The 72,089-nt window shown below is 46.5% G+C and overlaps 1 pseudogene; it reads right to left on the reverse strand.

Annotated features, from left to right (window-relative positions):
- Positions 1–25,304: 25,304 nt before the first annotated feature.
- On the reverse strand, positions 25,305–32,938 carry LOC144805862 (uncharacterized; annotated as a pseudogene).
- Between the last annotated feature and the right edge of the window lie 39,151 nt (positions 32,939–72,089).

The following is a 72,089-nucleotide window of genomic DNA, read 5'->3' on the forward strand; positions in this document are numbered from 1 at the left end:
ATGGATTGGGAAAACTTTTAGTAGTGCAGTCAATAAAAGAAACTCTTGAAGAGTATGGCTGCATAGAAGGATTGTTTGATGTTTCAAGAAACGCAAAGTTGTTACCTTATAATTAGCCAGCGAATCGATGATGTCGCCCTGTTTGGTGAAGATGGCGGAAGCCGCAGATGAAAGCAACAAACCGCTGGTGAAGAGGTAGTGAGTGTAAGAGGACGGGGCTAGGCTCCCTCCAATTACCTATGAGTGGTGCTTTAAGAGGGTGCAGGGAAAAAGGCCAATAAGCGCTCTGTGCGCAGGGTGTAAGACATTTGGTGGAGGGCAGAGTCTGCATAGACCACCGCCCATAAACTGTGCCCGGAGGCGGGGGGGGGGGTGATTCATACTACCAGTCTGTCAATATAGAAAGCTGCCTCTATAATTGTTAGTGAACCATATTATTTTTTTGCATTTGGCTTAGTTAAATACTTTGAGAGCGCACAGAAGCAAGTTTTTTTCCTTTCCCAAAAGGAGGAATTAAGTACCCTTAATAGTAAATGTAATGATATAGCGCTTACTACCCCTGACGAGGCATTATGAGATCCCTTGTTAAGCACTAAACAAGATTGGCCTTTGCGCAGGTATCCAGATCTGTCACTCGCCTACACCTTTTAGATGAGTATGTTTCATTCCCCCAAAAATCTCCACACCCCACCTGCACCAACATCTGCACGACCCTTCATGCAGCATGACCGATCCAGCTGTATGTGGCTTCTTCAGTGTTTAATACGTTTTATACAATTCAAATTAAAAGTACAATATGGTGCTTCAGGAAGGCGACTGAATTTAGGTTTGTAACAAAGGGAGGTAGTACATAAGGGGAGTTCAAAAACTGTCCTCACTGTTGTCACACAGTATGTCTTCTTTTTTCTGTAAGCACTATTTTCTTTAATTAGTTTGTCCAACTGTGCAGGGATTATACGTTTTCTTGCAAGATTCAGAGCACCATGTTTGCTTTCACTTTCCAGGTAGCCCAGGACAATGGTGGCCGCTTCTTTGAAATGAAATAAGTCTAGCATTTTCAAGCGTTTCAGCTGTTGGTATTGTAAACTGATAAATGAAAGGCACGGTCATTTACAATGCCAATAGCTTAAACTCTCGCAGATGCACAACCTATTGCATTGCAAATGCTTGTTTTTTTATGGTATTTCCTTAAATACATTTTTGACATTGATGTATTCTTCTGTACTATAGATGTGTTGTCAGTCAGTCAGTCAGTAGAAGTCAGTAGAAGTACCTTTCTTTAGACCGCTTAAAAAGTCAATACCTTAAAAGGGCAATTCCTACCTCCCTCCCACAACTTACAAGTTTCTTATAAAAATACTCATAAAATTACAACGAGAAATACAGTCTCGAGATATAACTTAAAGCTAGTGTTACAGCCTAAACACAATTTACTTGAGCATGTTTCACTTTATTTCCATGCCAATTTCTATCTAATCATATTTGGTTCCAACAGGGTCCTTTTTACCGCCTTCATATATTTTGCCATAGCGATTGCTATTTCAAAGTTTTGCATGTCAGTAAGTAGTTTAATTGCTAGCAGGCGCTCAGTTATACCATATTTTTTTTTAAATGGGTCGTAAAAACAGTTTCCCCTGTGGCACAAATTTTTGGCAGTCTAATAAAATGTGTAAATTGTGGCACTTGATACCTAATCCACAGCGACATTTCCCGTCAGATTGTACCATTTCTGCTTTTCTGTTTCCATGAGATACCCAATGGTTGACTCCTATTCTCTATCTGAGTTCTTCAGCTCTTAAGCCAGCGTTAGGTAGTTTATCCAAATAGGGATACCACATGTCATTCTCCCAGCTATTCATCATATAATGTACTGATACTTTCTTTCTCAGGTATATCATGTCATTTTGCCTGGATACTTCTCTTTCTGCTGTTCTAATCTCCCCATTTAAAGCTTCAACCGACAGTGTCCGCTTGTCAAATTTTACTTTTAGGTTTTTGCACATTGCGCACAATTTCATTCTAGTCACATTGGCCCAATTTAAGTCACTGTGCAAATTCTCCTCTTTACACCATTGTGACACTTTTGTAACTTCCTCAGATCCTAATCTTTTCCAAAATCTTAAAAGGGCCACTTGTACCTGTATGTTCCATGATGTCAATCCTAGCTCCAATCGGATTGCCTGGATCATCGAGGAGCCAGGTAGTGACATCAATGGTTTTATACATTTCCCTTCCCCAATGTCCCAATTATTTTTCCCACTCAAACACAAGACTTCGGCCCCATACTGCACTTGTGGGGGTATCATTGCCTTATAGGCTTTCAATAACGGTCTATGTGACATATCCCCGTAGATATGGCTAAATTTCCTTAGCCCACATCCTGATGTATGGGCTTTGGCGCTCTGGGCTACCAGATGGATGTCCCATTTTAAAGACTTTTCGAACCAAATACCAAGGTATCTATATTCATTCACAATTTCTAATTTTATAGAACCCAGATACCAATTAAAATTCTGGATTTTCTTCCCATAACATAGGAATTTAGTTTTATCCGTATTTACAGTCAGGCGTTTAGCCAAGCAATATTCATTAAAGGCAGATAACTTCCTTTGCAATTCAATCTCCGTTTGGTTGAAGATTACCAAATCGTCGGCGTACAGCAAGCAGGAAAGATGTTTCCCATTCATCATAGGGCTGTCACTTCTATTCACATATTGCAAACAATAAGGGGGTTAATACACATCCCTACCTTAGTCCATTCTTAATCAATATTTTAGGTGTCAAGTCTACGTCTGTATATTTGATGACTTGCGCCCAGTTATGTTTGTGTAGCTCCTGGATAATTTCCAAGAACCCCTCTGGGATATTGAATTTTCTTAAGGACTCCCAAAGGCATCTCCTATCCACTAGGTCAAATGCAGCGCGGAAGTCTACGAAGCAGCAGCATAGCTTCCCCTGCTTTTCCACAGACTTCCGCGTCACAGCCCACAGTGCAAAACAGTGATCGATCATAAAACCTCCTTGTTCCACTGGCACGATCGACCACTGTTCCACCCAGTATTTCAAATTGCCCAGAATTATTTTGGAAAATACCTTTTCCCCAATATCCAGTAAGTTAATAAGTCTGTAGTTTTTTGGGGGCTTTTCTGTCTCCCTTCTTGTGGATAGGTCTGATTACTGCTCCTCTCCACTTTTCAGGGATCTGACTCCATTATTGCCAAAAACATACAGGAAAAAATTCCCCCCACCAATCTTGCTGGAATTTTATGATAATTGCTGGTAGATTATCAGGTCCTGCGGCACGGGTTAGGTTTAAGTTTCTTATGATTGTATTTACCTTTTCTGTTGTAAATAGAGGTTTTAGATCTACCACAGCCTCCCTCCAGGAACGGATATACCCACCCGCCAGATATTATACCCATGCTGCTTCCTCTACTACACAGGGCATAGCCCCGTTAGCCTGTCCTGATGTTTCCTTTATCAAATTCCAGAACTTTTAGGTTCAATAATTTCCAGCAAGTTTACCCAGCATTTCTCTTTGAATGCCCTCTTCAAATTTCTAACTAACGTTTTATACTCTTTCCTCACATTACTTAGATTTTTGTGCCTTATTGGATCATGTTTTTTCCTCAGACTTCTTTCTTCTCTTCTTATTTCTCTTTTCTTAGTTAAACACTCCCCGTTAAACCAGCTAGGCTGTTTGCCTTGCATTGATTGTTTAGCAATGGTGCATGGTTCCTTACTTTTTAGTTCTACTGCGCCATTTCTTTTATCTTTTCATCGAACCAAGACACTTTCTTAGTCCTGGCATCTTCCAAACCCACTTCCTGTAAAAATCCAGCTAGCTTTTCAATATATTGCTCTGTTAGTCTTGTTGTCCGATGTTTAGGGTACTCTGCTTGTTGAGGGAGAACTAATTCTCTAGAGCTTGGGGGTCCCCTTGCTAATACAAAAGGCAGAATATTGTGGTCACTACCATCACAAGGAGTTATCTGAAACCCCTTAATAAGTTCAAAATTCCACACATGAATGAATACATAATCAATCGGGCAAAGTTGGGAACCTATCTTAAAGGTCTGCTTTGCCGGCCAGTCTGTTTCCCATCTGCCGTTTAGGCAAAACAATCCTTTTAGTCCCAAATATGTGCCCAACTTCACATCTTGTTTAGAAATAGTACAATTTGGAAACATTGCTGGGGATATATTATTTGAGCTCAAGAGGTCTTTAAACCACCGGTCATCTCTCAAGGGGTTCAGTTTATGGTTAAAGTCACCCATTACAATTATTGTATAATTTTCAAATTTCTCACACAATGTATCTAGATCATTTTCAAAACGTCTCATTTCTACCTCATATTCTTCGTTTGTTCCCCACTGAATAATAGACATTTACAATTATCGTGTGATTATACAACCCTTCAGAGCCCAGCAGGGATACATCACTGACCAGTAACCATTTACATGTCGTATATACAATCATGACCCTTTTCGCTATCTTAGTCGAGGCAAGAGTCATAATGCCCCCAGCCGGGAGACAAAATCTTTTCCTTCTTGCAGGCTTATGTAGTTGGATAAAACCTTCAAAGACGGGGGTATTGTCGCATAGCCAGGTTTCCTGCAAACCTATTATCTCAACACCTCAGGCTAGGGTTTTTATACTTTCTACTTTTATCTCCCCTCCTAGCCCATTTACATTCCAGGATAACAGGTTCATGCTATGCGACACCCCTCCTCCCTAATCAACATCGCTGAGATGTGTTGGTTTCATTGAATATACATTCCTTCCTAAAATAAATCTTAAGTGAATAATCACTCGCATTTTGTAAGCTCTTTGTGATTTTCTTATTTCCCTAAATAATATCTACCAGGGGCCCGAGGTCAGTTCTTAAGTAAAACCTCCTTCCTCATAAGAATGGTTTGAACTATTATATGCCACACACACAAGCCAGCATTTCTTTCTTTATTACTGAATATCTTCCCTCCATATCTCTCATTCTTCTTGAAGCAAAACCAGGGGTGATTTCTTTTCCTCCATCTGCTTGTGACCACACAGCACCCGTACCATAGGCACTGGCAACACCTGTTAGTAATGTTTCACAACCTTCATCGCACGATTGAAGTGCTCGGGCTTCCACTAGGCATCTCTTAATTATTTCAAAATTCTCCTGACATGTTGATGTCCATACAAATTCAGTTCCCTTTTTTAACAATACCCTAAAGAATTCCATAAGCTCTGAAAAATTCTTAATGTATTTGAAGTAAAACACGCATGGTCCAATAAATGAACGTCACATATCTTTGTCAGTAGGATGAGGTGCACAGACAATGCCATCAACAGAACTGGACAGCACATGCCCAGATATGTGATCTTATTCACACAAAATGTGCATTTGTCCTCTTTAAGTGACCCCAATTGCAAAACAGATAAGCACGTTCCACAGCTCTGTCACATGTCTCAATTGTATCTGTATGAATTAGAAGATCATCCTGAAAAACATTTACATTATTTATTTCAACAAACATCCGACACATAACCTTCTGAAAAACACAGGCCAGTCCAAATGGCATGCAGCAGAAGTGAAATATTCCATAAGGTATGACGAAAGAAGTGAGATGACAGGATTGTTCATCCAAGACCCCTTGATGGTAACCTGCGCTAAGATATAATTTTGTAAACCATTTGGACTGACTAACAGCCATGATAAGATCTTCAATACATGGTGAAGGATAATTTTCAATCCAGATGGATTTTTTTTTAATAATACATTTTATTGGTTGTGTAAGCAACAACACAGAACAGTGCATTACTCTGACATACAATACAACTAGAAACTAGCGCCTGTGAGTGGTCTGCTGAGTAGAGCTCCGTGTAGTATTCCAAAATGTTTGTGAAAATGTGACCTTCAGTATCTCGAATTCCTCGAACTATCTGGTTGGCAAGGGGGTGGGAAGCAAGCCAGTGAAGCAGCTTGCCATTCTCGTCCCCTCAGCCGTAAACCCGGGTAGTCGAGGACCTCCATAACATTTTAGCAGATTCAAGGGATATGTGCTTAATGTCTTCCCTTAACAAGTGGAGCTGTCTGCCTTTCGCCTCTCCATCTTCCCTAGCCGAGGCATACTGCTCCATACGGGTCTGGGTTGGCGGAGGCTTTGCCCCTCTGTCTTTTCCCATGGCTGCACGGTGTCAGGGGGGGAGGTATGAATCTAGAGAGTGTATCCTTGTTCAAACTCCCTGATCCTTGAATGCCCTTGGTAGTGTAGATGGCCTTGCCGCTCGTGTCAATACTGTGCCCCCTTGGAGACCTCTATCAGAAGATTCATCAAGGTGGGGTTCACAGGGACTAGGTCTGTACACTGGAGATGTCTCAATGAGGCGGTTGAGTCTTTTGGATCTTGCTCAAAAGTTGTGTTGGACTGGCGAGAATGTCTTGTACCTCTGTCAGACCGTGATTGTGCCGATCCGGCTCGAGTAGTGATGCTACCAGAGCTAAGGCAAGGTGGGCCCGACCTTCAAAGCGGTATCCTCTTGGACCAAACGGGCCACTCACGTTTATTGATTTTAGTAATGTTACTTATTAACTAAAATTTCTTGCTTTTACATTTTCTCTTTTAATTCTACTTGTGGAGATTGTTTTAATGTATTTTTTGTAATGGTTTTAATTAACCTAAACAATAAAAAGTTACTCCCCTTACTACTCCCTCTCCGGAGGGCATCCGGAGCATCCCCACAATTTTCCAGGCCCCAGACATGGATAGTAGTTGCTGTTAGCCCGATTCTTTGATCACCGCTGCATATAGCGGGATATCCATCCACCGTATGGTATACAGTGACTGCGCCTCGGCTGTATACACCCAGTGGTGGGACTGTAAAAGGCCAGTCTCCACCCCTCTAGGTCGCTGGCTTATTGTACCAGGGCTCCTGGATCTTTGAGCCAGCAGCTTCTGTCCGCACCCCTCTGGTAGAACTTCCACTGAGGTGGCAGACCCGGGCTTCAGGCCCAGAGAGCTAAGATGGGCCCGGACACCTCCCCGCGCAGTGGACACCTTTTCAGATCATCAGTCAAGCGTGTTGATCTCCATAACCCTGGGGAGTGGAATGTGTGGGAGAAGCGGCTCCAGTCCAGAGGGTGTCAGGCAGACATCGCACTTCATGCGCTCAGTGGAGGGGGAAGGGACCCCGGCTCATTGCTGCAATCATTACCCGGTCTCATGATCCCTCAAGCTCAGAATGCCCATCCACTCAGTGGTTCGTACCTTGGCTAGGTCCGGGGTCCTGAAGAACTCATTCATTCCACAGAGGATGCTTCTTCCCTGATACTATCTGTGTCCTGCTGGGTCTGTGGAGGATGAGGGGGAGGGCGCACGCCTGTGTCGAGCTTCAGTCAATGAGGAGCTTAAGGCCTCTAGGATCCTTTTTGTGGAACGAGTTTTGACACTCATGGGTCTCAGGCTCCGACCCGGGGCTCGTGTCTTCGGTGTCAGCCTTTCTGCCTCTCCAAACCTACACGAGTACACTATCCCACCAATCACGTGCCAAATGTTATTATCACCATCCCATACTGGATCGGGAGGCAGCTGGGTCCGCCAGCCGACGGTGCTCAGTTGGACTCCTCTACTCTTTGTGGATGGGGCATATGGCCATCCAAGCCTTGGATCAAGGGCCCCCCAAGCCGCCCATGTCAGTCCACCCATCCCCTGGGGCCTTCTCCTCAGAAGAGAGGGCAAACCAGGAGTGGATGCATCCGATCGCAGATCGCACAGCGGTATCGCAGCCTTTCCCCGGACCACGAGGAAGCCGGGTCCGCTTGGAGGCAGAACTCAGCAGGCGCCCGATCGCCTATGAGCAATGTTCTTGGTCGGGGTCCCTCGCCTCACCTCTGCCGGTCGCCCTTCAGAGACATCCTGACGGCCATCCTTCAGAGCGTCCTGCCGAACGCAGCCCGTGTGTCTCCACCGCCTCCTCCAACAACAAGGGACAGATCGAAGCAGGAGGGCTGCCACCGCACCACTGGGCGGTCTAGTCGTTCCCCACCGGCATCACACCCCACATCAGGGATATCTTCTGCCAGTTCAGTACCCCTCATTCACCAGTCACCATCTTTTCCGACCAGAGCGAAGGCTCGCAGCACTTCGTGTCACCCGGAGTGCCCATGGGGACATAGGCACCAGCAGCAGTGGGCGACTGGACCATAGGGCCTCCACGACTCCTGCTAGTCACTTTGAGTGGAGGCCTACTGTGCCTCGCTATCCGCTAGCCCCTCAGACTCGGGCTATGCCGTTGCCATTTTGCTGCAGTTCAGATCTCAGTGTGGATCAGCACTGGCGGCGTCTGTAGTCTTGCCCGGTATCTTTCAGGACCAAGCACACAGTACACCTGGGCACCCCCTCATCTGGGGTGTTGTGACGAGGTGGACATCACTGGGGGAGTAGTAGGATGTGAGCGGATGATATAGGGGTCCAGAGCATTCTTGGAGTGCGACAGCCATCTTGAAGCTCAAAACCACGTCCCCCCCAGATGGAATTATTAAGGAACCTAAGAACTACACACAGACGCAAGTCATCAGATTTTTTCTTTGCCAAAACAATCAGTAAAAGCCAAAGAATGGCATCAACAGGTTCAATAACCCCATCATCTTGCATTTCTTTAAGAGGTTTTGTTAATTAACATCATACACCATGTGGTACATTACAAAGTTTATGTTTTACAGGAAAAACACCTTCCTTAATACTATGCACAACATTTTTTTTGACCACCTTATTCTTTTTAAACATCTGTAAACCTTTCTGTCCATACATGGTTAAAAACAGACCCAAATAGAGAAACTGGATATTTCTGACCAGGCCTAATGACCATGCCAAAATCCGCTTGATGCCACCAGCCTAGAACATTAACACCTTTGTGTGCTACATACTCCTTTCCTTTGATAGTTTTGCTCTCAAAAGAAATGACAGTCCAGAAATAACTCACCAAATCAATTATACGTCCTTCAAAAGCAGTAGTCTGACATCTGGTAATAAGCCTTTAATGGACCAACATTCCATATACTTTTTAATGGAAATCATAGTGATTCTTGCACCCAAATCTATAAGCAGAGGCATATCAATAACATCTAGTTTTACTACAACTAGAGGGTCGCTATATTTACTTTCGTTAGATACACTATTAATTTTCATACATTCCTCAGATAGATCCAGTTCCTCTACTTTTCTGTCCAAGTTATCTGCATCAATGCAAGACCTTTTTTCTTGGACACTTCTTACAGGTATGTGTTTACCACCCTTGCAGACTTTGCCAAAATGACGCACCTTTTTAAATTGTCAGCCTTCTTGTGCAATTGCTGGACAATTTTGAAAATTTGACATATGGGTGTTAGAACCACACCGATAATATATTTGTTTAGTTGTTACATGTCTTTAATTTCTACCCTTAGTTATCAGGAGTAAGAGAATTATTTTACGTTTTCCCATTCAGCGTTGATCTTTGTTACTGACATATGTGACGCTTCCAATTCCAATTGCTTTTCATCCTGCTGAGAACATTCTATGCTATGAGACCATTGATGCGGCAAAAGATGTAAAAACCTTTGAATTGACAAAAGGACGCTAATCTTTTAAGAGCAGTAACATAAGAATCAATGGACTCATCCAGGCTTTGAATACGAGTAAAAAATGGTGTCTAGGAACTGCCAGGGCCACCTTTCCCTTAAATTATGTAACAAGTTGTTTCACGGTAATATGAAGGTCATCAAGTTCTTCATCATCTGTACAAGGGAATTCTGTTAAATGATCAAACACATTTTTCCCTTCAACACCCTGATAATAAAAGAGTACATTTTGTTTTAGATCAACTCTATATTTCAAACCATCTATAGCACCTTAGTGTAGACTTTAGGAAAAGCCTTAAGACATGGGTCTTTCAGCTGTGAGTCCTTAGCAGTGGATTGGTTGTGTTCTATGTTACGTGACATTTGGATGTTTTAGCGCCGGGACACTCCAGGGAGTAGCCGCACGCTCTATAAATACACGTTAACATAACATAACATACAAGGGAGAAAGTTGTTATTATTGCCAATCAATTCTACAGCAATTTCTCTGGACAATATTAACCACAGACAACTGCGTAAGGTTAGTTTATTACAAAGCCAAAAACAACTGGGCATAAATACCCCTCAAGATGAGAATGTAGAAATACTTTGGAACCAGCATAAAGGCAAACCTTTGCATCCAGTTCAAATCAAATAAATGTTTATTGGTTTAGTTAATTAAAACCGTAACAATTTGAATCCTTTGTAAAAAAGGTTCGACAATAAAGTTATTGGGCCCGATTCACAGAACTAACTCAAGACAAAATCCTTAACTTACTACCATTTTGGTATTCACGGAAGGCACTTACTCATTTCGATATTCACTTTCAACTTTACTACTCCTAAACTGAGAAAAATCCTAACTTTAAGACTTTCGGTATTCACAGAAGGCATTTAGGAGTCCTAAACTTAGGACTCCTAACTTCTATGAATACCGAAATGAGTAAGTGCCTTCTGTGAATACCAAAATGAGTATGTGCCTTCTGTGAATACCAAAATGAGTAAGTGCCTTCTGTGAATACCAAAATTGTAGTAAGTTTAGGATTTTGTCTTCAGTTAGTTCTGTGAATCGAGCCCTTTGTTATTTTCCTTAAAACCATAAAACTTTTTGTTTTTAATTAATAATATTCAAGTATGTACAAGAATGTGTCTTAAACAATTAATGGGTCCTTAGCATTAGTTAGTCCATGTTCCACTATAAAATTAAAAGGATACATTACGGACATAATTCTAAATTGACAGAAGATCCCCCCCCAAGTTCCGGCCTACCTTTTTTCAACATTACTGGGCAATGGCTAGGTGTCCAGTTTTATCTACCCGGTCATGTGAGATAAGGGACTTTATTAGTTGGCAGTTCATTAAGGTGTCCTTCGGATCGAACCCTGCTATAATAGCAGAGCTGCAGGTCCTTATTCTTCTGGTGTTCATAGCATTCCTTAATAAAGTGACTCGTGCTTTTAAAAGTTTGGGACATACACAGACTAAGTGGATGAAGTCCTCTTTATCGCTGCCGCATAGTCGCCATTCTTTCAGCCCTTTTTGGACCCAGGTTGGCTGGTCCACAATGGAAGGTAATTTGCCGAAGCGAATGGTCATCAGTTGTTGCTTTCGGTAGACCGAGAATGTGATGTTTAGGTATGGTGCTGGCACGAGGGTCTTATAATTGTTAATTACCATCCAAGCATGCTTTCTCTTACTGAAAATGTTTTTGTCCGTTACCAAAGAGTGGAATTTTGTGCATCCAGTTTAAATGGTGCATCATAAACAAAACAATTCAAGAAGCAGGATACAGAGGGTCAGAAAGCATTAGTCCAAGTTTCCCTGCATCGAGGGTTGATGTATATAAAGCATTAAACTATCCCTACACTAACGCAAAAATGACATCCCCACTTAAGCATCTTCGGGGAAAGGAAATAAAAGGTTTTAGCAAGTGGAGTCTTCCTAGGAAGTCTCTCTACCATCGATGGGCCAGATAGCATAAAGCTATTGAGACAGAACTTGTTCTGAGGTGCTCTGTCTCCGAAGGCAGGAGAAGTTGGCGCTTTCCCTACTCCCACCAAAGGCAGGAGAAGTGGGCACTTTCCCTACTCCCAACAACACAATATTGAAAAGAACCTTTCCCAAGATCCTGTGCAGGTCACGCCATCCGCTCTGGGTACTGTCCTAGTGGTAGGTTTCCATGGGACAATGGTGTTGTTTTTCTCACCACATTTGTCCTTGGTTCCCAAGCCTTCTCCTGTGCGAAGGACAACGGCCTTCCTTTATCGATTCAGACTGTACAAAGTAACTTTTCCTCTCCTTGCCTGATTAATAAAACAAAGACATTATTCTAGCTAACAAGAGTGCTTCTTTCACCTGCAACACAAAAAGGGAGAAAGAACAAATTCTACAGCACAATGAAATTCAAACTTAATTCTAAAGCAAGAGCTTCCAGAGAAAATGCTATCGCTAATGAGATACAGAGTAGGCGTTCCCGTGCAAAAAGCTGCGAAAAGACCACTCTGCAACATTCTCAACGACCAGCCAGATAAGCTATAAGATCCCAAAACATTCGATAAGGCGCGGTAGCAGCAGGAAATTAACACCTGCTCTGACCTGGTGTAAAGTCGGAGGGCATCATGCACCACAAAAGGGAGCCCAGCCCAGAGACACCCCTGAAGTACAACAGATGCCATGGAGCCAACGATCATGCAGCTCGGAGCTCCAAGAGGGCCACAACAACAACCGCCACCCCCCAAGCACCTCCCCCCTGGACCAACACTGAGGCAGCTCAGATAAAGACAGCGACCCTCAGAAAACGCACCAACCTCACAGACCCAACACCAGAGAATGTCATTGCCCACTGTAGACTCAAAGGGACAACCATCCACCGCATCTTGACCACCGTCGTCCACAGGGAGACAGTACCAACACAGTGGACAACCAACATCCCACCTCAGACAAAGCTGCTGGTCGTGTTGCACGTGTTTGCCTCTGGTACCCTCCAACCAACAACCGCCTGAGTCGGAGGAGTCACACAGCCAGCCCAATCCAAGTCCCTCACAATGGTACATGGATGATACCATCAGCTTGGTACCCCACTTTCTATATTTCCCACATACTGCGCAGCAACAGCAGGAGACCAAGCAAGGCATCTACACTACAGCTGGCTTCCCACACGTGTTAGGGGCAGTTGACTGCACACATGTCCTACTTGCGCCTCCTGGCAACACTGCACCTAATAACCGCACCAGAAAACACACGCCAACCACCCAGGCAGTGTGCATGATCCCTACATCTTCCGACAGTCCATCATTGACCAGCGATACCAGGATGGCACCCACAGAAATGCACTGCTCGTTGCCAAATACCAAATGAACACACCACACACCTCAACTCCACAATCATGCAACTCACAACACTGGGAATGCACACGTTACAAGCTCACATACAACATGCCAATCAACATGCACACGCACCAGACACGATAGCGCACAACTTACTGTGGGAACCTGAGACAGCCATGTACATTAGCCATCAACGTCATGGCACCTCAGCCAGGCATGGACCAGGCATGTGCAAAGGAGGCAAGTGACCGATGAATAAGAATGTACACAATGTCAAGCGTGGCGTGGATGTGATGGCCAGACTGCAGTATGCAGACCACACACATATCCATGTCGACAAACACCACTGGTGTTTGGAGTGTATTGGACAGTGGACGCAACCATGTCACCCCCAGCCAGTGGGGAAGATGGCGGAAATGTAGCTTGTTACTTCCCCCCGGTAAGCGTGAGCGGAGTGGGCTGGCCCAGAATACGCCAGGCCAGCATAGGGGGGTGCATAAAAGGCACGTAACTCTGGGCGTGGTCCTCTTCCGGAATGCCCAACTGTCTGTCAGGGCGGCACCTCTCACCCCGCCACGAGGCCGACGCCGTCGCTGTGAGCGGTGTTGCCTGCGATTCTGTGCACCTGCTGCACCCCTGGCCGCTGGTCAACGAACCAGTCTTGCCCGCCTCTGTGCACCCAGGCTTCAATGCCCACCTGCCAACACTGGCGTGTGTCAAAGAGGGCCCACCACGTGCCAGAGCAAGCTCCAAGCCCGAGGCCCGCGACCCTGGCAGCCTCCTCCGACCATCACGGCCTTCGAGACACAGGCCTGCAGTACTCCTTTCTCGTTGACTAACTTCACCGGCATATACAGCGGACTAGTAGGTCACACATTTGGAACTGAATTTTGATTACACCATGGCAGAGAACACTATTTATGGCAGAGTTTATATCACTGTACTCCCTTCGATGTAGTGCTACTAAGTCTGTGCATAGCATTACTACCACACGTGTCTGTAAGCCCACGCAGACTACTGCCCTCGGCCTACACTGCGGTCGAGTAGGTCACACATTTGGGACGGAGTCTTGATTTAGCAATGGCAGAGTTCATATGATTGTACTGGCATCATCGCAGACTGCATCCCCTCTCATCCCCGGTGCCACTAAGTCTGTTACCCGATATTCATGGACACTCTCAGGTTGAACTTTGGTGGCGTCTGAGTCTATGGGCTAGGGGATTGTCTTCAGCCTCATGTAGCTGATATCGATTTGGTGGTGAAAATGAGGCTGCAGCATTCCACTCCTCCATTTGCTGCTTTCGGACGGCTACTGCCCTCTGAATCATGACATGGAGGACACCTTCAACTGGCCCCCGCAACACTCCACCAAATTCCCCTTGGACATCGTCGAGGACCCGGTCAGTCCGCGTGGCCCTACTTCAGTGGACCGCAAGTGTGCATCCGGGGCCACTACCTCTGTGCAGCTCAAGTCATGAACCCTGTTTGATTCAATATTTTATGGCCTCTGAGACGATGGCCTTGGGGTCGTCAACTACATGTGTCTGTGGCCCTGCGCTGTCTGCTGCCTCCGGCCTCAACTGCAGTCCACCAGGGCTCACACATCAAATTGAGTCCTGACTGGCATGGATGTTGCATCACCGCAGGAGGCACACGCCACCTTCGCCAGGACCACCTCCAACTGCCAACTGCCAGATTTGAAACAGTCGTATAGACTTAACAAAGTTGCTCACACCTCTTGTGGATGCCATCATCTGCCTAATACCCTGCTCAGCACTCCAGGTGCCACTGACTCAGTTCACCGCAGCCCATGGGCCGTTACTGATTGAGTTTTGTGCTGTGGAGAGGTTACGCAGCAACGTCACCTCAGGCAGTGTGGGAGACCTGGGTGATGATGAGGAAGATGATGCAGGTGTAACACACCCCACTGCAGCTGCATCAGGTATATCCCGAAGGGACACCATCCTAGACAATTTGTAGACATGAGCGCGCTCAGCTCTAGTGCCACAACCTCTGTGCATTAACAAATGCCACGAAATGTACCTGCTCCGGCTACCTCCATGTTACTCAGCAGTTGTCTCTGTTATGCTGGTGTTTTCAGTTTCCGTTTTCATGGTGTTCACTGTTCAAGCTGTTGCCAGCACCTACCACTCTGCGCGGGCTGGCTTATAATCGCCCCACACACATCCAGCACAGGAGTCACTGTACGTGTGGCCCTGCCATTAAAGGGGCCAGTCGCACGCGCCCGTAACCAGTTCCACATACTATCTGCGTGTGTCCGTGTGGTCATGATGCATGCATGAGGGCCCTGGGCCCTATGACATTACTTTGTGCTGTGTACAGCGGACGCAGACATGTCACTGCAGGCAGCGGGTTAGCGCTTGGACATGTAGCTTTGTCGTCACCCACTCAATACGTAAGAGGAGTGGACTGGGCCGTCGCACGCAGAGCCAACCTGGGTGTGTGAATGATAATTGTGTGCCTCTGGGCATGGTTCTGAACTGGAAATGTGCATATGTATGTGTCTCTGTAGCAGTGTGGGTCTCCATTGTGGGGTGTAGGTGGTTCCTGAAGGATATGTAAATTGATACTTGTATAGCGCACTACTCACCCGCAAGGGTCTCAAGGCGCTTCTACGAATACCGCTGGGGAACCCATCCTGGCTTTCCCTGTGAGGTGTCCACTCCTGGGCACCCCCAAGGTGGAGGCCAGGCATCCTTAGCGTTGTGGGGGCCGTCGTGGAAATTAAGCAAGCTATTGCCCAGAGTTGCAGAGTGGGACCCCATGATTGGAATAGGCACCGAGGCGAGAATTATGAGGTCCGTGGAATTTTGAGCCCAAGACCCGCCGAAGCGGGGAATTGAACCCTGGTCCCGGGCTAGACCTCGGCATCAGGGTCTGCCGCTCTAACCATTGAGCCACACTTCTCCAATGTTAGATATTAGATACCCACGTGTGGGATCTAGTTTGTCTTCCATGGGTTGGGACCCCACCCGCACCTGTTCGGCCACCTCCTTTTGGCATTCTGATACCTGGCATTGGAATGGCATGTGTGGCTCGGTGAAGTGTTGCGAGCCACCCGTGCTTGCGGGCGCTTCCTGCTCTGTGGTCTGTGCAGGGGCTGGATTCTCTTCTATGTAGCTTGTCTGCCCTGGTGGTGGGTTGCCTGATGGGATGTCCATGAGCTGTTGTAGGGCATTGGTATTGAAGGTATGGTGGTCTGCTCCGGCATCACTGATGAGTTGTCTGGTCTGCTCTGCTGGAGGTGTTGTTTGTCCCTCTGCAATGTGAAGGCGAGATGCATTTTGACATTGTTTTGAAATGTATGTTGGCGCATTGTTCTTATTTACATGCAGACTGTACGGCAATGTACATTGTGACTGGGAGGTGCTGGATTTTGATGGTGGACAGCGGACATTTGGACTACATGATGGATGTGAGGTTGTATGCGTACATTTCCATCTCATAGTTTCCTGCTCTGTTAGATGGACTTGGCCTGTTTCTGCGCATGTACAGAGCCAGTTGTGTCCTCTGTTCTGCTGTGTCGGGGTTGCGCATTGTGCCACATTGTCGTCAATGTGGATGTGCTGTTATTGTGTGTGTGTGCTGCAGTGGGCCACAGGGATCAAGGACATGATCCAGGGTCATTGTGGGTGTGCAGTGTGCTACACATCATTGTGCATGTGTGCCATTGGGCCCATCTTCCCCCGTCCCCGGTCGTTACTTGCTCTGTTGATGTTGTGTCAGGTCCTCTCGAACTGTCTCCGTACTCCCAGCTCCTTGCACCATCTCCACACTGATGACTGTGGCCTCCGTTTCATCAGTTCCTCCTGTGGTGCAGGACTCCCGCCTCCTGTCGCCGTTGCTGCCTTCCTGTTGGCAGCGGGTTTGTCCTTTGTTTGGATTTAACATCATGCCAACGCCTCTTGGCCTCCTCCATTGACCTCTTTGACACTCCAACTGCATTCACGGTAGTCTAAGTGTGGGTCAGTTGATGGTAATGTTCTGTCACCTCTGTGATGCTGATCTGGTTTGCCAGTCTTCCTCTCCCTCTTTTCCTTGGCCTTCTCCGACCCCTCTGTTCCTTGCATGTGGTCTGTGGGGCTTGTGGGGTTCGGGTTGGCCTCTGCACAAGGTCTGGGTGCATCCATGTTGCTACGCACTTTGGATTCTTTTTGGTGTGTTCTTTTTGTTGTTTTATAGAGCATTTTACAGCTAGATGTGTGGGATTTGCAGGCCTGATGCTGGTTTTCGCTGTTTTTGTATCGCGATTGGCCTCATCACAAGTTTTTTTTCGTATTTCACATTTTTGCGTCGTCGCGTTGACTTATCACGAATATTTGATGCGTTGTCTGGGCCTATCGCATGGTGCCTCCGTGTTGTGAATACTTAGTTAACACGGCGTTCTTTTCCCACGATAGACTGCGCTGTTGAAAGTTGCGTTAAGTTAATTTTGTGATGGTTATCCCATGTTCTTGAGAATATCCGCTCGACTGTGTAGCTATAATTTATCCCAACTCACTAAAGGCTGGCTTTTATGCAGCCTCAAATTCAGCCTGTGAGGCACTCTCCTTTAGTTTCAGTCTATCCTATCACCACACGTTTAAGGGCATTCTACTATATAGACCTCCGGGACCCAGGAGCACCTTCTTAGCCTCTATTGGCAATTTGCTGGAAGAGGGGCTCTGTACTGACTCTTTTACGATCATGAAAGGATTTAACTATCATTTGGAAGCACTCATGGAACCAGATACAGTGGCTCTTTTAGACATGATGAAGAGTGGTGACCTTAGTCAACAGGTGACAGGCCCCACCCATATATCCCAGGGCACACTCTGGATGGTATATTTTCAAACCAAGAAAAACCAAAGGAAATGATGGACGGAGCGTTGACAATACAAGCACTCACCCCCAGTCAACTGATCTGGGTTTAATCCATCACCGTTCTTTAGCCCACTCTGCCACCCCAGTTCAGACATGGCCATATGCAAATCAGTCTGACCCTGTGCCTCATGGGAACTGTCCAGCCCGAACTGCCAAGCCATGCCTTCCCTGGACCGGAAACAAGCTACAGAGGACCGGTTTCTGGCATTTCAGCCGTCTTCAGCCCGGCTTGCTTGAATCCAGTGGCAAAGTGAGCAAGGGACTCACGTCTGAGCATACCCTGCCAACTTATGGCGAACAAAGAAAAACCAAAGGAAATGATGGACGGAGCATTGACAATACAAGCACTCACCCCCAGTCAACTGATCTGGGTTTAATCCATCACCGTTCTTTAGCCCACTCTGCCACCTCAGTTCAGACATGGCCATATGCAAATCAGTCTGACCCTGTGCCTCATGGGAACAGTCCAGCCCGAACTGCCAAGCCATGACTTCCCTGGACCGGAAACAAGCTACCGAGGACCGGTTTCTGGCATTTCAGACGTGTTCAGCCCGGCTTGCTTGAATCTAGTGGCCAACACGACCTGCACAGCCAGCAGCTTTGTCTGCGGAGGTATGTTGGTTGTCCGCTGTGTTGGTACCGTCAGCCTGTAGGCAATGGTGGTCAGGATGCGGAGGAAGGTTGTCCCTTTGAGCCTGTAGTGGGTAATGGCATTCTCTGGTGTTGGGTCTGTGAGGTTGGTGCGTTTTCTGAGGGTCGCTGTCTTTGTCTGTGCTGCCTCAGTGTTGGTCCGGGGGTGGTGGTGATGGGTGTTGGGGGTGGTGGTGGGAGTTGTGGTTCTCTTGGGTGTCCGGCCAGCATGATCAGTGTCTCCATGGCATCTGTTGCCCTTCACGTGTGGCTCTGGGCTGGGCTACTCTTTTGTGGTGCAGGCTGTCTTCCGACTTTGCACCAGGTAGGAGCAGGTGTTACTTTCCTGCTGCTAACACACATCATTGCGTGTTTTGTGATTTTATCTTCAATCTGGCTGGTCATTGAGAATGTTGCAGTGTGGCTTGTCGCGGCTTTTGGCACGGGAACGGCTACTCTGTATCTCATTAGCGATAGTTGTGGGGGTCATCTGTGGCGATGTTTTTTGCAGCTGCTATCGCTGGTAAACTGGTGATATTGGCTGTTAGCACCAGCTTGTGAATGGGTAGAAAAAATTATCGTGACTTTGACTGCGATAAAGTGCCGATAACTCGGCGATGGCTCCTTGATAATATGCCCCAGTGTGTGCTAACAACCAGTATCTACCTTGGGCTAGCAACCCATAGCTGTTACCCTGTACTGTTGCAGGTGGGTTTCTTGCAGAAGGACAATGTCTGGGTCGTGTCTAACCAGCAATTTCACCACAATTTCCATTTTAGCCTATTGCCAAGACCGTTAACATTCCATGAAAGGATTCGGAAGGTCAAATGACCTGGGCAAAGGAGCTTGGTATTGTACATTATGGTTGTTTCCAATGTTCCAGCTAATTATTTCTGCTATGTGATGCAATAAAGGTTCAGCGTGCGCTGCTACAAAGGCCGCGTGCACTGAAGACAAGCCAATAACAATGTAATTTATTGTTTGATTAATTAAAAATCATTACACTGTGTATAAAAATGTTAATCAAGCTTTTCGCACTGCCCTCCTCTCATCGCAATCATTAAGAATGTAAAAGTTACATATTAATATTTACATTTAGATACAAACGAGGAAACCATCATGTTAGAACAGGTTCAAAGTAGCGCTACGTTGCGTAAGTGTTCATAGTCTGGCGCAAAATCAAAATGTTAAGTTACTATGGTGCTAAGTGCTATATTATCCAACCGTTCATCAGTGAAGCAGTGATTGGTAAATTGAGGCTCTGAATCGAATTATCTCATTGCATGCTATACTTACATGGTTTTAGGGTGGAGTTCAGAGTTACAATAATCTATGGCAGGCAGTTGATGTTACATATTTTCACTCAACCCCACAACTTAGCGTTCCTTATTCCTTGAACAGGGTTCCACAGGGGAATATTAGCAAGAACCTCATTAAAATTATTGCCGTTTTAGTGGCAGGAAACTGCTAATATGCGTTATAGAATTCCAATAGAAGCCCAGGTTAGATGTCCTGCACATCTAACCTGGGCTTCTATTGGAATTCTATAACGCATATTAGCAAGCCCTTATCGCCATTTTAGCGGCAGTTTCCTGCTGCTATAATGGGGATAATTTTAACGAGGTTCTTGCTAACATGCCCCAAACTTCTTAAGAATTACACAGTCTTTTCATTTAAAACGAGTGCCCTACGTTGCATGTAGAGTAGTGCTTGGAGGAAGCAGAGTCAGCCCTGAGCTGTGCTGTTAGCTTTTTAAGATGATTCGGTGTTATGAGACTGAAGTGGGACTTGCAAAATCACCAGATCAGGAAACTAAGGTGCGACAAAGGCTGATTCAGTTGTATACTGTTGTTGTGTTCGCCTGTAGCTATTTTCTCATTTTGACACGGCCGGAGCAGAGTTTTCTGAATAGCCGATAGACTGCTTGAACTTGCAATATGCAAGGTGAATGAAGAGCGTCAAACTGATGTTTAGGCCGTATTCTCTGGGTTCAATGCCGCATTTATGACCTGCCTGTAGGACTGGACTTCCAGTTTGCTCCACTCAGGCCTCAACCGTCCTGCAGCTACTCCTCAGTCCACAAAAGGGGGTGAGATGGTCGTGGTCGCACGGTCAACATCCCTTGAAGTCCTCTCAGTGACAGTGGGCTACCAGTCGCCTGGTATAGTGGTCACAGCCAAACCCTTCACTGGGTAATAACTAAGCTCCTGGATGACCGAGCAGCACTCAGACGACTCTTCCGGATGGACTTAGTGCACTCTGGGGCAGAATTGAGCATTGGGTCTAAGTCCCTGGGGCTGCACGGCGGTGATTGATGGCAGCTTGGAGATTCTGGGCTTCCAACTTGCCCCAGCGCGCTTCCCATCTATTGTGGCCCTGAGCTGTGAACAGGAGGTCAGCCAACTGACGCTTGGAGTCGCTTAGCTTTGGCTAGACTCTGGAGACAACTTCTCCCTGAGTAGCACACAGCATAATATAACATAACATGTGTATTTGTAAAGCACACGTTCACCCAGAGGTCTTTTGGTGCTGAATAACAGATGTTCATTGTTACACAACTCAATGGTACTCATTTTATCGACCTTAGATGGATGAAAGGCTGAGTGGACCCGCGGGAATTTGAACCTATGACAATGAGGTCGAACACACGCCCCTGCAATGGACGCATTAGTCCACTGAGCAACAAGACCCGGCAGGCGCGGCCCCTCTTTCTTGTGAGCCACCAAGTTCAGCAGGTGCAGCCCATGCCCATCCAGTCGAGATCTGGGTACCAGGGATGCCCCCATTTATGCTATGACAAGGCCCTCAAGCTGGGATATGGTTGCTAGTCAATGGGCGACTAGATTTCCTCCCTCCTGACAACCACTTCCTGGTAAACCGGTTTGACAACTGGCTTTCCCTTCCCTGTCCCTAGTGCCAGCCTGTCTGCCTAACCAATGGAGCAGTCCCTCTCCCAAATGTTACCCATTTACATTTCAAATACGGCTTCTCCATAGAAGCTCGCCATTTGAGACTACACCCGTGTGCCTTCCTGCAAGAGGGAGGTAACGCCTCTCTCCAGTGCAAGCCCCTATTGCCTCCATCCTGGGAGTTGTTAGCACGCCTCCCCAAAAGGGCAGAAAGGTATCTCGTGGACAGGCTTCTCAACCAACCGTTGAGGATACAAGAGATTGAATGCAACAAAAAGGACTATGCAGAAGATGAACGCTACAACAGGTTACACTTATTTCGACATGTGTCAAGTCAGGATTAGTGCAACAAGTTGATGGATACTTGGAGTATCAACTGTGGTCGCATCATTCAGGAGTTAGCACAGCTGAGGGTCAGCGCGTAAACCTGTACTCGCCAATAGGGCAATCAAGTCCGTCCACAAATGTTTTGTGTTTTTTTCTGTCAGAACATAAAAATTACTGTTCTGCTCATGAACAATGTTGCACCCTGCTTTAGGGGTCGGTAGGCTTGACATAGGGGTGGTGTGCACATATTGTAGAGGGAGGTTTGTCTTTGCTTTAAATGGCAAAGCTGGCTTAGCAGTTTGACTGCTCTTCCAGTCTGCAATGACTGATGGGAGACTCGTTTCACCTATGTCACACCCAGGGTTGCGCAACAGGAGACTCTCTAAATTACATGTCCTGGATACCATATACTAATATGGCATAAGCTAACTTAAGTTAAGTTAGCTTATGCCAATTGGGTATAGTCAATGTAACATGCACATTTTGGGGTCCGGGCCCTGGCACAGAGGTCTAGTTGGCGGTCCAAAAACAGCAGCATCATTCCGAAAACCTGGGGGTGACCATCCAAAAAGAGGCATTGCCTTAAACATAATGTGCACAGGGATGTTTACGCTAGGACCTAGGTTTGTGCACAGAACAAGAACTTTACACAAGGACAATAGGCCTCCCTTCTTGTGACACTGTTGGAAAGGTCTGTTCTCAACTACTGAGTCACAAAACATGGTACGCTGCCACAACTCTTTTACATACTAAACCCATGACAGAGACGGTAGTCCCAAGTCCAACAAATAAGGACATGCTTGTGTTGCTCCTCCAGGTCAATGGCAGGTCCAGCACCTCACTCATGTCAAAGGCCAGGTCAAGGCGTCACACTCACACACAGACACAAGATTAGCCTGACACTGGGGTAAAAGAAAAAAACTGGGGGCATATTATCAAGACAGGCGATAAAATTATCGCCGCTTTATCGGCAGAAAACTGCAGATAAAGCGGTGATAATGGGCTTGATAATATGCTCTATGGAATTCCAATCGAAGCCCATGTTAGATGTGAAGACATATTTATAGACACGTATTTATAGCCAGTGACAACAAAAGCTCTCAAAATAATTGTGTGAACATTCTCCCCAAATTCTCAGTAGGGTTTGCCAGGTAACCAAGACATACTGCAGTATAGGTCACTTACTTGCCCTTATATTGGCCCAGTACAGAAGGGGATGGAATTCCAACATAGTGGCATATAAATGTAAACGTTAAGCTCCTATAGGACTATGGGATTACTAACTCTCATAAGAACCCACTGAATTCTCCTTTACAAGTTACATGTGATAACAGCTCGAGCAGGTCCCTTTCAGTGCACCGGTGGAGTGGTTCCACAGACTGTATGTTCGTATAGAGGCCGAGGACAGTCGCCCATATTATCAAAAATGCTTAAAAACCTCTAGCAGTCCGGGTCATAGATATAGTGGCATTCTGGATATGATCTCTGCAGAAGCATTTAGACAAAAATACAACACTTAAATTACATAGTTGTATAACTGTGCACCCTACCAAGGTGCTCGCAGTTTTATGAGAAACTCGTTGTACTGGGTTCTTTCATTTCACACCCTTAACAGGTACTGTTGTTATAGATCTAATACCCTCTATCGCTCAGAATAATAAGTAGCACCATATAAGAATCTTAGAAAAGTTAAAAAATGTAAAAATTAAATAAAGTACTAAATATTCTGTGGCATTTATATGGATTATTAACAAGAGGAGAGCTAGGAAACACGTTTGTTTGTAGCTTTCCTCAAATAATTAGATATAGATTGGGTTAAAACAACTGAAATAAATTCCTAGAAAATGGAGTGAAGCTCTGACCTCAGTATTACTAGTAGCATTTCTGTCTCTATCATCACAGGAGAGCTAATACAATTGGAAGCAAAGAAAATATTGCAGTTTCTAGAAATACGCAAAGAGGAGCCCCTCTGAGACCAGACTGGACCCTCTAATGCCATCAATTCCAGGATCCCTGGTAAAAGCAGTCACGCCATCGAGTCTGGATCCGTCTAATGCCACCTATGCCAGGCTCCTGTTGAAAGCACAAATTATCTTGACAGTTTAGGAAGCAATCTCATTTAACTCCTCTTTCTGTACCATCAGCAGCCAAATACCATGAACTCATATAAAAGTTTATTTGTTTTTATTACATATCAAAAAGCACACATATTTTATTAACTTGCAAAATATAGTCATTTTGTATCATTTTTTATTTTATTCTAGCTGTCTTCTGAGTGTGCAATCAAACTCTTTATTCTCTTTTCCTATGTTCAACAATAATTTCAAAATTAAACTCCATTAGCCATCGGCCCTCGACAATACTCCCAAAAAGATGTAAATGGTGATTTTGTAGGCTTTATTTTCGGCATGTCTATCACACAACGCGAGCCTCTGTGCAGCCTGATGAAAGGTTAGCATTCGACCTGTTTTACTTAACCGTCAAGCTTTGAGACCTATCAAGAACTACATCTTAAACAGCTTTTTCTCCTAGCAATAAGTTTGCCATCATGCACTGATCCTGTCCTTTCACCAGTTTGGTTGAATGTTGTTCTGTAAATAAGAAACACCTTAAAAAAATGTACATTTATATACAATTAATCTAACAGCAAATTATTTATTCCGGCATCCAGGTAGATGTTGCACCTCTGGGGAAGTGCGGCCATGCTTGCTGCATTTCGAGATTCATGTGATGGTGGAAATTACCATCATTTCTCCTGCATCGGGTCAAGCATTAAATCTGAGAGCTACAGCTAACATTTCCTACTTTTACGTTTTGTGCTCTTGGACAGTGTTCTCTGTCTGTGTTCATGGTCCTTTTTGGTCAAAGGCAGGTTTGTGTTTGTGGACAGCCCAGCAGAACTCACCGCAAGGATGTTTGGTTTATGGGTTATGTCATGAATCTCTAAAGTTATCTGAAAATAGCATTGTACATAGTATCGCTTTTACAGGTAGTACAATAAGGTATATGTGGATGTTTATCTTTATAACTATTTCACAGAAAGAAAAAAACATATTTTTTTTCTTTAGCCCACACTGTGCTAGTCTCCCAATGTGTTTACGGGTATTTTAATGCGGAGAGAAATTAACATTGCAGACACCTACAATGTTAGAATTCTACAACTAACTCTTTTATCCTTTTTCAGCTATTAAGGGACTTTTATTTTCGACTTTTTATTATCTGGGATTGGAATGTCCCACATAATTAGAATTTTATTATTTGCGTAAAACCATAATCTGCCATAACTGCAAGTCTTATGCTAACCTGTGTGTCAACAGATGGGTCAGAATTATTGTTGATGTGCTTAAAGGATTGATTATAATTATAATCCACATTTGTAAAGCGCACAATCACCCGTAAGGGTCTCTAGGCGCTGGGGGCCGTCGGGAAGATTAAGCAAGCTATTGCCCAGAGTCACATGGTGCTGGGCTAATCTGACGCCGGTGCCGGGGATCGAACCGTGATCCCAGATTCCGGAGTCAGTCGCCCTAGCCGCGGCGCCACACCTCTTCCCTACATTCACTTCACTTGTGACCTGTGTGCGTTCACTAAAGAATCATCTGTTAAGTACTCAGGAAAAGTAATTCCAAAGTCACTGCACTCGAATGGTTTAAAAAAACAAAACTTTATTAGCTTTTTATGAAACTTATACATGACACAGAGTGACAACATAACCCACCATAAAGGCAGGTACATTAGGCAACATGGTCTAACATGGCATACATAATAGTACATACATGGGTGCATTGCCTCCGCATCATGCATCGCACTCTCCAGTCTGCACATGCCATCATGGGCTGCTAAACACTGAAAAGAATAAGCACTGAAGGAAACAGAAGCAACAAGCTCAGATAATTAGGTATGCAGCAGTGGAGGGGGGCAGCTCCCAGAGGGGGAACTGCGACACAGGGTGGAGGAATCTCACAAGACAGGGAACGAGGAGGGGGGAGGGGAGTGAGGGCAGGGAGGGGCCACAAGAGTGCACCACAAGGGCGGCATAGGCAAGATCCCTTGGTGTGACGGGAGCACCACAAAGAGGAATGGGAAAGCGCCCTCGGGGTCCCAATTTCTAACAAATAATATAAATATATGCTGTGCACTTAGGAGTTCAGAGCGGTCTTGTCCGATGTTTGCTCCCACTGCGGCCAGTCGGGAGGTGAGGCAGGCCCGCTATGACCCACACCTACTCTGCGCAGCACGTCCTGTTCAGCCAATATCCCAGAATTTATGTCTGAGAGCCTCAACTGTAAGGGAGGGGACAGGGCCGACTTCCAGCACATGGCAATCCACTGCTTGGTGAGAAATAGAGCCAGGTCAATCAATCAATCAATCAATCATAGCATTTGTAAAGCGCACTACATACCCGTGAGGGTCTCAAGGTGCTAGGGGTGGGGGGGACGACGCTGCTTTTGTTCGAATAGCCAGGTCTTGAGGAGTTTCCTAAAGGTTAGAAGGTCTTCGGTCTGTCGTAGGTGGATGGGGAGGGTGTTCCACGTCTTGGTGGCGAGGTTTGAGAATGATCTGCCGCCGGTCAATGAATTTGTCAGGGGATTTACGCTCACTGGTGCGGGCAGTAAGACCAAATAAATAATGTAATGCACCTTTTACCAGGAGGTAACCCAGCAAATACGAGACGTGAGAGAGTATCTCGTCCCAGTAGGCGCTGATGGAGGGATAATCCAACACCACATGAGCAAAGTCTGCAGCAGCACTGGCTAAACAAAGGGACTGCACACGTTTAGGCTATCCATTTGTGGGTGAGAAGTGTGATGCAAATAACTGAGTTGGGTATATTTAAGATTTGGTGAAGATAATTCTAGCCATCCTTATGCTTTGTGTCCCATTGCTTATCCCTAAGTGTTGCATCTAGTGCAGCCTCCCAACGAGCCCTCAAAGGTGGAAGCGGTGTTCCACTATCACAGCGTAAAGTACTATGTAGGCAGGTCATAGCACGTCTGCCTCACCATGTGTGAGTAATGCTTACGAAAAATGGGAAGCCTTTGGTTCCTCATGTGCCCTATGCCAGACCTGGTATAAATGACAGGTGAGAACAGTGTAAAGTAGAAGAAAGCCCTGTAGAATACCAGGCATTCATCAGCCCCTCCAAAATTTACAGAACCTAGTCTTTGAAAAGGCCTCCCAATGTGGTGAGGCCCGCCCTTGTACACCGGGCCACATCATGCCTCAACTAGAGTGCAGGGCAGCCGGGTATCAACAGAAGGATGATTGATTGGCCTGGTGTGTAGGGGTCTATGTACAATGCTTGGTGGTATAGGTGTCCCACCAGGACCTAGCCACCTGCATAAGGATGTTCCGGCCCCCTTTATGGTCAACCACCTTACAGCCATGTAATCGCCTCAGGTGGAGATGATCTCCTGAACTTATGTCCCAGTTCTGACAAACTGTCTCCAGCCACCCAGCGTATTGGCCATTACAATTGCGCTGCTACGTAGTAATTCTCAAAGTTTTTGACCCCACCCTTGGACAGCGGGCCTATAATTTGGTGATCGTGGCCCTTAGCCTCCCATTGCCCCATATCAGTGCAATCAAGGGTGATTGTAGCCCTGTGAAATACCCATGATACAAAAGGACTGGCATGGCCAAGCAGGAGTACCAACATTTTGGAGATAGCTATGCCCCTATAGGGGAGACAGGGAGGTATGTCCGAAAAGGTAGGGAGCCTCTCACGGTGGACAATGACCCCCCTATATTGCCATCTACCAGGTCTGTTAGTGTGATAAACTCTGATTCCCAGATATGTAAAGGTGTCATAGCTCCAGTAGAGGTGGGTACGGGGAAGTCTCTGTTGCTTCTCGCCTGCAGTTGCTGGCAGGGTAAAGAGATGGGTTTCGTCCCAGTTCACTCTGAGGCCAGAGTGATTCAGTCAATAGGAGGCGCTGAATATTGTTTTCATCCTCAAGATGGTAAACTAATGCGTCGTCAGCTTATAATGAGACTATATGCCACTGGTCCACAACCCAAATGCCACCCTCCAGGGCCCTGCTGTGTAGGGCAAATGCAAGGGGTTCCGTGGCCAGAGTGAAGGTGATAGGGGACAACCCTGCTGTGTGCCACGCTCATTGCGTAGTGAGTCAGATATGGTAGTGCCCATCTGAACTCTCGCCACCGGTACATTATAAAGCAATAAAACCCATGTCAGGAACTTCGGTCCCACCCCATGTCAGAGGAAGACCTCCTTCAAGTAAGCGCTCTCCCGAAACCTGACTGTGGAGAGCTGGGCTTCGAAGTCTGCCAGTGGGAGGCCTATAATTGAGGGAGATGCAGTGATTCCAAGAATGCCCGTATTGCGGAGGCGTCGGCTACTACTAGAGCGGCATACAGTGTATTGAAGTAGGAGCAGAAAGTGAGGTTACTCGCTTCCTGGGAGTTAATGATAGTGCTCTGATACGAGACCTGGGCGAGTCTGAGCGGACGAGCCCGGCAAGAATTCACATGCTCCTTGTAGTCCAGGGCACCCAATTTAATTAAAGTAGTACTGTGTGTGAGCCTCGCCTGCGCGAGTGGAAGCTGTCCGGTTGGTGGGTAATAGCAGTTAGTCCGTTCTAATTTCTGCTTCCAATCATTGAAGCTACTCTTGCAGCACTAACGGCCCCATGAGAGTGAGAGCTGGATTTGGTGGTGATCAGAGGAGGTTCGCCCAAGGTGTTCAGCCTGCGCCACCCTGGACGGTTTATCAGCACTGCAGTATAAGAGATCAATTCTGATGTGGAGGCTGTGTGAACGTGTAATATGAGTATTCCCTAGATACTGCGTGAAGGTAGCACCAGGTGTCCCATACCTGAGCATGAGATCCCCGTTGCTGCAGGTGTTTTATCAATGAAACAGACTGTGCATCAGGGATTGGTAAATGGGATCGAATAGCACATCCACACCACAATTATAATCACACCCCCAAAAGCACGGAGTAAGTGCAGCAGTTGGTAATACTAGGGTTAACGAGTCCAGGAAATGTGCCTGGTTGGAGTTTGGGACATACAATGATACAAGGGAGAGGAGTTGGCCTAACAGCTAGGGCGCTCGACCTCGGACCTGGGGATCTGGGTTCGAGTCTCGGTAACGACGACAAAACCTCCTGTGATTCTGGGCAAATCACTTAATCTCCCCGTGCCTAAAATGAAAGTGTGTCCTCATGTAACGTAACTGGAAAATATGTAAAAGCGCTCTGATAACTGATTCGGTTCAAGTCTAGTTCGCGCTATATAAAACTGCAAAAAAAAAAAAACAAGGGAAATGGGAAACCCATCTAGCCACCCTTCAACCACCACATGCCTCCCTTCGGGATCGGTTTTAGTATGCAACACTGAGTGAGGCACCCCTGAAGCAACCCAAATCAAGATACTCCTGGCATATCTTGAGTACGTGGGCACCACCACTGTACCCCTCCATCTCCTGTGCACCCCCTTCGGACCAGGGGAAGAGAGGTGGGTTTCTTGAAAGCAGGCTATGTGTACTCTGCGCCTCCTCAGGTATTGGTAAATGCGATACCTCTTAACATAGATGGATATGCCTCTGACATTCCCGGCAAAGTGATTACTGACTTGCATAATTAATGTAACAAGAACGGAACCCACACCCACCCCACCCACAGCATGGGCCCCTCCAGCCCCACATCAATGCTTACCATTAAGTAAACATGAATACATAAAAAGCAAAAAATGCAAAACCAATACTGCAACTTCCTTTCCCAAGCCACTACACCAATGGGCAATACGCTGATGTGGCGGAAATGAACCAAAAATGAAGAGGACCCATGTGTCCAGTCCACTGCCGGCTCTGGGGCCCCCCGCTTATGATCTTTAGTAAAATACGTATAAAGTACAGCCTACTAGTATGGCCCCAACTAAGCGAGGGCAACCTCCTGGTGCAATTCGCTCAGCAGACGTAGCAACCCGTTGAGGTGGCTCATACCAGAGCATCCGCTGACATGGGTGTGAAGTCTGGGCCTCTGCGCAGCAGAGCGTCCATCAGATCAAAGTCCGTAAACAATGCTGCAAGGCCTAGTCCTTCAGCCCCGACCGAGGGTGGGGGGAGGGAATGTGTTGTATTTTTCAGTTGTGGCAACAGCCTGAGCCCTCTCCCTGGCCGCTTGTTCCTCTGTGGGGCCTGCCCTCCTGTCTCTGCCCTGAGATCGCCAACATCTCTGCGCCTGCCAGCCCCCAGGTTTTCCCATATCTCTGGATGGTGACACAATGTCCTGGCCCTAAAGCCAGGTCCACTCTCCCCAGATCAGACTTTTTGGCCACACAACCGGCCCATACAAAACATGTAGCAGAGCGAGAATTCTGCCACAGCTTAAGTGGAGGGGGGACCCCCCACATAGGACTCCTCCGTGGTAGGAAACAACATGGTGCAACACGTTATGTTCGCAGAATTGCGGCAGCCCATCAGAGTCACAAGGGAGAGGAGTGAGCCCTTTCATGATCGCCGCTCTCTGCTCGGGGCCCCAATCGTGCAGGCAATGAAGACTGGAAGTAGGGGTCGTCTGCAAGGCTTCGTCCAGCGCGTCTAAGCTGGGAGGGTGCAGTCATTGGGGTGCCACACACACAATGTCGGCAGCGGCTCAGGTGATTCCTTCTGCTCGTGCAACAGGCTTGCTCAAGTCAGGCAGTGCAGATGATCCTCAATTGTAGCCCAGCAGCAGGAGGGCCCCACAGCTCGGACTACGCCTGACATGGCACGGGCAGGTCCAAATCACTGCTCAAGCTCCTCTTAGTCAAAGCGGAGAAAGCCTAGTTGAGATGTAGGCTCTGGCCACACCCGAGGCCGTGCCTTGGTCAGAGTATACAGGCTGCTTTCTGGGTGAGCCAAATCTTAGGGCAAGCTGCGAGCCCGCACCACAACACAACAGGCTTCAAGGGTGAGGTAAGTGGGAAGCAGGGTGCGCCGGAGGAAGGATCCTTGGAGGATGGATGGCGATGGACTGGGCTCACGGAGATCAGTTTGTTGCAACTTACTCAGATGCCATCTTGACCACGACCCCTTCCTCTGAGTGTGTTTGCAGATGTCTTTGTAGTGTTGATAATTGACAAAAGCTCTTCACATATTCACTGCGTTTGAATGTTTTTTCCCCGGTGTGTGTTCGCTGATGTCGTTTTAAGTGTCCTGATTGACTAAAGCTTTTCCCACATTCACTGCACTCAAATGATTTTTCTCCTGTGTGCATTCGCTGGTGTCTGTATAGGATTGAGGACTGACTGAAGCTCTTCCCGCATTCACTACACTTGAATGGTTTTTCCCCTGTGTGTGTTCGCCAATGACTCCTTAATGCTGACAAGTCCCTAAAACGACATCCACATTCATTGCAACGATATGTCTTTTTCCGAATGCGTGTTGTCTGAGGCTGTTTTAGGCTTGATAAAGATCTAAAATTCTTCCCACATTCATTATGCTTGAATAGGTTTTCTCCAGCACGTGTTTCCTGATGAATCCTTAATGATGAAGATTCACTAAAACAATTTCCACGTTCACTACAATGGTGCAGTTTTTCCATTGTGTGTGTTCTATGATGCTTTTTTAGGTTTGCTGATTCACGAAAACTCTTCCCACATTCACTGCACTTGTAGGGTTTTTCCCCTGTATGTGTCCTCTGATGTCTTTGTAGGTTTGAGATTTGCCTAAAGCTCTTCATGCATTCACTGCACTTGAATGGCTTTTCCCCTGTGTGTGTTCGCTGATGGATCCGGAGATTTGAGGAAGCAGTAAAACTACTTCCACATTCAATGCATTGGTATGGTTTTTCCCCTGCAAGTCTTTGCTGATGTCTTTGGAGTTGTGATAACTGACTAAAGCTCTTCCCGCATTCACTGCAAATGAATGGCTTTTCATCTCTGTGTGTTCGCTGATGTCTTTGTAGGTGTGATAACTGATTAAATGACTTTTCACATTCACTGCATGTGAAAGGCTTTTCCCCTGTGTGAATTCTCTGATGAATCCTTAGCTTTGAGGAGTCCCTAAAACTACTTCCACATTCAATGCAATCATACGTTTTTCCCCTGTATGTGTTATATGATGCCTTTTTAGGTATGCCGATTCAGAAAAGTTCTTCCCACATTCACTGCACTTGAATGGCTTTTCCCCTGTGTGCATTCTCTGATGCATTCTTAGGGTTGAGGAGTTACTAAAACTACGTCCACATTCATTGCATTTGTATGGTTTTTCCCCTGTGTGAGTTTGCGGATGGCTTTTTAGGCCGGATAATCGAGTAAAGCACTTGTCACATTCATTGCACTTGAATGGCTTTTCCCCGGTGTGAGTTCTCCAATGCATCCTTAGGTTTGAGGCTTCACTAAAACTACTGCCACATTCATTGCAATGGTATGGTTTTTCCCCTGTGTGTGTTCGCTGATGCCTTTGTAGGTCTGATAATCGAATAAAGCTCTTCACACACTTAGTGCATTTGAATGATTTTTCTCCTGTGTACGTTTCCTCGTGGCAGTGTAGAAGGGATGACAAACTAAAGCTCTCACTGCTTGCATTTGAATCTTCTTTCTTGGTTAGTGTCTGTGGGTCAGGTATGTATTTGTCTACATCACATGATTGTGTTTCCTGGTGGGACGACATGCTTGATAAAGCACTTGTACTATTCTTACTTTCCTTTATGTGCGTCTTATTTTGCACGTCTTTGCTCTGATTTAAAAATACAATGATCACTAAATACTTGCTACACTCATAACATGTGTAAAGTTTCCTTGTGGGTGATTGTGTCTTTAGATTAGATAAAGGTTTTTCCAACTGGCGCTTAAATATTCATCTTCCTTCTGGTCACTGCAAACTGGGACAGTCCTTTAGACAGCAGAACTCCTCTTTCCTTTACACTTCACTTGTTTGGCTCCATTCCGTTGTGCTTTTTTTCTTGTTGTGGTTTGGCCAGAAAGAGTTTCCAATACACCTAGAGCACTGAATGATGTTCTGTTATCATTTTAGGACAAAAAACACTCCTTTAAGCACATCATACTGATCACATGACAAAAGCTGGAATTGTGCACCAGTTTACAAAGTAGGTTGTTTCTCAGCATTGTTGCCTTCAATTTCTAGACATAATGTCTTCGTCTTGTGGCATGGAGGTGCACAGCTCAGACTCTTACAGTCACTGAATTGGCAATTAATGCTTCTTCCAGGATCCAACACTTTATGTGCAGGTTCGTCTGTCCCTGGCTCCACTGATGTTTTCCTTAAAACTGGAGCTTATCATTTCTTTTTTTTTAGTTTTACAGCATTATCATCATTATTCATAATCATTTCATGGCTTGTTTTCTGTTGAATGAAAAGAGATTTAAATGTAATAAATGCAAATGGAATGGAATGTGAATATGCAATATTTAACTTGTTCTAAAAACCACTTTACCATCTTTTAAACTTATCAAGGGCAATTTCACTATACATAGATATTTAAATAAACATTCTGTTGAACATGTCACATCTTATTTGTTTAGCCGCTTTGATGCGGCATACATTTCCATCTCTGTGCGGGCGAATTCTACGTGTGCACAAATCTCCGACGCACATGCCCACAGTGATTGTTTAGGGAAAGCCACAATAAAGTTCAATGAGCAAAGATGAAATCTAATCATAATGAAACACGATTGAACATGCATGGTAAAAGACAAGTAAAATTGCTGTTGGCTTTGAGACTCACGATCTGGTATTTCATTATACTGATTAGACATACATAGTTCAGTTTTTAGGCTGGTCAAGGGAGCTAAGAAATTGCTTTGTATTTCGCTGAGGGATATGACCTGGCATCTAATATAATTTTCATGGCTTGGGATTCACAATCATGTGTATGGATTTCATATTGGCTCTTTTTTTGGAAGATCAAGCAAGCCGCCTAACTATCTGCTGACTCTCCTCATATATTTTCAGTTGAAAGGTCTTTTTGTTGCTTTTTTCTCTATTAAAAAGGGCCCTACGGGTTTGGAGTCCTGTGGACAGTCTGTTTTCATCTTCGTTTGCACCTTACACCCTAGGTTGTTTTACTGCAGAGTCCACTGCCTTTTATAATTCCCGAACTGCCCTCAAACAATCTTTATATTCCCGTTAGTTATAATTACCTTTCCCCATAAACTTGCCTTAAAGGCCTCCCACACTGAAATAATTTGTGCCAAATTAGTGTTGATTTGACAAAAATAATTAATAATCTAGTTTCTTTTTTACAGGTTTGGTCTAAAGGGCGAAGCTTATCGTATCGCCATCTAGGCGTATGCCTAGTATAAACATCTATCTCTACCACCAACAATACTATTGAGTGATCTGAAATGGAGTTGTCCAACATACAAGTTATCCCTCTTCTCAAAGCTCACAGAATAAAAACAAAAATGTCTTTTTGCGATGCATTAATAAACTGTTTTTGAAAAGCATGTATATTCTCACATATCAGGATTATCTAACCACCTTGGGTCAATCAAGGCATAATCTTGCTGAAACCGGAGCAGGTGTGCTGCAGTTTTGGGTTTTAATGGTCTCTTCTGAGGGGGCGTGGCTAGCAAGCCAGCATGGCGGACGGAGCCTGCTAGAGCTCCGGTGCCGCCGGGGGAAAGTAACTACTGAACGCCGTGCCGGAGGGCCGTCCTGCATATCCGACGGATGGGCGGATTTTGCGGATTGGCAATCCGCGAACTTGCGTATTTACGGATTCGCAATCCGCGAAGATCCGCGAACTCTAGCGGATTTGCGGATTTTTCCGTTTTTTGTGTTGGCGCGTGTTCGCGCCGATTTTGGGACAAGTTCGCAATTGCGAACTTACTTTTCGGCTCGCAACGGCCGCGACTATGTTGTTTCTACGTCTGGTTTATCATCACAGGTTCACAGCACCCTCTGTTTCACCACTGCCACCCTCTGGGACACCCATGCCACCCTCTAGTACATCCTCACTGGCACCTATTAGGTTTATTTATCACTGTAGATTATGGTGGTTGAAAAAAGCAAGCACACCTGCCCTTCTTCAACTGCCATCAATTAATTTGTGTTTCATTAATGTGTCAGTAATTTTGAAAGTTCCAGTCTGGCTGGCACCTGCTTCCTTCCTTATCTGTAATTTGCTTTTTGTTGCAGTGAAATTTTTTTTTCACAGGACCTTTATGGTGCTATTCTATGAGCCTGCTGTTTGGGTCATAGCAGGGTCATAGAATAGTTGCAAACTCTGGAGGGGCCCATCAGGAAGCACTACCTTGAATGTTACTAATGTTAAGTTTGAACTTTTGCACCTGCTCATTGCTTTCAGTTTAGCTAAAATCGTTTTTTCTGCAATTTCGCGCGTTTTTTGGGGCGCGAATCCGTGCGAGATCGATTTCGGAAGCCGCGAATACGTGCGAATACAAAATTGTTTTTGTTGCGACGTGTATGTTCGCGTGATCTTGCGCGTGTTCGCGAGGCGCTTCTAGCTATACGTTTGCCAAGTTGCCCTATCGGTCGTACACGGGCGCGGCCATCTTGTTGGCGTGACGTAATTCCGTTTCCGCCCGCTATGTGTAATCTCGCAAAGTGTGCTGCTCGCTAGTACAATTTCGCGCGTACTCGCAAGGAAAATCTCGCGCGAACTTACCCACGCGGTCGTGAACGGGCGCGGCCATCTTGTTTCTCATTCATTGCTATGGTTCTGGGCATGCTTTCTCTATCCTCTCTCAATCTCTGCCATCCTTTGCTTGTTTGAAGTTTTTTTGATCTAATTTTACTTATTATCTATCCCTCTATTTTTCTAGCTCTATATTTTTGTGTTTTCTGCAGCTTTTAGTTACTTTTAAACTACTTTTTTAAACTCTTTTCTTTTCTTCTTCACTATTCTATTTCTTCTTTATCATTTAAGTTTATTTCTGCCCAGACCATGGTAAAGGGAGCCGGGAAGCACCCTGAGAAGGGGAAGGGTCCCGCACCCCGTGCCCGGCTCCCGTGCGGGCGTTTAAGGGGGGAGCAAGTGGTCCCGAGGGAGATCTTCAGCGCGGAGGAAGTGGCGGCACTGATCTTCCACGTCCAGCGCCGCCTCCCCAAGACGATCCTGGGAGGTGGCAAGATCGCGACCGGCTATGGCATCCGGGAGCGTCGCAAGCGGTGGGAGAAGGTGTGCCGGGCCATGTACAAGATCTCTGGGGTCCGGCGCACATATAACCAGGCCACCCACCGCTGGACCGATGTCATGGACCGGGAGCGGGACTTGCTGGACGCGCTCGGCGTAGAGGTCCCCGGGCTTGGTGAGTAGTAGTAGTAGTACATTTACTACTCTGTTTTATCCTGCTCTGTTATTTGCAAATCTTTGTTCTTTACCAAGAGCAATAATGCTGCCGATTACATTGAGGTAAATTATATTTCAAAATCTTCTATGCATTTCAGGTGCACTGCTCTCCTTCTCAGTAGCCTTGCTTGCTACTATGCTTCTTTGTTTTGTATGTTGTGTTCAGAAGCATTTCATTGGCCTGAGAAATTATGTATGAGTGTACTGTAAAGAAAAGAACTGCGTAATGCTAGACAGTAAGGGTCATATTTTCAATTACCGGCGCATCCCTGCAAAGTAGCAGGGATGCGGCAGTAATTGTGTGCCATGCCACCACCACCCATTGGCCCAAAACATCACAGAAGCCTTACGCATCTGTGCCGTAAAGGCAGCGCATTGCTGGAGTTGCGTGCCAACGATGGCGCAGCTCCAGCAATGCTCTGGGGTACCCTATCTCCCCAATGCTGCATCAAGCCGTACGTCGGCTTCAAGCGCGCAGGGTTTGAGTCATGCATCATTGTCCTAAAAGTGACTGATTGACATCTTGTAGATTTCCCTCAGCCACTTTTAGGATTCGTTCCTGCGCAGGTACGCCCTCCCTTGCGCCGGAACGCCCCCTGATGGCGCAGGGCTTTACAACGTGATGCATCGCCCATATGCCCATATGTGTTTTTTTTTTTAATATATACGCCGCACCAACACCATGGCGAGTCTTTTGTTCTGCCGCTGCGTCAGAAAAGGCACGCAACAATGGAGGAAAATCAGCCGCAACTTCCGCAAGGGACTTCTAAATCAGCCCCAACAGACTGAAGTCCAGTCCTTCCTTTAGACAGTCACATGGCTATAAGAAGAAATAGTGGCGGTGGTGGCGGGTGGATTGATAGTTTGAGTATTCACTGATCTGCAAGCAGGATGGACTTTGTCTGTCACGTGTTGCGCACTGCTGCCTGCAGTGCCAGGCCTAGGCAAACCTCTTTAGTAGTCTGTTTATTGAGTTACATAGGAACTTTCTAAGTCAACGTTCCGCAAATCAGGCAATACGAATAACGTAGTATACCACATGAGATAGATCCCGTGGAATAGTTGTCTATCTATTTGCTATTTTTCCAAAATATGTTGTTATTGTTCTTTTGAAATGTTTGATTTGGTTGAAAAATCTCATCCATGTTTTCTGGTTTTTCTTTCTTTCATGTTGTACATCAGCTCCCCCCAAGGGCAAGAGGACACAGGAGGAGGGTGCTGAGGATGCAGGCCAGGATCGGGCAGGCGAGGGCTCCTTTGCTGGCCCCAGTAAGTTTACATTTTAATAAACAGTACCTATTTTTTCCTAGCGTTCCTCATTCGATTTTTTCTAAATCGTCTTTGATCTTCTTGTAGACTGGATATAAATTCTTATCCTGCCTCGAATATGACTCCCTGTGGTATTACTAGACTATTCTTATTAGTCTGTCTGTGTAGCTAACTAAGATTGGACATTTGGCAATTCCATTGGACTCCCATTATATTCAGCAATACCTCTATGCACTGTCTCCTTACTGACTAGATAGTGTGGCAGAGTCATTCAGCTCCCGAAGTCACCGATTATAGATCCCCAATGATCTCTAGATTATCGTACGCAGGACAAGAGAGTAGTACGGAGTCACAGCACAGTCAAGAAGTGTCAGAGGCACTCATGCTTGCAAAAATTCCAAAACCTTTAGCTCATCCACTCTAGTCTAGAGGAACAAAAACCACAGAGTCTATTTAAGTTTAAAAGCTTTATTAAAAGTAAACACATTTATTAAAATCTACTTTGTCATAAAACTATTTAACTGTAAACGGAAAAGTGGTTAGTGCTGACGATTAATTGGACACATTTCTTGTGGTCGAGCCGAACTCTCACCTAGTTTGAACTTGATCCTGGTCGTGTTCTTAGGACTCAGGAGTCAAGCTTCTGTCTGTTAGGAGAAAAAGTGGTGCGTGTTAAAAATCAAAAGCAAGCATTCATCAGTTGTGCATAAAAGTGCAGCAAGACAACAGCCTTCCCTGGAAAATGGGACATTTTTACTATGGAGTAGACAGTCACAAATTATTACATTGTATTCTGTTTTTTTAACATTTCTCCTAGACCAAATATTATATAGTAGTGAGTGGTGTATTCTAACATTCTTAAATGTACTTTGTAGGTGTAGCATCTGGTGACGGGGCCAGCGCGGAGGTGGCTGTGTTGGACCAGGACTCGGAGGCCTCTGGTGAGGAGGCGGCGGTAGAAGAGCTGGCGGCCGTTCCTGTGGGGGATCAAACGGTGGTGGCGGAAACAGGTAAGCTATATATTCCTTACTTATTGAGATTGAAGACTGCATAGTGTGCTTTCTGCACGGGTGTATTACAATTACAAATCAACCAGGTAGTAGCCTCCTCGAAATGTACTTCGACTTAGCTGTGAAGTTTTTGGTGAGAAGAATCCCAATAAGTTCTTAGACGAACGTGATGGATGGGATGAACGAAAAGCGAAAGAAGGGTGTAAGTAAGTGGGACGCGAACTTGTATGATGGCTGGCAAAGAAGAACGATATGTGTTTGCTTGGACCCAGAGGTGGCTGGGAAGGAAAGAATATGGTATGGTGCATGGCTGGGTCAATGATGAAGCAAGGATGGGTGGAAGGACAGCAGCCTGGGTGGGTGAAACAGAAACTGTATGTGTGCGTATACTTTGACTGAATGGATGCCTGGAGCATGGTATTCTCTGACTCTTAGATAGCACATGTGTATCTAGAGAGAGTAGATGGTCGCCAGGTGAAGTAAGTGTTACCTTGAAGAGCATGTACCACCGCACCCGCACGTCCGTCCCAGTGCAGGGAAGGCAAGGAAAAGAAATTGTAAATGTGTCCAATACTACCATGAATAGTAGCAGTACTTTGTATTGCGTTTGCATTCACAGCATATATCTGGTTATTACGGTGGACACTCCGTACCTCTCTTAATAACTTTAGTTTACTTGTAGTACGTCATTCATGTGTGGGTGTATCACTGTTCACTCAATATTAAGCAAAGCACCTAAAGTCATCTCATCTGTCATTAAATACGTCCCATGTGAAGTGATAGATAATCAAATTAGTTAGCTTCTTCAGTTTCCTTTTCTAGTACTCATTTGCACTGTAGGGTGAAAGGTAAATTAATTAAGCAGTAGCCCTTGTAACAGAGTATTCTCAGTGCCACCCGTAATAGAAAAGTAATAGCTTCACCACCTGCATGTACTGGACCGGTACAGTAACGCAAGTCTGTCTCACTCATCATGGTGTGCAACTTTTTTTCTCGGGTGCAACTTCACTGTGCTGTGTCCATGTCATTCTGCCGGCTTGCATAAGATAACGTACCCATTTCCCTAAACAAGAGAGAAGAAGAAGAATAAGACTGGTGTACTGTCATAGTCGACTGTAATGGAAGTCCATAGTGGTCGTAGAATTAGTTCATTAAACTACCACTACTGTTAGAGCAAGGATGCAGAAGTGGGAGGTTACATAGATACTGTCCTCAATAGTTATGTACTGTGCTTTCAATTTGCTACTTGTACTCTGTGACCCAACTTTCGGCTCAATCACTTTGTGTTATTAATAAGGAGCATTGGTTACAGACTATGTCTTTCTTTCTTCATATAGTTGCTCCTTCCAAATCAACAACAAGGAGGGAGCAGGCTAGATTGGCCCGGCAACGGAGGCTGGAGGCCACAGTCGCCGAGTATCGGCGGCTGGTGGCCCTGGAGGAGGAGGAGGACACGCAGTCGAGCGGGGCAACATCCTCGACTGTGACCACTGCATCCTCCTCCGTGACTAAGCCAGCGGGACCGAGCCGGGCTAAGAAAGACGACCGCCACCGCCAAGCAACCGAAATACCAGCTGCCCCCCACAGGAGCTGCAAGGAACGCCAACGCCGCCTACGAGTCCGCATGTCCAACCTGGAGCAGGAGGTCCTGAGGTATAAGAACTTGGTTAAGGGCCTCCGCTCCGAGCTTGCCACCCTCCGCAAGGAGTATGATGCCCATGCCGCATCATGCACCAGCACCAGCACCCTCCAGTAGTGGAGTGTCCCTTGCCCTTTTTTTATAGACTTTTGGGGGGTGGGATTTGGGAGTTGGGATCGTTTTGGGACGTTTCAGAGACAATCGTTGGGGTTAGGGTGGGTGAGGGAGATTATTTTGTTAGGGCTAAATAAATATATTTTTCAACTTTATCTGACCATACCTGTTTTTTACTGCTTTTCAGTCTGGTGGGTGGGGGGCGGGGGTGTAACAGTAACTTTGTTTTCCTGAACAGTCGTAGGACTTTAGTAGTACAACCGTCAATCTCTTGTCTACTCCGAAATAATACTCCATTATACTACCTCCCACCAAACGCTTATCTTACCTGTAATTTGTGTTAGAAATTAGGGCTAGGCCCAGGGCTGGCTCCAGGTGAAATGGGGATTAACGTTGTCAATCCTGGGCGGGTGACATTTCCTCATTGCGGTGGTACTAGTGGTGTGACACAGTGGCAGTTGCATGCCTATGGAAAAAAAGAAAACGAAACCTTGTTTGTCCTCCTTACTGTAGCATTACAACGGTTACGGTACGATCGAGAAAATAGCAGGTGACAGTACACTAGAACAGTGCCATAATGTAGCCTAACAAATGGTAAAGTATTTGCTTGCAAGTATAACTAGTACTTGCGTTGAATTTATTTGACATTGGCTACTACTACTAGAAGATATAGTACTGAAGCTGAGTAAGTCTAGAAGATATCCTCGTATTCCTTCACCAGCCTGTTGCTGCTATGACCTTATCCTCCCCAGCAAGTGTGTGGAATTATTGATGTCATTTTAGTCAGACATCAAGCAAAACAACACAGCCCGGGGGAAGAGGGTTAGGGTTTGTAAAATGGATGGGAATGGGGGTTTCTTTTTGGGTAGGTTTTGTTGAGAGAAGAAAAAAAAAGCAGAGCATGGACAAACAATAATTGAAGATACAGAGTTTACAGACAATCTTTGGTTACAAACTAAAGGTAAGCACATGCAGTCACACTCATAGAATAAAAGACAACAATGGATACTGTATCTGTATTGCGTATGTTGTTGGAGTTGTCCTGTTGAAATTGGTAAGTAAGTTGCATGCAGCAAACAATTCCTCTTATTGGCGGCACTCCTCCATTCCAGCTGACGCTTCGTCCATCAATGTGGTGACCACTGACAGAAGAGACACCCTGTCCACTGCCTGCCTGGCGGATGTTGACTGAAACCCGGCCTGTAATTATTGAACGGAACACAGGAAGTGCTATTACAATACCACTGATAAATAAATAAAAGGTATGTACGCTGTGTGGTTCAAAAAGTGACACTTTGATTTCCCTAATAGACAGTACAATATTTTTGAAATTGCGTGCTCTGTCTGAGTCACCTTTTTAAGGATCAATAAGTATGGCCAAAATATTATAGCGGATCTTTCCCCTCAAGGTGGGTGTACTACTGTGTTTTAGAACAAAATTTGACCTTCCCAGCAATGCTCCCACCAAGACCCTTACTAAAGCCAGTCGCAAAAATGTAGAAGAACCCCAATCATATCTCCAAAAACGATGCCTAGCAGAAAAATGGTTACAAAACGTACTTTGAAAGTAACAGTAGGCCCAAATACAGACCGTGGATTGTATTCAAACCACTTGCAAGCAAGCAAAAGTATCCATAGCCAGCATCGCTCCAACAGTGCTCTACAACAACAGAACCGCGTTGCAATAGAACCCCCCTAAACACATGCAATCCTGCTGCTAGGGCTAACCCTAACGAACCCTAACTTACAAAAAGTGCCAAAACTGGTGTTTCCTTATGGATTTTGTCCAACAAACTTCTAGCCGGTAATAGACCTTCCCAGGAATGCCCCAGGCAAGACCCGCCAACCCACCCGCAAAAAAACACCCGACACAACACCCCCAAACAGCGAAAAAGCTAAATCTCATACTTACAATGTCTCTCGGCCTTCGGTCCAAACGCGGCGCTGTGCAGCTAGGTCGTCATCATCATCAATCATCATAACTCCTGTTTTCCACCACGGATTTCCTGAAAAGCAAATGCAATCAAGATTAGACTGTCGCAGCAGTGCTTCGACAGAGACCCCGGCCGCAACCCACCCACGAACAGCAGGAAGCCCCCCAAAACGCTACATTGAGCAAGATGTCTGAAGAAATGGCAAAAAAAGGCTGTTCCTTATGGATTTTGTCCAAAACACTTCTATCCGGTATTAGACCTTCCCAGGAATGCCCCAGGCAAGACCCGCCAACCCACCCGCAAAAAACCACCCGACAACACCCCCAAACAGCGAAAAAGCTAAATCTCATACTTACAATGTCTCTCGGCCTTCGGTCCAAACGCGGCGCTGTGCAGCTAGGTCGTCATCATCATCAATCATCATAACTCCTGTTTTCCACCACGGATTTCCTGAAAAGCAAATGCAATCAAGATTAGACTGTCGCAGCAGTGCTTCGACAGAGACCCCGGCCGCAACCCACCCACGAACAGCAGGAAGCCCCCCAAAACGCTACATTGAGCAAGATGTCTGAAGAAATGGCAAAAAAAGGCTGTTCCTTATGGATTTTGTCCAAAACACTTCTATCCGGTATTAGACCTTCCCAGGAATGCCCCAGGCAAGACCCGCCAACCCACCCGCAAAAAACCACCCGACAACACCCCCAAACAGCGAAAAAGCTAAATCTCATACTTACAATATCCCTCGGCCTTCGTTCCAAATGCGGCGCTGTTCAGCTAGGTCATCATCATCAATCATCATAACTCCTGTTTTCCACCACGGATTTCCTGAAAAGCAAATGCAATCAAGATTAGACTGTCGCAGCAGTGCTTCGACAGAGACCCCGGACGCAACCCACCCACGAACAGCAGGAAGCCCCCCAAAACGCTACATTGAGCAAGATGTCAGAAGAATATCTCTCGGCCTTCGTTCCAAATGCGGCGCTGTTCAGCTAGGTCATCATCATCAATCATCATAACTCCTGTTTTCCACCACGGATTTCCTGAAAAGCAAATGCAATCAAGATTAGACTGTCGCAGCAGTGCTTCGACAGACACCAAAAATTACACACAAACCCCCGGAACCCCGCCAAAGAGCACCTCAAAGGCAAGCAAGTCAGCAAAAACTGCAAGAAATTTCCACCTCATATTTGGTCCAAAACACTTTTGTCCATTATTAGAGCTTCACAGCAATGGGCCCAAATCCGTCAACTCACCCGCAAAGAAGTACAACACCCCCACAAGTGCTGAGTCTTTCTTCATTGTGCGTAATCCAGCACTCTGCTTGGAGGGAAATCGCAGTCTGGAGGAGGAGGATAGAGGAGCATGTTCTTCAGAACTTGTGAACCTGAGGAATGTAGACTGCGGCACCTTCAAATCAATAAGCAAACAAGTGAAGACAGTTCTGATGATGGTCTTGTTTTTGGGATTAGGTGATTAAAGTTTGAATTAAATTAACTGTGCAAAACAAAGAAAGAGAGACACAAAGCACACAGGAATAAAAGTGAATAAGGACGAAAAAGAAAGTTCTTGATTGATTGTCTCATTTTCAGGGCTCGGTGTCAGGGAATAAGAACAAGATTTCGTCATCATACTCTGCGAATTCAGGCTGGATGAGGTCAGTGGCACCGAACAGAGAAAAAATCCCCTCATCTACGTTGCTGTCCTCCTCGTCTTCATGCGGCGTGCTTTCTCGTACTTTGTAATCTGGTGGTATGAGGTGCTGATTCATCTTGATCATTGTCAGCCGCTCCACATTTTTGGGCGAGAGGCGGCTCCGTTTGGGAGTTACAATGCCACCAGCAGAACTGAAAACACGTTCAGAAGACACACTTGCGAGTGGGCAAGACAAATAGTTTATAGCCAGGTTGAAGAGCTGTGGCCACAATTGTTTTTTGCCAAGCCAATACTGCAATGGCTCATCATTAAGGAAGACCTCTGTTGAGTCATTCAGATAGTCCTGCACCATCGACTCAAGGTCATCAACTGTTCCTCCACTTTGCTTACTTTTTGCTGTGCCTGTGACATTTTTTCGAGAACCATACCCCATCAAACTTAGCCAATCCTCCTCCCCAGCCACTGTTAGTGTTGTCATTGTGTGTGGTGCAGATGATCCAGTTGCCGGTGTCTTTAACGGCTGAGAGGTCACTTGTGCCCCAGCCACAGGTGCAGAAGTGGATTCTTGTGACTGCGGATGGCCTGCTGATGCTGATGCTGATGTACTGGCTTCTCCTTCAATAACCTGCCGTTCTTTTTCAAACCTCTTGGCTGACCAGGCTAACCAATGTTTGTACTTTTGAACATCTGCATCAGCGAAAGGAAAGAATGCGTTGTCTGCCAGCGCCTTTTTGTAGCGTGGATCCAGAATAGTAGCACAAATGTAATGCTGATCTGAGTTGATGTTTTTAAGACGTTCATCACCACGTAGGCGATGTAATAATTTCTCAGACAAAATGAAATGGTTTTTTTTTTTTTCATCTTTTTCAAACTCAGAAGAAACCGCCATCAGTTGGTGCTCCAGTATGCACAACAATGGGATAGCTTTTCCCAAATTACAGTCCTCCTGGCTGACTGCACGCGTGAAGAACTCAAAAGGACGAAGCATGTCTGTCAGGCTTTTAACTATGGCCCATTGCGCCTTACTCATCCGCAGGTCCTCCTTCTGAGATGTAGCCTCTGTCAAGAAATAGTGATCGAGTACCGTATACTGCTCATGCAGACGCTCAAGCATGTAGAAGGTTGAGTTCCAACGTGTTGCCACCTCCTGGATGAGTGCTTTCACTGGCATTCCACGTTGAAGTAGCAGTCTCCGCAGATGCTTCCGGGCCTTAAAAGAATGGCTGAAATGGTTGCACATTTTGCGGCAGGTGGCCATTACCTCGAACGCTGGACTCTCTTTATCACTCAAGAATTTTTGAACTACCAGGTTGATACAGTGCGCCAAACACGGCACTCTAACATGGTGACCCTGTGACATGGCCTTAACTACATTGGCGCCATTATCCGTGGAAACATAACCAATCTTGCGTTTTAGGGGGGATAGCATTGACAACACCTTTTTGTCAAACTCTTCCAAAAGGTTTTCTGCTGTGTGACTTTTCTCCAAGGCAAACATGGCTAGTGTTGCATGTTTCCGAGCAGCTTTGAAAACTTGGTCCGGGTCAACACCTGCGTTTAGCTTTGCTATAACACCTGAAAAAGAGACCCAGTGTGCAGTGATGCACATGTAATCATCGCCTGGGCCACTGGTCCACATGTCTGTTGTCAGATGTATTGTGTGAACAGCACTCTTCTGCAAAGCTGCCCCAATCGCCTGCAGCACATCTTCATGTAGTGCTGGAACCGCAACTCTGGCAAAATAGAACCGGCTCGGAACCTTCCATTTAGGGCAGAGCGTTGCAACTAATTCAAGAAAACCTACCGCTTCTACAAAAGAAAAAGGTAGAAGGTCCACAGCTAGCATTTTAGCCAGCTTAGTGTTATACAGACGCGTCAGTGGGTGGTTGCGTTCATATGGCACGTCTGAAGTAAGCATTGTTCTAATGTTGCCCTGGACCAAGCATTTACGGGCTGATAATGACTTCGTTGACCCAATTTTGCTCGCTGGTGAACTTTTGTGCGTTGGTGTCTCACTCGCTCCAACACTCTTAGTGTGCCTCACATTGGGTGTGCTGCTGACAGGGGTACTGGGTGTAAGGGAAGTGTTTGACACGTCTTCTTCCTGCTCGTCAACATCAGATGAAACATCAACGTTTCCTTGATTTTGGCCTTTCTTGATCGCAGCTAGGTGCGCAAACCATTTGACAGCGTGCTTTCTCTCAAGATGACCACTCTGGCCGCCGGTACCATAGTTGGTACCTGACTTACCACGACTAACTGCAAGCTTACAAAGGGTACAAAGGGCAAACTTTGGATTTTTGGGACAAACAGTAAAGAAGTCCCAAACTGGGGACTTGAAGTGTCTGTGGGACCTGGAGGAGGCGGCGATACTGGTGGTGGTGGTCATGAAGCTAATGCCAGATGAAGTGGAGGATCTGGATTGCCCAACTTTTGTACGTTTTCCACTTTCACCGCCACTAATTAAGGTCGAGGTTGACGCAGGTCTCTTCTTGCCAGAAAGAAATATGGAAGCGGGACGAGTTGGTGTACTACTTAACTCCAATGATTGTGGTGTTTCCACTGCCTCCTCATCGACAACATCATCATCATCATCATCACGCGCAGCAGCTCTTCGGGCTAGGGTCAAAATGTCTGTTTGCTGCATGCCCGCTGGGGCTGCAGTGACCTTTATGATGACTGGGTCGTCGTTGGCAGAGTCTTCATCAGCAGCAGTATCCGCCACTTCTTGTTGAGCCTCATCACACTCCATAAGTCTGAGACTTTGGACGAGCTTCCTTTTACGCTTAAGTACCTTTGTTGGATCATGGTGTGCCTCACTCTCAGACGGCTGTGGTGCTGGTTCCCAAGTTTGATCCGTATCATCAGAAGGAGGTGTGCTTGAAGAGGATGTAGACACCACCCTTGATCTCTTCCTTGCTAGGGTTGTGGAAGACAATGAAGGATCAGCAGGAGGAGTGGCTTCCTCAAATGATACCTCGCCTTGATTGTCGATTTCCTGATGTGCCCCTACTTCGGGAGGAACAACTATTGTGGGCACTTGTGACCCTCCATGCACCTCTGCTTGCGCATCTCCTTGCGCTGCCTCTCCTTCCACATGTACTTGGGCTTGTACTTGCACATGTGATTGTTGTTGCGGCTGTGGTTGTTCAACACTCGTCAGATGAGCTACAACAACCTGTGTTGATTGAGGGACATTGCTGCTGCTTTCTTGCGATGAGCCAACATCACTGGTCGATGGTGATTGAAGAACTATACTGGCTGCCTCTGCAGCACTCAAGGGCTTGGACTTAAGTTGGCGTGGTGGTGGTGGTGGCACTGAGCCCAATGGAGCGGGGGGGGTGCTGCCAGCTTGGTCCCCAGCAGATCCCGCTGCTGCTGCTGCAGGCATACTTTTTTTTTTACTCCCAAAAAAAGGGGCGGGCGGCACACCAGTCTCCTTGGTAACTTGCTTCTTCTGCTCCTTACTGGCACCTTTCTTGCTAGAGGAGCTACGGGTTACTTTTTTTGGGGCCATCCTCTTCAGAGCAGGTCAGCAGGCAGCAGTTGCACGAGTTGCAGAGGGTTCTGTGTCCAGACGTGACGTCGCGTGACGTTATGCTGCACACACCGCTGCAGGACTTCTTCCTGGCACTGGTGGTTCTCTTGAGTCTTCTTGTGCACCTAAAAGCAATGGAAGACAGAGGAACATCAGTTCAGTTATACACCCCAAAAATTCATCAAAACACAGAAAAATGAGCACAATCCCATGCCATCCTTGATGTTTACATTGAAGACACCCCACAGAAAGACTACGGACATGCAAGTATGCAACACTCACTACCCCTGGGCATAATGGATGAAAAGTAGGCAAAATAAGTGCAGGCCTCAGACACTGCCTCTCCTCAAAATGGCCCCTTACACCCCAGGCACATGTTGCCTGTACCAGCCAGCACTCAAGATGGCCACCACCACCACCCACATGGCCAGTCCACATCAACAGTACACCCCCAAAAAACAGAAAAACAGCCAGAAATCACCACAATCCAACGCCATCCATGATGTTTACATTAAAGAGAGTGAGACCACACCACAGGCACACTCAGTCCATGCACCACCCACCACCCCTGGGCAAAAGGCCACACCAGCAGCCCCCCAAAAACGACAAAAAACAATAAAATAAGCCCAATCCCAGCCCATCCATGGCCTCAATTATGTTTAAATTCAAGAAGACACCCCACAGAAAGACTAGGCCCATGCAACACTCACCACCCTTGGGCAAAGGGCCCCACCAGCAGGCCCAAAAAAACGACAAAAAACAATAAAATCAGCACAATCCCAGCCCATCCATGGCCTCAATGGTGTTTAAATTCAAGAAGACACCCCTCAGAAACACTAGGCCCATGCAACACTCACTACCCCTGGGCATAATGGATGAGAAGTAGGCAAAATAAGTGCAGGCCTCAGACACTGCCTCTCCTCAAAATGGCCCCTTACACCCCAGGCACATGTTGCCTGTACCAGCCAGCACTCAAGATGGCCACCACCACCACCCACATGGCCAGTCCACATCAACAGTACACCCCCAAAAAACAGAAAAACAGCCAGAAATCACCACAATCCAACGCCATCCATGATGTTTACATTAAAGAGAGTGAGACCACACCACAGGCACACTCAGTCCATGCACCACCCACCACCCCTGGGCAAAAGGCCACACCAGCAGCCCCCCAAAAACGACAAAAAACAATAAAATAAGCCCAATCCCAGCCCATCCATGGCCTCAATTATGTTTAAATTCAAGAAGACACCCCACAGAAAGACTAGGCCCATGCAACACTCACCACCCCTGGGCAAAGGGCCCCACCAGCAGGCCCAAAAAAACGACAAAAAACAATAAAATCAGCACAATCCCAGCCCATCCATGGCCTCAATGGTGTTTAAATTCAAGAAGACACCCCTCAGAAACACTAGGCCCATGCAACACTCACTACCCCTGGGCATAATGGATGAAAAGTAGGCAAAATAAGTGCAGGCCTCAGACACTGCCTCTCCTCAAAATGGCCCCTTACACCCCAGGCACATGTTGCCTGTACCAGCCAGCACTCAAGATGGCCACCACCACCACCCACATGACCAGTCCACATCAACAGTACACCCCCAAAAAACAGAAAAACAGCCAGAAATCACCACAATCCAATGCCATCCATGATGTTTACATTAAAGAGAGTGAGACCACACCACAGGCACACTCAGTCCATGCACCACCACCCCTGGGCAAAAGGCCACACCAGCAGCCCCCCAAAAACGACAAAAAACAATAAAATAAGCACAATCCCAGCCCATCCATGGCCTCTATTATGTTTAAATTCAAGAAGACACCCCACAGAAAGACTAGGCCCATGCAACACTCACCACCCCTGGGCAAAGGGCCCCACCAGCAGGCCCAAAAAAACGACAAAAAACAATAAAATCAGCACAATCCCAGCCCATCCATGGCCTCAATGGTGTTTAAATTCAAGAAGACACCCCTCAGAAACACTAGGCCCATGCAACACTCACTACCCCTGGGCATAATGGATGAAAAGTAGGCAAAATAAGTGCAGGCCTCAGACACTGCCTCTCCTCAAAATGGCCCCTTACACCCCAGGCACATGTTGCCTGTACCAGCCAGCACTCAAGATGGCCACCACCACCACCCACATGACCAGTCCACATCAACAGTACACCCCCAAAAAACAGAAAAACAGCCAGAAATCACCACAATCCAATGCCATCCATGATGTTTACATTAAAGAGAGTGAGACCACACCACAGGCACACTCAGTCCATGCACCACCACCCCTGGGCAAAAGGCCACACCAGCAGCCCCCCAAAAACGACAAAAAACAATAAAATAAGCACAATCCCAGCCCATCCATGGCCTCTATTATGTTTAAATTCAAGAAGACACCCCACAGAAAGACTAGGCCCATGCAACACTCACCACCCCTGGGCAAAGGGCCCCACCAGCAGGCCCAAAAAAACGACAAAAAACAATAAAATCAGCACAATCCCAGCCCATCCATGGCCTCAATGGTGTTTAAATTCAAGAAGACACCCCTCAAAAACACACTAGGCCCATGCAACACTCACTACCCCTGGGCATAATGGATGAAAAGTAGGCAAAATAAGTGCAGGCCTCAGACACTGCCTCTCCTCAAAATGGCCCCTTACACCCCAAGCACATGTTGCCTGTAGCAGCCAGCACTCAAGATGGCCACCACCACCACCCACATGGCCAGTCCACATCAACAGTACACCCCCAAAAAACAGAAAAACAGCCAGAAATCACCACAATCCAATGCCATCCATGATGTTTACATTAAAGAGAGTGAGACCACACCACAGGCACACTCAATCCATGCACCACCCACCACCCCTGGGCAAAAGGCCACACCAGCAGCCCCCCAAAAACGACAAAAAACAATAAAATAAGCACAATCCCAGCCCATCCATGGCCTCAATTATGTTTAAATTTAAGAAGACACCCCACAGAAAGACTAGGCCCATGCAACACTCACCACCCCTGGGCAAAGGGCCCCACCAGCAGTCCCAAAAAAAAGACAAAAATCAGCACAATCCCAGCCCATCCATGGCCTAAATGGTGTTTAAATTCAACAAAACAGTTGTATCATGCACCCCTAACCAACCCTGGTCCTACTGGATACTGTGGCTACCCACAATATAATTTATTTAATGTTCTGAAAAAGTTCCAAAATTTTACTTGCAGCAACTGTAATGCCCCAAACAAACTTACTTGTGAAAGTTGATTTCTAATCCAAAAGTGATCCAAAGACAGTCAAAAAGGCCTCAAATCCAAATATCCAGCAGCACCCACAAAAAGTAATCCTTCCAGCTCCAGATCCAAATGAAAGTGACCAGGAGATGGACAAAGCACTGGGAGGAGCCTGCTGGACAGGAACAGGAAGTTGGAGACTGTGGGGCACTTCCTTCCTCCCCCCCCCCCAAAATGGACTCCTTGCAAAAAAAAAAGGCCATGCAAATGTCAACCTGAGGAGTGATTCTGATAAAAATCATAATTTTCTGAAGGTTTATCCTGTTTGCTGGTGATTTTCTTGTGCGAAATTGCAAAATCTCTATTTCGCAAGTGCGAGATTGTTCCTTTCCGCCGCAACTACGTGTTCGCAATTGCGAACTCTCGCGAGGTGTGCTGTGCAAGGTGGCAAGCCGCGAGTACGTATTCGCGGGCGACAAACTCCCGCGGGAACACGCAGCAAGATCTAAAATGGCGCGTCACTCGCAAAGAAAAACAACTCGGCAAACGCTAAAATGACGGAAAGTGAACGCCGTGCACCACGCCGCGCGCCGCAACCAAGCAAAAAATCCGCCGCGAGCGGATTCACGGATTTTCGACAAATTCGCGAGCGTTCGCGGATTGCGGATTTGCCGAAAATCCGAAAAATCCGCGAGCGGAGCGGATTTTACGCCCATGCTTACTTCTAAGCCCTAGAAGATAAGGTTCGCTGGTTGGTACGGTTTTTAACACGATGTACATACGCACACTAGGCTTACACAGCTCATTTCCCTCTCTATCACAGTGGCTCATTCCTAAAAACATTCTTTGACCTGTGAAAAGTCACTCTTACATCTGCGCTCAGGGTTAGCGAATAGTTCCCACCTACCCTGGAGAGGCCAACTCTTATATACTGAAGCCATCGGATGCGTGAGACACTGTCAAGTGAAAGGCATTCCTGTAGGATGTCTTTGCTAAGTGTATTTTCTTGCTTAGCCCAAATATTAAGCCACAAAGCCAGGGGACGGAAAGCCAGTACATTTGAGAGGAAAGGCATTCCCAACTCTTTGTGCACGACATAAAACGAAGTGCTTTGTGGGACAGAAAGGGCCCTTTGCCGGAAAGAGTTTTCAGTACTTTGCACTGCTCCTACCCCAATGTGGCCCAAAGTCTCACTCCCATAACTAACCTTTGAGATATATTTGTCTTCATATGTCTTCAAAAGAGCCCCTATTGGCTTCCCTCCCACTCTGCTGGCAAAGTTAAAAACAGCTGCAAAAGCTTTCAATAGATCCCCTTTCTTCCAAGTAAGCAAAGGGCACCAACCCAAGGAATCGTCAAACACAACTCCCAAATAGGAGAAAACATTGGTCTTCGGTATTGATGAAAGTCCGAGTTTAAAAGTGAACTGCTTAGCTTTACGAGGTCCCACCTGCATAATGAACGACTTGGCATGATGAAACAACAGGTCCAAGTCCTCCATTAAAAGGGCAAAAGAATTCAGAAGAAGTTGCAGGCCCCTAGCTGTCCTCGCCAAGAGTACTGCGTCGTCAGCATATAGGAGGACTGGCAGGCTACGCTTGCCTACCTGGGGACAATCCGCATTTGTGGCCAAAAGGGCCTTCTCTAAGGAATTAATATATAGGTTAAAAAGAAAGGGTGCTAAAATGCACCCCTGATGCACCCCTCTCTTGATGTCAAGCTGACAGGACACGTTCAGGTCCTTTGAATAGCGGACACCCACAGTTTAATCACGGTGAATAAAATGATCTTCCTGTCAATGCCAATGGAGGACATCAACTGCCACAGCTTGACCTATTAACACAGTTGAATGCTGAGGACAGGTCCATGAAGGCTAGGTATATGGGGCTGGAACGAGCCACAGTGTATTTGTTCAGAACCATGTACAGGTTTAAACACTGTTCCACAGTGGAACGACCTGGGTGAATGCCGTTTTGGATATCGGATAAAAAGTTCTTTTCCTCAAACCATGATACAAGTGTGTCAAGTACCATGCGGCCCACCACCTTCACCACAGAGTCCAGCAGGGAAATGGGCCTGTAACAATAGGTACTGTCCCGTTATCCCTTTTCAAATGCCTGGACTATAATCGATAAAGCCCAAGAATTTGTGCGGTCAATCTGGACTGCAGTATTGATGACAGCTGTGAGGACAGGCACCCAGGTTTTTAAGTGGGCGATGTAGAGATCTGGTGGGATCCCATCTGGCACGGGGGCCTTGTTTTTAGATAGACCCAAAATACTGGCTCTCACCTCTTGCGTGGTGAAAATACGTTCCGACTTGCCTTCTACCCTTTCCTGCCCCTCAGTTGGAGGGGTATCCGACTGGAAGATACCCTCGAAATTATGTACCCAATCATCCTCTGTGATTTGGGCATCCAGTAAATTAGCATTATTTCCAGATAGAAATGGGCTGTTAATAATGCCCCAGAACTTTGAGCTATTATGCAGTGTACTAGCCTCCACTAAATCGATCCAGGCCTCCTCCTTCAGGGCAGACTCGCGAGTTGCTAGAGCTGCCTTATATGCTCTTCGTAGTCCTTTGACCGCCACCCAGTCTTGGGGCTTAACACCCAAGGCCTTTCTCAGGTTCCTCGAAGCCTGGGAGCACGCCAAGTCAAACCATCGTGGACCTGGTTTCTAACAGGCCCCGTAGAAAGTTCCTTATGACAGTAGACCTGGATCCAAATGCACCCATGATGTCTGGAGCACTTGCCTCATCGTCGAGGCAGGTGGCAAACTCGCTGCAACACCGAGTTAAAAGGGACTCATTGAGTAGCTCTGGGACAATACACCCCCACTTTACGCTCCTTCCCGCTTCCACCTCTTTAAGGGGGACACCATCCCCGCGCCCATCTTGGTTTGTCCTAGTGTTAGGGTCCAGCAAGTTGAGACACAAATGGGGTTGTGGTCACTGCATTCACTCGCCTGCACTGGAAAATCGATAACCAGAGAGTAAAAGGGGGTATATACAAAGGTGAAATCAATAACGGTCTCACACCCTCTCTCAATAAAGGTAGGGGTAATGTCTGTTTTCCCCAGAGGCAGCTTATTTATTACAGATGTTAGATCAAATTCAAGCAAGATGAAGTTAAGCTCAACACCCTTGGGAGTATGTTCCATGTGTAAGCCTGCTTGTCGTGAACAGCCCATAGCTTCCACTCCTCCTTGCCTGATTCACCTCCACATGAGTGTTAAAATCCCCTGTTAAAAACATGTAGTGATAACTCTGACCTTTCAAGATGCTATGCTGAAGTACAGACCCCAGCAGTTATATTTCCCTCATCCGGGTGTGTAACTCCAGCATTGAAGAAGTTACCAGAGCAGCTTGCTCCTTCCACTGGGCAACATCACATGTAAATTGAGAGAGACATACAATGAGGTATTGTAAGAAACCTTATCTGTATACTGCACCAAAGTGAGGTATAGTGTGTATAGAGTCCAAGGGTCTCCAGAGGTAGGCAGAGGTTAAAGTTAGATAGAGCCTTACTTTCTAAAGTGGTAGCTTGGTCGAGCAGTAAGGCAGTATAAGAGGACAGTGTTAAGCATTTGATGTACACACTCAGTCAGCAAAAGAATTCACACACTCAAGAACTGAACTCTATGCCAATTGTTTTTGTATAAAAAAAATACTGTTTTATTTCTAGAACCAAGCAAGCCTGGCACAGGTAAGCATAGAAATACTTTGCGGTAATCATTTACTTGTATGAACACAGTTCAATTATGCAGTAGAAATTGTACTTTGTTTGATTTACAGGGAAGAAGTATGCAACACTTAGCAAATACAGTACATTGATATGAATAGGCTTTTTCACTAAATTGCAGGTAAGTTACTTTTTGCTTTACTTTTCTAACTCAGTGCTGGATACCTAGACTCAGCACTGGTACATTTCCTAGAAACAGCTAAGTAATTACGTTTTGGTTATTCGCATGATTTGTAAAGAATATTTTCAGTTTTCAAAACTCCACACTTGGAAACTTTTTGGAGCAGTACATTGAAATGAATGGGCTTCTACAATAAATTGCAGGTAAGTTACTTTTCGTGTTACTTTTCTAACTCAGTGCTGGATACCTAGATTCCGTCCATCATCCCCTTTTGTATCGCTTTGTTCGCCCTAAGTTGGCAGGGTATGCTCAGACGTGAGTCCCTTGCTCACTTTGCCACTGGATTCAAGGTAGCCTGGCTGTTGAGGGTTATGAACCCGAAACCGGTCCAAGGATACTTGTTTCCAGTCCAGGGAAGACATGGCTTGGCAGTTAGGGCTGGACTGTTCCCATGAGGCACAGGGTCACACTGATTTGCATATGGCCATGTCTGAACTGGGGTAGCGGAGTGAGCTAAAGAATGGTGGTGGATTAAACCCAGATCAGTGTACTGGGGGTGTGGGTTTGATTTGCTCAAACGCTCCTTCCATCATCCCCTTTTGTATCGCTTTGGATACCTAGATTCAGCACTGGGACATTCCCTTGAAACAGGTAAGTAAACAGGTTTTGGTTATTTGTGCAATTTAACAAAATATTTTTAGATTTCAAAACTCCACACTTCTAAACATTTTGGAGAAAAAGTGTCCATGTTATCCTATGAAGGGAAAACAGGTTAACGGTTCGCAGGTAAGTAATTGACTGTGGGAGTTAAGGTTCTGGGGTTAGACTCAGGGGGTCTCCTAGGGTCAGTGATGCACTGTTGTTGCACCCTCAGCGGCACTAGGACGGCCGGGTGCAGAGTGTTGAGGCCCAATGTTATCCTATGGAAGATAGGGGAGCTTCGTTTGGTGGCGGCTGGCAAGCAGGCCACAGGATTGTGGGAGCAAAGCTCCTAGGGTTTAGCTCAGGGCAAGTTGGGGACCAAAGGTGCACCCTCAGCGGCACTAGGGCGGCCGGGCGCAGGGGCTGTTTTGAGGTCGGGTGCCCTGTTGATTTCAATGGAGATTCTCCGGGACAAAGAAACACTGCAGGCTTGTGGACGAGGATCTTCCAGGAACGACCACCACTTCGAGTGGTAAGTTTGGATCTTGTAGGTTGGTTAGGCACAGCTGGGTTGGACACACAAGGCCGTGGGGCGTCGGATGTAGGGGTGCCTTTAGACGTCGGATTTTCTTACCCGCTCCGGTCACGGTAGGGGGGGTACTCTGGATTGAGGATACAGACGTCTTCTGGAGGCTTGAGGAAAGTCGTGGGTCACCGGATCTCGGGTCAGGATCGCCGGGGGGACCTCCTTGGGGTGTTTTTCCACTCTAGTTCGGGTCGGGTTCGGCGGGTGTGGAGTGGGCTGGATTGTCGGTTTCTGGCTGGCACCAGAAGCTGCAGTTTAAACACGTCCGTTGTTCACAGGAGAAACAGTCAGGACATACCACTCTATTTTACACTCACCACTTGTTTGTTTGCACTGTGTATTCACTTATTCAATAACCATCAATGATCAGCCGCAGAATGACCGTCCATAAGTGCCTATGGACTCATCTTTGCTCGATGCACAACTCCGTGGGCTTTGGGTCTCGATGATCAAGGGACTATCCACATGTGATTGGAGAGCCAGATGATAGGACTGATCAGGAAGTTCATTTTGATGGTGATCCACTTATGAGCCTCCGGGATCGAGTTAATCGGCACTGTATGTACGGTAGTTCATGCACTCAGACCCACGGTCATTTTGTTCTTCACGTTTCAGGTTATCCTGGTTGACTAGGGCACCGACTCCTTAGTGGCTACATGTTTTTGGAGTCCAGGATACTGCCACCCAGTGTGTTGCATTAGACCCCCTGTGTTCTCCTGTTGTATTATGTATTCATTTGGGGACTCGAACCAGGAGTGTTCTTTAAATATTTGTATGTCCCTTTGACCCTCTCCCCTCCCTTGTTTGATATCAAGGGGAGACAGGCCTGTAGGGCTGGGGCCAAGTCAGTGGGCGTCGTCCTCTTGTTAGCTCTGCACAGCTTCTCCTTCTTTTCTTGTTGTTGCTGGATCTGAGGAAGGAAGGTTCAGGCTGCCACTAAATACTAAATTTAGGGGCGTTACAGGTAGGTAAAGGGCAGGTACCAATGGGTCCCTTCCCTGGGGTGGGTACACCCCTATTATGTCACTCTCCAGTGGGAGGGGGCAGGAGCCTTTCCCTGGTTGGCTGGGTCCCCCCATTCTCAAGATGGTGGGGACTCGAGGTTGTGCTTCACCTCGCCTCCCCCACCTTAGGGGTGGAGTTGGCAGAGGTGGGCACACCTCTCTTCCGCACTTGTTTTTCCTGCCGGTTCTCCCACCCTAAGTGGGGGGTAGAACCAGTGGGGACCCATTGCTGAAAGCGACAAATGGTCTGGAGAGTCTCACAAAGGTGGCATGCCTTTGAAGCTTCCCCTTTGTGAACCCTGGGGGAGGAGGCTTGGCACCTCTTCCCAGGATGTGCATTGTTTCCGGCCCCCGAGAGCAGCAAGCTCTCGACCCAGGCGTCCAGAAACATGTCTGGTGGTGGCAGCCTAAGCAGCCACTCGGGTCACTAGGAGTTGGTCGAGTTTCAGGGGGCATCTCTAAGATGCCCTCTGTTGTGCATTTTACATTAAATACCACACTGGCATCAGTGTGGGTTTAATGTGCTGAGAACTTTGATACCAAACTTCCCAGTCTTCAGTGTAGCCATTATGGTGCTGTGGAGTTCGTAATGACAAACTCACAGCACCATCTACTCTTAATGGCAGCACTGCACTTACAGTGCCCAGGAATAGACTTGGGCACTGTAGGGATATAGGGCTCATGCACCTGTACACTCACCACTGGCATAGGGCACCCAGCAAGAGGGGTGACTGATGTATGCCAGGGCAGTGGTTTGTGGGCATGGCACACAATAATGTACCAAAACCTTTCCAAAGGACGGCCGTTCCTAGAGCCAGTTTCACAAATAGTGCTAACAGACGCATCACTCACCAGCTGGGGAGCCCATCTCCTAAATCACACAATTCAGGGCAAGTGGACCACTCAACAAAAAGCGCTCCACATCAATCACCTAGAACCACTGGCAATATTTCTAGTTCCAAGTACATCTTCTCAACCTTAGTCCGGATGGACAATATGACAGCAACGTGCTACATACAAAAGCAAGCAGGAACACATTATTTGCAGCTGTCTCACCTAGCGCAAAGTATATGGAGGTGGGCCATTACACACAACATATATCTCCTGGCAGAACATCTTCCAGGAGTAAACAATCAGATAGCGGATCAGTTAAGTCGTCAGACTCAACAAATACACGAATAGGAACTTCATCCACAAGTCCGTCAACCTTTCTTCCAAATGTGGGGCCAACCAGACATAGATCTGTTCGGCACAAAATGCCACACCTTCGCTGCCAGGTTCCCAAACCCATTGTCCAAGGGCAATGCAATATGGATGAACTGGTCAGGGAGATTTGCGTACGCTTTTCCGCCACTCCCACTCATCCCACTAGTAGTACGCAAGCTCAAACATTAGTCTCTCAAGATGATCCTGGTTGCTCCCACATTGGCACGGCAACCATGATTCACAACACTCCTCAAACTCTCAATAGTTCCACACCAAAAATGACATCTGTCCCCAAAACTGCAGACGCAGAACCATGGAGAGATAAGGCACCCAGATCCCGCATAATTGAATCTAGCAATCTGGCTCCTGAAATCTTAGAGTTCGGTTACCTGAACCTCCCACGGACTGTATGAATATTATTAAAGACGCCAAACGCCCCACTAATAGAGCTTGCAATGCAGCTAATGGAAAAGATTTGTCATTTACTTCAATAACAACAACATTGACCTATTAGATGCTTCAATTCAGAACATTACTTTCTATTTACTACATCTACAAAGATGAAATCTTGCATACTCATCAATCAGATTACATCTAGCTGCTCTTGCAGCCTACTTACAAAACAGGCAACATTTGTCATTGTTTAGGGTACCTGCTATCAAAGCCTTCAAGGAAGGCCTTAAAAGAATAATTCCAACCAGACTGCCACCATCTCCAGTGTGGAACCTAAACATTGTTCTTACTAGGCTCATGGGTCCCCCGTTTGCGCCTTTACACAAATGCGAATTACAATTCCTTACATGGAAAGTAGCTTTCCTTGTCGCAATCACCTCTCTCAAGAGAGTAAGTGAGATTCCATCTTTAACCGTACAAGAACCATTTTTAGAAATACATCGTAACAAAGTGGTTCTTAGAACAAACCCAACATTTCTTCCAAAGGTGATTTCTCCCTTCCATCTTAATCAATCAGTAGAGTTACCAGTATTTTTCCAAAACCCTGATTCTGTAGCGGAAAGAGGTCTTCCCACGCTTGATTTCAAAAGAGCTTTACTTTATTACATAGACAGGACTAAACCCTTTAGGAAAACAAAACAACTGTTTGTGGCTTTCTCACCACCTCATAAAGGCAACCCAATTTTCAATGCTGGAATTGCCAGATGGATAGTAAAATGCATTCAAACATGCTATCAGAAAGCAAAATGCATGTTAACAATTCCTCCTAGACCGCACTCAACACGCCAACTAGGGGCTTCCATGGCATCCTTAGGGAACATTCCCCTAGAAGACATTTGTATCTGTTCCAGTGTTATCTTAGATACATTCTCATGGACATCTCTGTTTCTTACAAACTCCATCATTTCCCTTCATGGCCAAAAAACAATCTGAGGATGGAGTTGATGCCCATGCGCACTATCGTCCAAAGGAGAAGTCACCTATCTTGTGAATCTCTGCAGCTCTACATGCCAAGAACAGATGCACACTGGTAAGTAGCATTTTCCTTCCTACAGGGAGCGGAGACGCCAAGGACAGCTAGAGAAACAAAGGTGATAAGCCTCCTCTTGGCTCTCCCTGACCTGGATGGGGTAGCTGGAACAAAGAGGGTTTTATAGCCATCCAGGTGCTAATTATTGTCTCCAGCCCAAGTTTCCTAGAGGCATATCACATCAAAACTCTTAACAAGGCCCAACCATTCGGTGTTCTCGATCTTACTCTCTAGCCCTGCGATATTCCAAGAAAGAAATTTACACCCTCCATTCACACTCGATACCTGTTCCGGGGGCGATACATTTCCCTGGGATGTGGGTGCCACAGGGTCCGAGGGACCCACACATCATCAATCGCAATCTTCCTATGAGCTCAGAGGAGTAAACCTATTTGCTGTGCTTACCACTATAATCCCCTCTGCACGACCCCTTTTGCCCACCTCTTGGAGCCGCTCGCGCTGGGACCGTAGTTGGTAATAATTGGGTCTGTAGAAGTATCCCAGCGGGAGTGTCAAGATTGCTGAGTTCCAACACCTGTAGTTAGACTGGGCAACCGTGCTTAAGATTCGGTTTACCATGACTGGATTGTTAAAATTGACGATAATGCAGTCCCCCAGCCAGGATTTCATGGCGCTACCAACCCACTATGTCTGGCGCACCATGAGAATTTGGTTTTCCACTCTAAGCCCAGGGGCAATGTTTTAATTGAGCCAGTGCACCACCTTATTGTTCAGCTGGTAAAAGTCTTCCTTGGTCGCGTGGTTGAGGCATGGTACTCTAGCTCACACCACAACAAGCGTCGTGGACTCTGCTAGGAGATGAATAGAGCCCAAACTAGGAGAATAGTTATTCAAGTCCCCGGGGGTATGACTTCCAGCCCTTCCCACCTATCATCGGAACTGTACAATCCGCCCACTTTGAAACCCTGAGATTGCAGAGACTGAAAAGATACTGGGTTCTGGGTGCCCCCCGCCCCCCTCCGGTTGGCTGGACGGTGCTGAGGGTCAGTCTTGGGCAAAAAGTGCCATGTATCTCCTACCATGTGACTGGGCTGCTTCGTGATAGACACTACTCTGTCTCCTGCTTCTGTGCCACTACTACTGAGACTGGAAATGGTGGCCGAGATCGCAGGCCTTGTAGGAGGGATACTTATTATTATTATTATTATTTGGAGTTTTATATAGCGCGCGGTTACCCTCGGGCATCCCAGCGCTTGTCCAAGGCTAGTAATAGAAAGAACACATTAAGCGGGGAACAGGTGGGTCTTGAGTAGTTTCCGGAACCGCATAGTACAGGTCTCAGAACGTAGATTCAAAGGAAGCGCATTCCACAAATTGGCCGCGTTCACTGAGAATCTTCTGCCACCCGTCTGGGCTCTTTTCACTCTGACAGTTTGCAACAGATATTTATGATCCGAGCGCAAGGCTCTGGTAGCCTTATAGGGGAGCACCATACTCCCCAAAATGGGAGGTCCCTTCCCCTGAAGGATTTTGTGAGCCGTACAGAGGGATTTAAATTTTACCCTCTCCCGCACCAGAAGCCAGTGCAGTGCTCTTAATGCTGGTTTAGCTGACTGCCTCCTAGAGATGTTCATCAGCAGCCTTGCTGCTGCGTTTTGCACCTGCTGGAGTTTATTGAGCGTTGCTTCCGGAGCGCCCAAAAAAATCGCATTACTATAATCTAGCCTCGATACAATTAGTCCCTGGATGAGTAATTTCCTGGAAACCGGTGGAAGAAGAGGCAGGACCTTACGGGCTGACCAGAGAAGGCCGAAACAGACTCCTGCGTTTTTTTTGGCATGGGTCTTAAAAGATAAGTCCTGTTCCAGCCAAACCCCCAGGCTCTTGATCTCCTTTTTGGGGCTTGGGGGATTGCCGAGACAACTAGGCCAGCTGCTTGGCGGCAAGGAGAGCACCGAATGGCCCAACAGCGTCATCTCTGTTTTGGAGCCATTCAGTTTTAATGCTGAGTTGCACATTCATGTGTGCACCTTGGACAAGCATGAGTGAAGTAGGTCAGTACTTGTGGAGAGAAGGACACGGTCCCTTTGCAAGTAGCTATCAGTGCAGACAGGTTGCTTTCCAGTGCAGAAAATCGGAGTAGGATGGGGTCCAATTTAGTTTCAAATGCTGACAGCAAGGCTGCTTTGAGCATGTCTAACGAAATAGCATCCAGGTTAGGCACTTCTGGGTGGACTGCTGAAGATGACTGTGATCCAATGTTCTTTTTGCATTTACATGGGCCCCCAACTGAGGGGCGCCTCCTCTTAGCGCCTCCTGGGCCCCACCCATTGCCAGGGGTCATGTCAGGGGCTGACCTAAAAATTGGAGACTGGGCACCGACCCGTGTGACAACAACTGGTGTAAGGGGGACGATACCCCCAGCCTAGCCTTGAGGCATATCTTGAGGTTTGTCCACCAAGCCTACTTGAGGGGACTGAGTATGGGAACCAGCATATGGAGCAACAGAAGAAACCCCTAGGGAAGAGTGGAAAGGTGAGCGAGATAATTGTCTAATAGCCAGTTGAATCTCCTTGTCCAGAACCCCAACAGCATGCTGCAAAAAAGCATCCTATCTATGACGTTTATGTTTTTTTCCATTTACAAAACCGAATAAAGTTTGTTTAATCCCCTAGTGTTTAGAAGAAACATAGATTAGACAGTACTGGACCTTAAAGTGTGTGTTTTTTGCAATTTTCACCCCGAGTGGGCTGGGTATGCTCAGACGTGAGTCCCAAGCTCTCCACACCACTGGAGTCAAGCTATCCAGGCTGATGAAGGCTGATAGCCAGAAACCGGTCCTTGGATGCTTGATTCCGGTCTGGGAAAGACATGGCTTGGTAGTTCGGACTGGACTGTTCCCATGAGGCACAGGGTCAGAGCTGATTTGCATATAGCCAGTGTCTAACCCAGGGTGGTGTGGAGTGCAAAAAAACGATGGATTTAGGCCCAGATCCTTGTACTGGGGTGAATGTATGACATTGTTCTACATTCTGTCCATCAACTGTGTTTTTTGCTGGACCTTAAAGTAAGCCTTTTCTGCCTGCTATTGCTGCATTTGATGAGCCAAGTTTACACAGGCAGTAACTTGATTGGTATGAAATAAAATCTTAGGCATCTTTATCTCCTTAATATACCTTTAGGGCCCGATGTAGGTAATCTCAATTTACCGATTCTTACATACTGAATTTGACCGATTCGGTATTTAAGAATCGGTAAATATGATGTAGGAAAAAAATAGGTAAAATTTACCGATTCGGTAATATTTCTTATTACCGAATCGGTAATACCAATTTGGTAATGGGGAATACCTTCCCATTCATTCCTATGGGCCTGGAATGAATAGGAAGCCATTCACTATTACCGATTCGGTAAATACCGATTCGGTAATAGCGGGAGCATATTCAAGGGTGGCAGGGTGGCACATTGACACACCTGAATCGTGCATGTGTGCACATGTGGCACACATACATGCCCTAAGGGCATGTATGTCTGCCACATGGCACTTTGAAAAAAGCAAATAATTGCTTTTTTAAAGGTATTCGGTATTTACCACCAACTTGTAGTTGGTGGTAAATAGAGAATCCATAAAGCAAAAATGCACTCACTTAAGTTCAACCTACATAAGTTTTAAGGATTCAGTAATTTACTGAGTCCTTAAAATAAGGAATCGTAATTTTACCGATTCCTTAGAATAACGAATCGGTAAATTACCGAATCCTTATTTACAGCCTCCTACATTGGAAAGGGCTAAATACCGGTCTGTAACGGAAAATTCACAGATTTTTGGCCATTACCGACCGGTATTTAGCTAACTACATCTGGCCCTTAGTCTCTTATTGGTAAATGTAAATGTAATTTGCACCTGCTTAGCGCCTACCACCCAGGGGTCTCTAAGCGCTGTACGAATACAGCTGTGGAACCCTTCCTGGTCTGTTCCTGTGAGGTGTCCACTCCTGGGCACCCCCAAGGTGAAACTAGGCATCCTAGCATTGTTAGGGCCAGTGTGGAGATTAAGCAAGCTATTGCCCAGAGTTGCAGAGTGGAACCCATGATTAGAGTAGGCACCGAGGCGAGAATTATCGGGTCCGAGGACATTGAGCCCAAGACCCTGCCGCGACGGGGATTGAACCCTGGTCCCAGGCCAGACCTCTGCCTCATGGTCTGCCGCTCTAATCGGTGAGCCACACTTCTCCACACTTTGAGTGCTAGGAAACTGGCTCTGTTAAAGTAGCGAGGGCTTTAAAAAAATCCTTGTGAATCCCCCCCTCCCCCCAACAAGGTGTTCACTGATTTGGGCAGCCACAAACCTCACTCATTTATTTGTGGCTTAACCTCTTTGCCAAAATATTGTGGTTGAGAACTCTCTATTCAAGGTCTGGGCAGCTTGCACTCAGTGACATTTCCATGATAAGAACAGTCCCGGTCTCACCATCACAGACAGTGACATCCACTAAAAAACAAGATGGCATCTATAAAAGCAGGAGATTTGTTGTTTTTCTTAATTCTCAGCCTACCCTTGTGACAAATTGTGTTCTCAAGATCAATCTTTTTGTTTTGAACAGTTACAGGAATAAATTAAATCAAACAAAACATTTGAAGTAATTTTGTGATAGAAAAACAGGACTGTAACCTTGGGTAGTCTTAGATGCAAACTTTGTATAATCCCACTTGTACCATACAGCAAGCGGCAGCTAAACCGCCGCTCAACTGATCGGCCATCTTACACGAGGCCTTTGAACACTGCATGCACACGCTGCGGCTGCCAGCTGCATCCCGTTTATGTTCTTTGCCGTGTTTCGTTAACCAGAAGCGCGGAGAGAACCCACAATGATTTATTCGTTCTTTAGAAATCGAACGTGGAGCATTGAAATTTCAAATGAATATATGAATCTTTTACTTATACTTTAAGTTCTTTGACTCTAAGTTCCCTGACTGATTTTAACAAAATGTACATTTGAGCTAGGACAAGTGGATACTGTCCTTATATAATCCCTATGGGATCGTAAAGAAGTGCCACACTCAGAGCGACTTCCTGCAAATTCGTTTTTCTACTGCCCTGCACTGAAAAACTAGGAAAGATTACATCAAAGATGGCATTATGAACTTTGGCACTGTATCTTATATAGCAATCCTAATTTAACAAATTTTCTTAATTATGTTACTTTTCCCCGTAGACAAAACATTGATCCACAGTTTTCATCTCATCCCGACTGGTAAGTGAGTCTTAACATGCTTTCTAGTGTTGCGAGTGTTGAGATGAATGCATCTAAGGTAGTTGGGTTCTTTCCTGGTAGGAAGGTTGGCGGGCCGGATGCTGGTGAAGCTGCAGTTCCGGCAGGAGAAGGGTCCTTGGGTGCGTTTCGGGGCAGCCAGGCAGCCGGTGCATGATCGTCCGGGGTTGAGTGCGTGGAGGGAGCTGAAGTAGTAGCGGAGGCGGGCGTCGTGGCGAAGAAGGGGAGGTAGTTTTTTTTTCCTGAAAGTTATAAGTGCCCATTTGCCAACACATGTTTTGTCTCAGGCTGTTCTTGTTAGAGCAGACTTCATCAGGGCTTAATATCTGCAATAAAGTCATAGTCCAATTAAGGAGGAGTATTTGTGTTCAAAAGAATATCCCAAAACCTGGGTCAGGTGACCCTAGACATGCCATGAGATATTTAGGCAATGAATGGCGTGGTTACACTGGATAGTGCGTGGCGAGATGTAGATTGAGTCACCACGTGTCATAACTGAGAAATTCGACAAACAGTGTCTTTTATATTATGATCGGTCCCTTAATATCGAGTGTCCTGGGTAGCAAAGTGATGTTATAGGCTAGATATAGATGCGTTATTCACTCAGACTCTGTTCCTGAGTGTTCCAGGTGAAACATAGCAAATATATTCTGGATAGGAACACAAGGTACAATATATTCATATTTAATACCTAACCACCCGACAGACAATTGCTGTGACTTATAACTTGAAGAAAAATAAAATAACTATTGAAACTACAACCTCAATTCTATCTCTGTGTGTTGAAAATGGCAATGTATGTGTACATAAGCGGCGTTCATTTGTGTTCACTGTACCCCTTGTTGTAAGCAGAACGAATAATTACGAAACACTGACTGTGTTATCCCGCCAGCATAAGACCCATGCACATATGTACACGACAGCTATTTTAGGCACCATGGCCTCTCTGACCGTTTGCTAAACCCCCGACACCCCTCCCCGCGCGCACTGCTCATGCAACGGCCACAAGACCCTCTCCCTCTGCGTGACCCTGCTCTAGAAGTAGCACTCCTGCTTGACTGCTTGACCCACACCCCCCCATTTCCTCCCGGGAACACCCTTCCCCTCAGCTGACAACCCCCACCCCCCCGGCTGCGCTTGACCTTTCGACCCGGTCCCAAGTCCTAAGACCAAGCCTCATGGATGTACATCCCCCTTTTCCCTGCCCAGCATAACAAAACCGTGATACACCAACCGAAGTGTCCGACCTTATCACCTGACCAACCTTTGACCTGATCATCCCCTCCTGCCCTCGTGCCCTGTAGGAATGTCCAGCTGAGAGGTCACAATCTCTTGTTACATTCAGGAGGGGAGGATGACATCTGAGCGACTGGTATGGGAATAGGCCTGAAGCTGGGATTCCAAGCATGCCTTTTCCCACTTCAAAGCGTCTTTATTGTAATAAGGAATGTTTGTGCATCATAAACATGTGTATAAAAGACGAAGCCTCAGAGAACTTGTTAGAGCACCTCCTGAAGACACTATGCGAGTGTCCGAAATGACAGGCTCTCCTCATGAGAAATAAAACTCTATTCTTGTCTTCCTGCTTCCTGCGCCCGTCTCTTTATTTGGTAATTGTTCAAGATGGGAACTAAGAGGCGTCCTGCGCCAGCAGCCTGGGCATCAGGTGTGTTATGGGCTGACTTTTCCTCATGTGTGCCTGGAGAATATTTGTTGTTGATTCCTGGACCTCTCCAGCCGAGGAAGAACGGATGGTTCTTCCTTCTCTTAGGCACCAGAAAATGCTTGGACACTGAATGAATAGAACTTTGAATATTTTAGACTTAGGTGGCAGAGTGCGCTAATTATCCCAGCCATCGCACCTTTCTTATTTTCATATATTTAGTAGTCATCAGGGAATGAACGGCTGTCAAGCAGACCCCTCTACATGTGTAGTGGAAATATTGTGTCACATTTTAGTAACATGACATTTTCCCAGTGTGTATTGTCATTTCCCAGTTTCCCTTAGAGAAACTTTTGTACACGCCACCATGTTTGGTGGGTGATCCATTTACTTTCCCGCCTTAGTAGGAGAGCTATCCCGGTATTCTGCTGAAGAGAAATCTAACCTTCTCCAAGTTGTGAAAGCTTCAAATGGGGTTTGTACACAAACAAACTGACAAAGCAAACCATACCTGTGTATTATACGTGGATGTGACCGAAAATTATACATTCAAACCTGGCAGGTGTTCTTTTGTGAGTCGCTGTCAGGCATCAAAGGAGCCATCAGCGACTTTCTGACGGGATACAAACGCTTGGTGCCATAAAACTCACTCGGATCACTTGAATGTTTATAACTTGAAACACAGTAGCAGGGACTCAGACTCCATGAGTAGTCCAGCTTATATTTGGCTCCACTTTCCAATTGACTAGTTTTTTTTGCAAACGTTGGAAGAGCTGCTGAGTCCTAAAGACTTCTGAGAACACCCAAGTGCTGTCCCCGAGCGTAACATTGGACATGGGACTCTGTTAGAGAGAAAATATTCTCATTGTTGGGTTACCACCACCGTCTGATACAGGTACTCTGAAAACAGATAAGACTCTACCACGGAGCGAGGAATTACAACAGCAATTATTGTAAACAGACTCGAGTGGTGAGAACGCACAGCATGGCTTCGCTCAGAGTTCTCTGCCTGGTACATGCAGATATTTATACATCTATTCGCAGGTACAAAGGGCAAGACACCTCTGTAAAGTTACATGTAAGCATGGAACATTGGTGGTTGGTGGCAGCTCCTGAAGTTCACTGGGGGGACTCTGTGCTAGTGTAAGCAATTTATTCTTGGAGCTCGCTATTACCAGCTAAGCTTGTTCAGTCACTATAGAGAGCGTAGGCATGATTTAGATGCTGGCGCCATAATTACTTTTTAAAATTGTCACCCACCACTCTGTGCACTATTTTAATCTTTTATACTGCCAAAAGCATTTTTTGTAAATTTTTGCTCCTCCTGTGGCCTCCCTCGCCCGTTCCACCGCGGCTGACTGTGCCGTTTGTGTGGAGGGCGAGGCGCCATCTTGGGCTGTGTTTTTCCTGGAGCGAGGCCGGAGTTAGCGGTCTAGCGCTTCTGGGGAGGCAGGGCATAAAGGGCACATGTGTTTTCGGGAGCGCAGCGGGGGCGGCGATGGCGCGCCGAAGGTGCGCCTAAGGTAAGCCCGTCTGCGCCCGTCCGCACTCCGACAGCGCACAGGGCCAGAAATGCTGGCTCTACGAGGGCCGGTTCTGGGGACCCACTGATCGTCTAGAGTCGAGAGTCACTACTCTCATTTAATAAAAGTCCCTTCAGTAATAGCACGCAATGGGAGGCACTATATTCAATGTCCCGAATCTGCCCTGACTGCCATTTTCAATTCAGGAGGTCATGTCCATCCTCATCCCCTCCGTCCGACATCGACCCTCATTCCAACATTCGTGCAGCGCTCTTCAATGCACGCTCTTTGGTCAAACATGCGGAGGAGGTTTATGAATTGATCATCGATGAGGCACTTGACCTCTTATTTATAACAGAGACATGGTTACACGAATCCTGCACTCCGGTGATAGAACTAGCGACCCCTCGAGGGTATAAGATAACCATGCTCGACCGCAGTTCCGGCCGAGGTGGGGGCTTAGCAGTGATTCTTAGGGACAAGTGGTCTCTATTAAAGAAGAGTACAGGGGAAATTTCTGAGGGAGAAGCTATGGAGTTCTCCATTGCTTTTTCCCCACATTTTACATTGGGAGGAATACTGGTTTACCACCCCCATGGCCCCCCAGGTAGGTTTCTTAAATCTCTGGAGGAAGTGGTGTCACAGAGAGCACTGAGGTTCCCCAAATTTCTGATGCTGGGGGATTTCAACATCCATGTAGACACTCCTTCTGCACCTGGAGTGAAGGACCTGTGTGACCTCTGCGATCTTACTCCCCTATCCCAGCAGGTACTTAGCTCCACCCTTTCTGGGGGCCATTGTTTTTCAACATGGTTGAGCTCTAATATTGAATCTCTCCCCCAACCACTAGGAAATCGGCGCTCTAGAAACTCCCCTTCCTCTCCCTGGTATACGGAGCATTTAAAAATTTAAAACTTGGGGGAGGAGCCTAGCACGGGACCAAGATGGCCGCGTGATCGTGTAGCTCTGTAAGACCCGTTCCTCCGTTCGTCTATCCTGCCATATATCCTGTGACCCGAGGACCGCGTTCGATGGGGGAATAGTATTGCTGCACCCTAAATTGCGGCTCGAAAGGCGCAATTCTAACCCCCAAAATCGTCGTCCGAAGTTTCGGGCCTTTCCGTCGCCTGGGCCACGGACTCTGGTGTCAGATGTGGCTGGGACCTAATGCGACAACAGCGGCTGTGTCTACTGGAAGTGATGCCCCCTCCTGGAACCATCCCTAGGGCCGCCCTCTAACTACTGGGCGCTTCTAAGGGGCCTTCCCTGCACGAATCAGCCACTCTTGGTTCGGCTCTTGGAGCGTTGAGGAGGTGTGAAGCGTTGTCGGAGGTGTGCACTTGTGTGACAATAGACTGGTTGACTGAGTCCTCTTTGGTCACCCTCCATGGCGGCGAGATCGGACTCCGAGAAACCCCCCACATGGGGTGGCAGAGTCCAGAAATTGGTCCAGTCCAATAAACTGGACAGATATAAGCTCCCTAAGGGATCTCCGAGCGACCAGAGACAACTTCCCGTAACCGGGACTACCACCCCGAGTGGCGGCTCCAAGCCTTCTTTGCAAGATATAATGGAGGTCGTCACCTGAATTGAGACATCTATGATGACTAGGATGGATGCGCTTGATACCAAATTGGACTGCCCCCTTGTTTTTGGTTTTCCTTTCCCTTTGAGACCTGGTCCTTGTCTATCTGTTCCTGGTTTCCTTGGTCACCTAGCTCTGGTTTCCATGGTCCTCCGGTCCCTTTTCTCCTCCTAGTCCTTGCCATCCTTTCCCTTACCCCCGAGGATTTGCCCCCAAGATTGTCACTAAAGTATTTTTTTGGGTTCCAGGTTTCAGCCGTCTACTACACAAAAAGAGGGACCGGCAGAGAATTCTCTCAATGCCTGTTCTTTTGCTTTTGGCAGTGGTCTACACCAGCATGACCTGGTCCACTGCTAGGATGTGATGTGGCGGTCACAGGGCCAATCAAACCAACATGCCTGATATCCTAATGAGATAGCCAGGCTGCATTCTATTGGCTGGCACCTCTTTAGTCTCTGTACATCTTCCAGCTAAATAAACATGACCTGCACAAAGTTGCAGTACTATGAGATCTGCATCTCATTAGCGATCTCCAAACACTGACTGAAATCAATACACGTATATAATGGAACACATCAACACTGCAAGCTGTTCTCTTACCTGACTGCTGGATTATCTAGCACCAGCCAGGATACAGATGTTTGTGCCAAGTCTGCCAGCATACCGCAATTGGCAAATGTGAAGCTGGCATCAGACTACGGATTGGCATATATTTTCGTTTGGTTGCAATTTTGTATTTTTTTATTTGCTTGCATTTTACGTTATTTGCATTTTTGCTTCATGGCTTGCTCCTCCCTATGTTGACACTAAGGAATAGCTTCCTTTATTGCAGCAGGTTTAGTGGTACCAGGGCTGTGAGGGACCCACTGCTACCCAACTGTGGCCATCTTTTACTACCATACACTCCGGCAGCAGTTTCTAATTTACTTGCTTGCTTTAAGCTCATAATATGCAACGGCCGCTTGAACTGATGACTGACGGGAAATAAGTGCCTTCACGTCCACCTTGGATGTAACCCAACTCCTGAATGGGCTACCCTTTGCCCCAGAGGTTACTGACTTGTTTGTCTGCTGTTTCCTCAGAGTTTTGCCACTCTGATGTATTCTATGCGGCTCTGTAGACTTCTGTTTACTATTACCCCTGGCCATCAGAGCAGGCTGGTCTCCTTCCTCACGGCTGCCCATATAGGAGCCAACCCAAACCTCAGTGCCAGGGGAAACCACAAATAGATCAGGGGAGGGGCTCATGGCCACATATCTGCATATCTAGGTCGCCAGATTGCCGCCGAAGCCCTAGCCCTGACCCCTGGCTGTTTAAATCCCCAAACACCACATCCTGGTCTGCAAAGGAACCTGAAACAGTACTCCCAGGTTTGGCGATACATTCCAATGCCTGGTGATCTGCCAAAAGAATAGCATTTTCGTTTGTGTGCAGGGGCGTAGAACACATCACGCTGTGCAATCATGATGGGGCTGGGAGCTCTTAGCTTGACAAACCGAGGATAACTCCACAAGCTCTGTCCCGTAACCACCATTTTTATCGACAACTAAGGGACTGGAAGAGGCTACAGCATTCCCTCCGGCCAAGGCTGCTGTCATCAATGCATCAACTAATAGGGAGTTGCCGACAGCTGGCTGTTCTTTAGTACATGCTGTAGATCGTCCTTCGCTGCTCCAGATTGCAACACTTTCAGAATTTGGTGCCCTGCATGTGATTTCACATGACTTGTTACCTTTGAGCAGACCTCTTCCTCCTTATTGCTCTCCTGCTCTGGGGCATCCATATTGATCCCCTTAGTAGCTCCGCGGGCTCATCGCCCCCCACGCAGCACAGTTCAATTTTTGGTGCCATAACTTTAGATAAACTTGAGCCGGATGTATGACGTTACAACGCATGCTATTACAACGCATGCTGTTACAACGCAGGTTTTACATCGCATACCACTACAACGCATAGTGCTTTTGGGTGCTCGATAGTGAATAGTTTAATTTACTATTCCAACTCCAGTCCCCGTGGACACTAGGGAAGGTGTTGGATAGTAAATTAAACCTATTCCCTATCCTAGAGCGCCCCCCAGAGCAATGCGTTGTAATGGTTTGCGTTGTAAAAGTTGTGTTGTAATGGCACTGCGTGGTAATAGTTGCGTTGTAACGGTTGTTTCCCACATGAGCCACTCTGGAGCTGAAGATAGCAGGCAGCAGATCCTCATGAACAGCCAGTCAGTCAGTTTCGAACCGCGCGAGCTGGGCCTGCAAAGCAGCAGGTAGACAAAGGTTCTATCGGCAGCGGTCTGGAGCGCAGCGAAGTGCACACCCTCGCGGGATCATGCAGCCATCAGCAATGGAGTAGATACAGAGAAGGGGCGGGGCACCCACACAAATTCACACGCTCAAGTCTCCCAGCGGGATGACTCGGCTGAGCCAAGAGTTGGTAAGAACAGCGGCGGTCAGGTGCACGGCAGAGAACACACCCCCATCGGTGCCGTTCAAACCGCCATCTTCCTCCCCACGCCCACCATCTTCCACAACCACCAAACACTCTGGCAGCAGTTTATAATTTCCTTGCTTGCTTTAAGCTCATAATATGTAGCTACAACGGTTGTCAGAAGGAAGGAAATGTTGCATCCAACTATTTATATTCTGCTTCACAACTTTGACCTATCACTAAATGATTTCAAACACACAGGAGTCTGGTTTCCTATGTATATTGTTATTCATATGCAGAGGTTTACAGGAAAATAATTTATCAAGGCTGTCTTTGAAAGTGACATTGAAGGGAACTCATCATGCAGTATGATCAATTGATTTTGAACACAACAAAAAAATATATCAAAAACAATTCATTCGATATAGTGCCTATTTTGTTCCGTAAGTCTATGAATAACAATGGCTAGTTTTAGAGTGAATACTTTGTGGTGTGTTTAGAGTAAATACGGATCAGAAAAGGGGGTGGTGATGAACAGAGTGTCTGAATTAAGCAGA

Source organism: Lissotriton helveticus (assembly GCF_964261635.1).
Source record: "Lissotriton helveticus chromosome 1_1 unlocalized genomic scaffold, aLisHel1.1 SUPER_1_unloc_3, whole genome shotgun sequence".
NCBI lineage: Eukaryota > Metazoa > Chordata > Amphibia > Caudata > Salamandridae > Lissotriton > Lissotriton helveticus.